The following is a 72089-nucleotide window of genomic DNA, read 5'->3' as shown; positions in this document are numbered from 1 at the left end:
GATGATTGAATATGTGATTACGTGATAAGTGTTATTTGATATGTTATGATATTCCTAATTATTGAACAAACGATTACGTGATAACTGTTTAGCAATTATGCAAAGTTAATAATGGAATGATTATGTTGTTAATTTATGATTCTCAATTACATTGATTAATGTTATTGTATTATGAAATCTCACCCCTTCTGCTTGAAAATGTTGCCCTTCGTATGGGTAACTTGCAGGTGATCGTGCTTAGTGTGCAGTTGCCGTCGTGAGTGGCCTTGCCTTCACTGTGTCGTCTAGGTCGCTCTGATACGTAACGGGATGGGGTTATATGCTATAACATGCTTCATTCTTTTACGTGAACTGCTTATGTTTTGATAAACTCTTTTGAGATACTTATTGGGCCTGCGTGCCAAAAACGTTTATGATTTATGTTATGATTTTCCGCTGCTATGCGAAAGATATTTGCGAAGGTTAAATTATCATTTAACTGTTTTTGGATTACGTTTTCTATGTGATATCCCGTTTATGGTTTTTACTCTGATAAATGTTTAAGAAATTTGTATATTGGGAAAACGGGGTGTTACAATTGGTATCAGAGCAGGTCGATCCGTCCGGTCAATTAGAGAGTCGTGTCGAGTCTTAGTAATATTTATATTACTATCTTATGTTGTTGTTGCTACTTTTGTAGAATATCAGAATGGCTGGAAGGAATGATGCTGCGTTAGCTGCTGCTCTACAAGCTGTTGCCCAAGCTGTGGGACAACAACCTAACGTGAATGTTGGTGCAAATGCTGAAGCTAGGATGTTGGAGACGTTCATGAAGAAGAACCCTCCGACTTTCAAAGGACGTTATGACCCTGATGGAGCCCAGACGTGGCTTAAGGAGATTGAGAGAATTTTCCGAGTTATGCAGTGCACTGAAGATCAGAAGGTGCGGTTTGGTACTCATCAGCTGGCCGATGAAGCTGATGACTGGTGGGTTGCTATTCTGCCTACCCTCGAGCAGGAAGGAGCTGTGGTGACTTGGGCTGTTTTCAGGAGAGAGTTCCTGAGAAGATACTTTCCGGAAGATGTCCGCGGGAAGAAAGAGATCGAATTCCTTGAGCTGAAGCAAGGAAATATGTCCGTGACAGAGTATGCTGCCAAGTTCGTGGAGCTGTCTAAGTTCTATCCGCACTATACTGCAGAGAATGCTGAGTTCTCAAGATGCATCAAGTTCGAGAACGGTTTGAGGCCCGACATCAAGAGGGCGATTGGATACCAGCAGCTGAGAGTTTTTCAGGATTTGGTTAACAGCTGCAGGATCTATGAGGAGGATACCAAGGCTCACTACAAGGTAGTGAATGAAAGGAAGGGCAAGGGACAGCAGAGTCGTCCTAAGCCGTACAGTGCCCCCGCTGACAAAGGGAAACAGAAGATGGTCGATGTTAGGCGGCCTAAGAAGAAGGATGCTGCAGAGATTGTGTGTTTCAATTGTGGTGAGAAAGGCCACAAGAGCAACGTCTGCCCTGAGGAAATCAAGAAGTGTGTCCGGTGTGGTAAGAAGGGTCATGTTGTAGCTGATTGCAACCGTACAGACATTGTTTGCTTTAATTGCAACGGAGAGGGTCACATTAGTTCACAGTGTACTCAGCCTAAGAGGGCGCCGACTACTGGTAGGGTCTTTGCTTTGACTGGGACTCAGACAGAGAATGAGGATCGTTTGATCAGAGGTACTTGCTATATTAATAATACTCCTTTAGTTGCTATTATTGATACTGGTGCTACGCATTGTTTTATTGCTTTCGATTGTGTTTCTGCTTTGGGTCTTGATTTGTCTGATATGAATGGAGAGATGGTTGTCGAAACTCCAGCTAAGGGTTCGGTGACTACTTCTCTCGTATGTTTGAAATGTCCTTTGTCTATGTTTGGTCGTGATTTTGAAATGGATTTAGTTTGCCTACCTTTGAGTGGTATGGATGTGATTCTGGGTATGAACTGGTTAGAGTACAACCACGTCCTTATTAATTGTTTTAGCAAGTCAGTACATTTCTCTTCCGTCGAAGAGGAAAGTGGTGCAGAGTTTTTATCTACTAAGCAGCTGAAGCAACTGGAACGCGACGGTATCTTGATGTTTTCGTTAATGGCTACTTTATCTATTGAGAATCAAGCAGTGATTGATAGGTTACCGGTGGTGTGTGAATTTCCTGAAGTTTTTCCAGATGAGATTCCTGATGTGCCTCCAGAGAGAGAAGTTGAGTTTTCTATTGATCTTGTTCCTGGAACGAAGCCGGTCTCGATGGCACCTTATCGTATGTCTGCCTCCGAGTTATCTGAGTTGAAGAAACAGTTAGAAGACTTGCTTGAGAAGAAGTTTGTTAGACCAAGTGTTTCACCTTGGGGAGCGCCGGTTTTGCTAGTAAAGAAGAAAGATGGTAGTATGCGGTTGTGTATTGATTATCGACAGTTGAACAAGGTAACTATCAAGAATAGGTATCCACTTCCGAGAATTGATGATTTGATGGATCAGCTAGTGGGTGCACGAGTTTTCAGCAAGATTGATTTGAGGTCAGGTTATCACCAGATTAAAGTAAAGGATGAGGATATGCAGAAGACAGCTTTCAGAACGCGTTATGGTCACTATGAATATAAAGTTATGCCTTTTGGAGTTACCAATGCACCTGGAGTGTTTATGGAGTATATGAATCGCATCTTCCATGCATTTTTGGATCGGTTTGTGGTTGTGTTTATCGACGATATTTTGATCTACTCCAAGACTGAAGAAGAACATGCTGAGCATCTGAAGATTGTTTTGCAAGTGTTGAAAGAGAAGAAGCTTTATGCTAAATTGTCTAAGTGTGAATTCTGGTTGAAAGAAGTGAGTTTTCTAGGCCATGTTATTTCTGGTGATGGAATTGCAGTGGATCCGTCTAAAGTTGAAGCGGTATCACAGTGGGAGACTCCTAAGTCAGTTACTGAGATTAGAAGTTTCTTGGGTTTAGCTGGTTACTATAGAAGGTTTATTGAAGGATTTTCTAAGTTAGCTCTTCCGCTAACGCAGTTGACTTGTAAAGGTAAAACTTTTGTGTGGGACGTCCATTGTGAGAAAAGTTTCGGTGAATTGAAGAAGCGTTTGACGACTGCTCCAGTGTTAATTTTGCCGAAGTCGGATGAACCTTTTGTGGTATATTGTGATGCGTCCAAGTTGGGTTTAGGAGGTGTACTTATGCAAGAAGGTAAAGTGGTAGCTTATGCTTCAAGACAGTTGAGAATTCATGAGAAGAATTATCCTACGCATGATCTCGAGTTGGCGGCCGTAGTCTTTGTATTGAAGATATGGAGACATTACTTGTATGGTTCGAGATTTGAAGTGTTTAGTGATCACAAGGGTTTGAAGTATTTGTTCGATCAGAAGGAATTGAATATGAGACAGCGAAGATGGCTCGAATTGTTGAAGGATTATGACTTTGGTTTGAATTATCATCCAGGTAAGGCTAATGTTGTTGCAGATGCCTTGAGTAGGAAGACATTGCATATGTCCGCCATGATGGTCAGAGAGTTCGAATTGCTTGAACAGTTTAGAGATATGAGTTTGGTTTGCGAATGGTCACCTCAGAGTGTGAAACTGGGTATGCTGAAGATTGATAGTGAATTTCTGAAAAGTATCAAGGAAGCACAGAAAGTTGATGTTAAGTTTGTGGACTTGTTGGTTGCTAGAGATCAGACTGAAGACAGTGATTTTAAAATCGATGATCAAGGTGTGTTGAGATTCCGAGGAAGAATTTGTATCCCAGACAATGAAGAGATTAAGAAGATGATTCTTGAAGAGAGTCATAGAAGTAGCTTGAGTATTCATCCGGGAGCTACGAAGATGTATCATGATCTAAAGAAGATTTTCTGGTGGTCTGGTTTGAAACGAGATGTGGCACAGTTTGTGTATTCCTGTTTAGTTTGCCAGAAGTCGAAAGTTGAGCATCAGAAACCTGCTGGAATGATGGTACCTTTAGACGTGCCAGAATGGAAATGGGATAGTATATCGATGGATTTTGTGACGAGTTTGCCGAATACTCCGAGAGGGAGCGACGCAATTTGGGTTATTGTTGATCGGTTGACGAAGTCAGCTCATTTTCTACCGATTAATATTAGCTTCCCTGTTGCCCAGTTGGCAGAGATTTATATCAAGGAGATTGTGAAGTTGCATGGTGTTCCTTCGAGCATTGTATCAGATAGAGATCCAAGATTTACTTCTAGATTTTGGAAAAGTTTGCAAGAGGCCTTGGGTTCGAAGTTGAGATTGAGTTCGGCGTATCATCCACAGACAGATGGTCAGTCGGAGAGGACAATTCAGTCGCTAGAGGATTTGTTGAGAATTTGTGTTCTTGAGCAAGGAGGAACTTGGGATAGTCATCTTCCGTTGATCGAGTTCACATATAATAATAGTTATCATTCTAGTATTGGAATGGCACCGTTCGAGGCTTTGTATGGTCGGAGATGCAGAACTCCGTTGTGTTGGTTTGAATCAGGAGAAAGAGTGGTCTTAGGACCAGAGATTGTTCAGCAAACTACTGAGAAAGTTCAGATGATCCAAGAAAAAATGAAGGCGTCGCAGAGTCGACAAAAGAGTTATCATGATAAGCGTAGAAAAGATCTTGAATTCCAAGAAGGAGACCACGTGTTTTTGAGAGTCACTCCTATGACTGGTGTAGGACGTGCTTTGAAGTCAAAGAAGTTGACCCCGAAGTTCATTGGTCCGTATCAGATATTGGAAAGAGTTGGAACGGTGGCTTACCGAGTGGGTTTACCGCCGCATCTTGCGAATTTGCACAACGTTTTCCATGTGTCGCAACTTTGGAAGTATGTTCCGGATCCATCTCATGTAATCCAAAGCGACGATGTGCAAATTAGAGACAACCTTACGGTGGAGACTTTACCGTTGAAGATTGATGATCGTAAAGTGAAGACGTTGAGAGGCAAGGAGATACCTCTCGTGAGAGTCGTTTGGTCGGGAGCGACTGGTGAAAGCTTGACGTGGGAGCTTGAGAGTAAGATGCTGGAGTCTTATCCAGAGTTGTTTGCTTGAGGTAAATTTTCGAGGACGAAAAATCTTTTAAGTGGGGGAGAGTTGTAACGCCCACTTTCGTTTAATAGTTATTTAATCGAGTTTAGACAATTATATTATAATTATATAATATATGCATGATTTTGATATGTTTTGATGATATGATTGATGACGTGAAAGGTTATGAGTTTTGGAGGATTTGATTATGATATGAGATTTATTTTATTGATAAATAGAATAAAGATTTGAAAATAATATAAAATATTTAGTTGAGGGTTGTTTTGATATTTTAGATAGTTTTGGGGGAGAAATTGAGATAAGATAAGTAATTAGGAAGAGATATAAATAGAGAAGACCTAATTGTTAGAAAAACGGATTGTACGTGAAAACTTTTGGAAAAGGGAGAAAAAGCTTTGAGAGGAGCAAGAGACCAAGAGGGCTGCGATTTTTCTTCATAACCAGGTAAGGGTGGGACTAATAACTCAGTAGCATTAACCTCTGTAATTCTGATGATTAGTTGACATAGTTAGGATTGATTTAGAGAAGTTTTGGAATTAGGTCAAAACCCTAAGAATTGAGAATAAACGGTAAAACTTGTTTAGATTGATGTAAGAATTGTCCTGTAACCTTAGAATATGTTTAGGATGAATTCTGGAATCAAAACCAAGCTTAGAACCATGTGAAACGTCGGATTTTTGTGTTTTTAGGAAGCCTGGCCGTAGCGACATTCATCGCTCGCCACGGCGAGCTATGATCCTCGCCTCGCGAGTGATGAAGATTCATCGCTCGCCACGCGAGCCTTTCCCTTTCGCCTCGCGAGTTGTCTGGTGCAACTCGCCATGGCGAGCAACCTTTCCTCGCCTCGCGAGCTTAGGCAGAGTGCATGTCATATTTCGTGTTTCGACCGTTTTAGTTGGACCTTGAGTGCCTTTGAGTACCTGAACATACCTAGTATTGATTAGGGATGATTTTAGGACAGGATTGAACCCAGAACAACATCAGTTTGGGAGATTAGTGTTACTCGCCATGGCGAGTAAGTACTCTCGCCTCGCGAGTACAACCAGAAGGTAGTTGCTTGAGTGTTTGTGCGATCTGTGTCGCATGTGTTGATCAAGAGTGAACCCCTAATTGGCATTGAGACCTAGTGATGATGTTTACTGCAGCCTGTAGAGTTGTTTAAGACTATATTGATATTAATTGAGTATGAACTAATGTATTGTATATTCATGCAAGATATGAAGGTTTGATAATAATGCAATTTATGTGCTATTGATATAATGATATCATCTTGCTGTGTGACTTGTTTATGCTGCTTCTGTTATTTAACTAAGTGCATATGTATATGATAATGTTTAGCTCCAAATTATTGGATGCATGTTGATTACGATGATTACGTGTTTTGTTCATAAGTGTCCATGCATAGCATATCATTGAGCTTAGTCCTCACCACGAATATTAGGAGCTTTGTCCTCCGCACGTTTTATAGGAGCTTTGTCCTCCGCACGATTAAAGTATATTAATACTTATGATGACGATTGGTACCACATGCATATAAGGAGTCTAAGAGCATTGTCACATTGTCATGATTAAGATGCCTTGTTGATGATGATTGAATATGTGATTACGTGATAAGTGTTATTTGATATGTTATGATATTCCTAATTATTGAACAAACGATTACGTGATAACTGTTTAGCAATTATGCAAAGTTAATAATGGAATGATTATGTTGTTAATTTATGATTCTCAATTACATTGATTAATGTTATTGTATTATGAAATCTCACCCCTTCTGCTTGAAAATGTTGCCCTTCGTATGGGTAACTTGCAGGTGATCGTGCTTAGTGTGCAGTTGCCGTCGTGAGTGGCCTTGCCTTCACTGTGTCGTCTAGGTCGCTCTGATACGTAACGGGATGGGGTTATATGCTATAACATGCTTCATTCTTTTACGTGAACTGCTTATGTTTTGATAAACTCTTTTGAGATACTTATTGGGCCTGCGTGCCAAAAACGTTTATGATTTATGTTATGATTTTCCGCTGCTATGCGAAAGATATTTGCGAAGGTTAAATTATCATTTAACTGTTTTTGGATTACGTTTTCTATGTGATATCCCGTTTATGGTTTTTACTCTGATAAATGTTTAAGAAATTTGTATATTGGGAAAACGGGGTGTTACAGTGTTGGCCTTGACCCAAGGGCTGGTAGGGGGCTGCCACACAACCGGAATGATGTCCCGAACCCGGCTGTGCAAGGGGGAAATAAACAGATTTTCCAAAATAATCCTGTCGGACAGTAAACAATATCCTTTGGAGCTGCCCCCCGACATGGCAATCATTGTTGTGATCTTCGCCATAGTTGCATGAAGAGAAATAGAACTTGCATTGAAGCGGACAGCATTGTGAGCAAGCCAGATAGCGTGCACAGAGTGAACAATGGCAGCGACTAACACGTCACGCAGCTGAGAACTGCAGCGCTGTGGTATAAAAGACAACAACGAGGATGGCGATGCAAGAGGGATGGAACGCTGAAGCTTTATGCCGAGCCAATTCCATATAGTTTTGGAGAAAGCACATTCAAGAAATAAGTGAGTAGATGATTCCGCCTGGTTATAGCATAAGGGACACATGGAAACCAATGTGCAGCCCCTCAATTGTAAATTTTCATCTGTTGGAAGCTTGGATAACATAAACCGCCAAAATATAAAAGAGTGGGATGGAGGGATGCAGGGACGCCAAATAACAGCAGCCCAATCTAGATTTGGTGGAGCCGGATTAAGAAATTGGAAAGCAAGCTTTGAAGATAACTCACCGTCATGGGAATGAAGCCAAACACACTTATCCGGTAAAGGGGAGACCGGAAGAGTGACTTGAAGAATCTGGGCAGCCACTAACGGGAAGTCAAGAATAATTCGAGGAATGTTCCACTTACCATCATTAATAACGAATGCAAGAGTAGCCTTCAAACTAGGAAACAGGTGCGGCGGCAAAGCAAGTATAGTGACAAGAGGACTCCCCATCCAATTATCAAACCATAACCGGATATTATCTCCATTGCCAATAATCCACCGTGTATTTGCACTCACCATAGAGAATTTATCCTTTACACCTAGCCAAATAGAGGACTTGAAATAGCGACTTCGAGGCATGCCAAAAGAAAGGAAGCGCTGCTGAATTAATATGGAGCAAGCAGAATTTTGTGTAAAGAGCTTCCAACTGAGATGAAGAAGTAAAGCATCATTGATGGCTCGAGTGGGTTTAAGATCAAGACCACCGGCATCCCAAGGACGGCACACTTGAGACCAAGAAACTGTACATATTTTGCGAGTGTTGATGTCCCCACTCCACACAAAATTTTTAATCCACCTATCGAGCATTTTCAATAAGCGGACCGGCCACCGATAAATATGGAATGAATAAACAAGCATACCATGTATAATTGACTTTACTAGTTGGATTCTACTCATGATAGATAAAAGGGCACCTCTCCAAGTAGCAAGCTTGACCTTAATCCTGTCAACAATATGTTGGAAATATATGCATTTCGGCTTTCCTTGGAAGATAGGACAGCCTAGGTATTGGAAAGGAATAGCACCTATAGAGAACCCTAAAAGATGAGCAAGCATATTTCTCCTTGCAATTGTCATAGCACCAGTAAATAATTTGCTTTTATCAAAGTTAACCATCTGACCAGACACCTCTGCATATTCATGAAAAACACGTAGTAGACACCAAATATTTTTCCGAGAACCCACACAACAAATCAAAACATCATCCGCATAAAGGATGTGGGTTGGAAGAGAAACACCCTGGCAGTAAGACATGGGCTGAAGCATATTAGAGTTCCTTTCCAATTCAAGAGCCCTACTTAGAACCTCCTCCGCAAGACAAAAAAGGAGGGGGGATAAGGGGTCCCCCTGACGGACACCTCTGCTGCACGAAAAAAAACCCACGGCATTACCATTCATAAGCACAGATAAATGAGCAGAGCGGAGGATCGCCAGGATCCAGTCACAGAAAATATTAATGAAACCAAATTGATGCAGAACTGCAATCAAAAACTCCCAATCCAACGTGTCAAAAGCTTTGCGGATATCCACCTTGATTGCAATGTTTCCACAAAATTGCTTCTTCGGTAACGAGTTAATCATTTCCGAAGCAATAATAACACAGTCGGCAATATTACGGTCACGGACAAAACCTCTTTGAGCAGGTGAGATGATGCGCATACATATCAGAGCTAGGCGGTCAGCTAGGATTTTTGTGATTATTTTGAATTGAAAATTGGCTAAAGCAATGGGTCGAAAATCCGCCATAGAAGTAGCCCCAGGGATTTTAGGAATAAGAACCAAAATATTAGAATTTAAAGTCGGAATAATAACTCCAGTGCAAAAAAAATCTTGAACTGAGCTCACCACGTCTGCAGCCACGATGTCCCAAAAGTACTGATAAAAATGTCCCCCAAAACCATCAGGACCCGGGGCGCCATCTGCATTCATATCAAACACCACCTTTTTAATTTCATCAACTAAAGGCATGACCGTTAACATAATATTATCCTCAACCGTAACCAACGACGGGATGGTTTTCGCTATCAAATCATTTGTTCCACAGTCATTTTGAGTGCCAAAAATACCACGGAAATAACTGACAACATGATTCTCCATTTCCCTCTGATCTGTAATGCGCATATCCCCATTTAAAAGAAAAGAAATAGGCTTCACTGCCGCTTTAATACGAGATATACGATGGAAATAAGCAGTGTTACGGTCACCGTGAATAAAACTTTGATTTCTCGCTTTCTCACGCCAAAACTGATCCTAACAATTCATTGCTCTAGTCAAAGTCATCTGAGCCTGTAATTCTAACAAATGTAAATCAGCATTAATACCCGTGGTGTCAATAAGATTCTGAACGCGCATCACCTCATCAGAAGCGAGTTGAACCTGTCTATGAACATTTCCAAAAACCGAACGATTCCAAACCTTGAAAGCATCCTTGACACGAAGCAACTTTGTGTGAAGTCTGTGCATACCACAACCAACAACCTCCTTATTCCATATGTTCAGAAGTAACGGTCGACATTCTTCATGCGTGGTCCAAGTTTTGAAAAATTTGAAGGACGCTGTATTCCGAATTAAAGAGAAATCTAAATGTAACAACAACGGATGATGATCAGATTGAGATCGCACAAGAGCCGTGCAAGAGGTAATGCCCCAAAAATCAGTCCATGCTTCATTACAAATAGCACGATCGAGACGGAGGAAAACGGAATCGAAGTCCAGTCTACCATTGTACCAAGTAAATTGCACTCCGTTAGTATTTAAGTGCAACAACAGATTAGCATTCGTCCAAGATATGAAGTCATTGCAAGATAGCAAAGGTGGTAAACGGCGGCCCCTTTTTTCGTGAGCACCTAGAACTGCATTGAAATCACCCAAGAAAATCCACGGACCCATGTATGAATTTTGAAGCCTAGTCAAATCTGCCCAAAGATGTCTCCTTAGAAGGTAAGAAGTGCTAGCATAAATTCCAGCAATAAATAAGCTAGTTCCTCTGCAAATATACTCCAGAACCAGACACTGAGATGAGCCAAAAATTACATTAAAAACATGGTCCGAACCCCACACAGCCCAAAGGTTTGGGATGAGAGGATCCCTGTTATTCAAACAATAATTAGAAACATGAACATTCCTCCAAAACCAATTCGGAACAGAATCATACTCCACCATAGGTTCTGCAATAAAAACTGGATTATGCAACCTACACATATCAGCAAACGCAAGACGGGAATCATTGTTACCGATCCCTCTTATATTCCAAAATATAATATTCATTTAAATGGTGGGGGTGGACCCCTAGAGCGGGTTTTAGGTGGAACCGTCGGAATATTTAATTTTTTCTTCTTCTGTGACTTTGAAACTACATCAATAAAAGGTGCCTCTTCATTTAGCGCAGCTTTTGACAACCAGTCCTGCATAAAATTCAAGTCAGCTTGCACCACCGGATGCAGTGGCATACCCTCCGGCGCCGCAATGGTATTGATATCCAATGTAGTATCACGGGCAGGCGACAAAACATGGACAGTATGCTCTTCCTCAGTTATGTCAATAGGATCAGAAACATTCACAAGTGGCCTACTATTAGAAGTGTCATAGACAATTACCGGAATTTCCTCTGTGTTTGCGTGAGAAACCTCTTCAAGTTCATGCGTTTCTGCTGCCCCTTGTGACGCTGCCTGCTCTGTGCCGTCAAAGGTAATTTGGAGAGGGATATTAGCAACATTGTGGTCAATCACGTCTAAATCTTGTTGCTCGGATTGGACATCCATATTCGCGGCTGCTGCACTGGCTGCCAATTTAGTTGGTTGCATAGTTATCTCGTCAGCTTCCTTATGTAATGTTGCTGTTTCTGTTTCTTTTTCAAATGTCGGATTATCGATAAGTTGAACAGGAATAGGAGCAGCTATAGATGATTGTGGAATTTCTTCAGCCGTACCCTCATGAATCTTAGCTCCAAACGCAGCGGATGAGCCAATACCCGACGGGTTGTCTTGTGTTGGGATCCAAGCTGGCTTCGAAACCGGGACTTGCTGCTTCCCTTGTGCGATCCTTTCCTTAGACACAGGTGCTTCCTGCCGGGGATACAGCCTTCTACAGGCAGACACATCATGCCCGATGCCTTGACAATGAGTGCAAAAGGTCGGTAACCGTTGATATGCTACTTCCAACGTAAACGCAAACCCTTCCCTTTCAACCACAATTTCATGAAAAAGTTTGCGAGATAAATCCATATCCACCAAAATGCGAGCGTAATGACCAAACAAGCGTTTAGTCATTGCATTGTCAATCAGGAGAGGAGTGCCCACCGCACTTGCAATCTCCCGAAGCGTCTGCTCCATCCAATACTCCTGAGGCAACTCAAGAAGGCGAATCCACACTTGAGCGTGTGTGTTGCGCTGAGTGTGCATATTAAAAGTCCTTCGACCACTCAAAGAGCCGAAGCAGCCCTGGTTTCAGATTCATTGTTCCTGCAGCCCAGACCGTGCGCATGTCAGTTTCATTAGAGAAGAAGAATTCATAAAATCCCCTCCCTAGGGATAGCATGCGCCAAGCCCCTCCTATCTTCCAAAGCTTCTGCAATTTTATCTCCATATCCTTTGTCGTATACGGTTTGTCACCTTTATTTAATACAAGCCGTCCCCGCAAATTGGTTTTGCAGAAATTCCTACCACGTTCATAAAAGTCCTGTGTGATCTTGATACCAAGTGTTTCACCCCGGATATATGGTATTGGCGGGTTTTCAGTGGAAACCGCCTTGGATGTGCCAGTAAGCACCTGTGCAAAAGAGACCGGTGAGGGTGCCGTATGAATAGTCGTGGAAACCCTCCCCGTAACTGGAATTGGTGCAGGAACCATCAGCTCAGCCTGCCAATCAAACATGGCAGCTGAAAGCACCCTTATCAAACTAGGTCAGAGCAACTTTCCTCTATTTGTATAAATGAAAAATGTAAAGATTCCATCATAAGCTTAAACATCTTAATTGGTTATTTATGACAATTGTAATCAACAATATAAACAAATGAATATATATTGATTATTCTACTGTTAATGCTTCTCTAAGATTTTATTCAAAAAACATGCTCACATCATTTTGTTAATGAATATATATTGGTTTTATTCAAAATAAATTTCATGCAATTGCTAAAATATTATATGCATTCACCACAAAAAAAAAAAAAATCATATGCATTAAACATAAATCAAATCGAAATTTCGCCACATAAGCTGAAATCAAATCAATCCATTTTTATTTTTTTTTGGCTTTCACACCGGTTTCTCATCGACCAAAAGTGGGCAATTAATCCGGCTCGTGCGTAGTATAAGTTGTGCAATATAATTGTATATTGTTTCATCTCAAAATCATTGTAATCATACAATTCTTTGTTGTAAATGACCGATTGATACTCTATTAAATTGATTTTTTTTTCGCCAATCCATAATTTTTTTTTATGAACTAATGAAATCTATATTATATAAATTTAATAATTATTTTTCTAATACAAAATTTTATTGTAACATTGCCCGATTGATACCCTATCAAAATGGTTTTTTTTGGCCAATCGATGGTTTTTTTTTGTGAACCAATGAAATCTATAAATTTAATAATAGTTTTTCTGATACAAAATATTATTGCAACATTGACCTATTGATACCCTACCAAATTGATTTTTTTGGCCAATCCGTGAATTTTTTTTATTAAGTAGTAAAATCTATATTATATAAATTTAATAATAGTTTATCTAATACAAAATTTTATGGGTGGGGATATTTTGACTCCAAGAGTAAGTGTAATATCTTACTCCAAATCTTGACCTTTAATTCTAATATTGGTTAATGGCTTAGATTAATTGATATGATAGACTTTAATTCCATTTTCTATTGTAGTTAACACTTATCACTACAAAATAACAAAACAATAAATGTCTTTTAATTGCATGATTTTTTTTCTTCTTCCAATGTTTTTTTTTTTTTTGTTTCACGCTAAAATATTTTTTGAGGGTTAAATTAAAATTCTTTCCTTAAAATAAAAATTCAACATGATTAATACATGTGTAGGTAAGTGTTCTTACATTTGTACATGTTGTCTTTATTATTTAATTTAAATTAATGATTAAAATAACTAATTTTACTTATGTTCAAATGCAGGTTTATGGTCATGCTTGGATCCACAACATACTGATTTACAAGGCATGTGAGTGGCATAATGTGTGACCAAATATCCCCTCTTTACGATGTTGGAATTTTTGCGAATTTGTTTTTGAATTTTTAGCTCTTGTTATGTTATGTTATGTTGGATTCACGTGTTTTTTATTTTATTTTTTATGTTATGTTGAATTCTTGAGCTCTTTCTCAAATAACATCATCATTGATGTATGTTAGTGACAACAAAAACTAATTACGATGGAGATGATTATTTTAATTTGTCGTTATTGATATAAGAAAATACACAAATTTTTTTTTTTTCTGCAATTATTGTAAATGAATTAGATATAAGAAAAGACTAGGGTTACTTCATTTATCGTCTTTTTTTTCGTGACAGATTAGTACAAAAATGTATGTTTACAAAAAAACATAAGAAAAGATCAGGATTATAATGAAAAAATAAAAAAAAAAATATGTCGTATAAAAAATAGTAACGGGAGAAAGAATAAATATGCAATTCTTTGAATTTTACAATTGTTTTATTTAAAAAAAAAATATATGCAATTTTTTTAGCGTAAAAAAAGTAAAGGGAGAAGGAAAAAGAAGAAAAAAAAATCTTTTAGCGTAAAAAAATATATGCAAATTTTTTTTTTCTTATGCAATTTTTTTGAAGGAATAGAATGAGTGAATCTTGAAATTTTTATTTTAAGGAAATGATTTTAATTTAACCCTAAAAAAATATTTTTGCGTGAAACAAAAAAAAAACAATGGAAGAAGAAAAAAAATCATGCAATTAAAACACATTTATTGTTTTGTTATTTTGTGGTGATAAGTGTTGACTACAATAGAAAATGGAATTAAAACCTATCATATCAATTAATCTAAGCCATTAACCAATATTAGAATTTTTTTTTTTTTTTTTTGCAAAAGAGTAGGCAGCTAAGGTGCTAACCTACTAAAATATATATAGATGAAAAAGATGAAACAAAATGGAGGGGACATAAACCAAAACTCCATTAAAAAGAGGTGAACCTAAAAGAAGGCATCCCTAATTTGTTTTTTACATAAAAAGAGCTAATAAAAATAGGAACATCAAGCCAAACTGTTAAAGCTTGCAAAGATAAACCTGCATTTGCTAAGGAATCTGCAACCTCATTCCCCTCTCTGTAAATATGGGTAACAATACAATTCATTTGACGAAGCTTGAATTTCATATTTTGCCACTTGTTTCTTAAGTTCCAAGGTACCTTAACATCTCTTTGGAAAGCCAATACTACTAAAGAAGAATCTGTTTCTATCCAAAGGTTCCTCCAACCTCTTTGACTAGCCATTTCTATGGCCCTTAAGGCTCCGCTGATTTCTGCAATATAAGAATTGGAATGACCTAAAGGTTCCGCAAAACAACATAAAAAGTTTGCCTCATGGTCTCTGAAAATTCCTCCGCAAGCTGAGTCACCAGGATTACCACTCGAGGCTCCATCAATATTACATTTGATCCAAGCCTGAGGTGGAGGACTCCAAATAACCTCTTTAATAATAGGAGCCTTAGGATGATGAATTTCCACATTAAACATTTTAATAACAGTGAAATCTCTAAGAGAATTGGTTGAGGTTTTTCTTGTTGTGTTGCCTGATAAAGTAGTGCTAGCAATAATCATGGATATGGCAGACTTCCAATTGATGGATTTGTTGTTAAACCTAGCTTGATTTCTGGCATACCAAATTACATTGAAGAGATTAATCAAAGCAGAAAGAACAACTACCTTACATTGGGGTGACCAAGAAAGATCACAAATCTTCCAAATATCTTCAAGGCATGTGAAGTTTAAGGAAATATTTAGAACAGAAGCTAACCAAGACCAGATTCTAATGGCATATGAACAAGAGAAAAACACATGAAAAGAGGTCTCGGGCTGGTTATGGCAAAGGCTACACATAGAGGGGAGAAAACAACCTCTCATCATAAGATTCTCATCTGTAGGAATTTTGTTGTACATCAATCTCCAAACAAATAGAGATTTTGAGGGAGGGACATCAACACTCCAAATGGTTTTGGCCCAATGGAGATCTTGAAACTGATGATGTTTGAATTTATAAGCATCTCTGAGTTGAAGTTCACCTGTATGAGTATGTTTCCAATGCAAGCTATCACATTGAGCTTCTAGAGGTAAAGTAACTTGTTCAGCAAGTTGTCTCAGATTAGGGAATTGAAGAAGAAGCTGAGGAGGAAAGTGCCAAACACCATTGTGAATATAGTCACTAACAGTTGAGGTGAGAAAATTAGATATATGATCTGGAATATTGTAAAGATCCACCAAAGATTGATCACACCAACAATCCTTCCAAAAATTGATTGTATTTCCAGAACCAATAAGCCACCTTGAGTTGTCAATAATCACATTGTACTCTTCTTTGATGCTACTCCAGATGGAGGAGAAGATATGATGCCTGATAACTCTGCCATTCTTTATCACTCTATCTCTTAGAAGCTTTGCCCAAGATTTCTCTGAGTTTAATAAGTTCCAACAAAGCTTCAAGTTTGTTGCTGCATTCAAACTATGCAGTGACCTTAAATTTAAACCTCCCTGACTGGAAGGTCTACAAAGCTTCTTCCATCCAACAGTAACTAGCTTCCTTTTTTCTCTATCTCCACTCCATATGAAGTTTCTGACATTTCTTTCCACTTCTTTGATTAGCGAAACCGGCCAAGAGTAAAGAGAGATACTATAAACCATCATGCTCTGAATGACTGACCTTGCAAGTTGAACTCTCCCAGCCATAGAAAGGAGGGAAGCTTTCCAAGCTGATAGTTTCATGTTGATTCTGTCTGCAACAGGTTGAAGATAACTGGCTTTTGGTTTTCCTTTAAAAATGGGAACCCCCAAATAGTTGAAAGGGAAAGTGCCAATATTAAAGTGAAGAAGCTGCACAATGTTGTTCATTCTTGTATTGGTGATGGAGCTAGAGTAAATTGAAGATTTTGAACAATTAATAATTTGTCCAGAACTTGAAGCATATAACTGAAACAAATCTTTGAGAGCAATCAAACCAGACATCTTTCCTTTGCAAAAGATCATTAGATCATCTGCATAAAAAGAGTGAGATGGAACCGAGCAATGCCTTGTGCCTTTAATGAGATCAAGTTTACCTTCCTCCACAAGTCTTGAAATACTTCTACTTAGAACATCTTCTGCCAAGCAAAATAAAAGGGGAGATAGAGGGTCTCCCTGTCTCACTCCCCTTGTGCAATTGAAATAACCTTGTGCCTTACCATTTACAGAGACAGATAAGAAAGCTGAATTAAGAATAACTTGAATCCATTTACAAAATAGTTCATTGAACCCATACAATATTAGAATTAAAGGTCAAGATTTGGAGTAAAATATTACACTTACTCTTGGAGTCAAAATATCCCCACCCAAATTTTATTGTAATATTGACCAATTGATACCCTATCAAATTGTATATTTTTCTCATAGATGTGTAGCTTTTTTATTTGACCGGAAAAAAAAGGTTTTGGACTTTATTGGGATTAAAATCAGATTAAAACTTTTTAAAATATACATTGGAAGATATATTATTTCCTCTTTCCTCTTGATTTGTACCTTTTTTATTTGACAGAAAAAAAACAAGTTTTGGAATTTATTGGTATTAAAATCAGATGAAAACTTTCTAAACTAAGCAACCTATTGATTTTGGTTTCTGTGGTTTATTGAGCAACTTTATTTGCAATCCGAACCAATAAAAATAAAACATTATGACCCATTGATTTTTTATTTTCGACTACAATATTTTGGAATTTATTGGTATTAAAATCGGATGAAAACTTTCTAAAACTAAACAACCTATTGATTTTGATTTGTGTGGTTTATTGAGCAACTTTAGGATGCAATCCAAAAAAAAACCCAATGAGTTATTGAATTTTTATTTTCAGCTACAAGCAGATTGATATCATTTATCAAATTGATTTTTTAGTTCATCATAGATGTGTTCCTCTTTTTATTTGACCAAAAATAAATAGATTTTGGAATTTATTGTTAGTTATAAATCAAATTGAAACTTTCTCGAATAAACATTGCAAGAGATATTATTTGCTCTTGATTTGTAGTTTTTTTATTTGACCCAAATAAATATAGGTTATTGGAATTTATTGGTATTAAAATCAGATTAAAATTTTCTAAACTAAACAACCTATTGAGCAACTTTCTTTGCAATCCGAACAAAAAAAAAAAAAAAAACAACCTTATGATCTATTGATTTTCTATTTTCGGCTACAAACATTTTTTTTTTAAGAAGGCTACAAACATATTGATAATAAATTTTTTCAAAACAAAAAAAATTATTATATATTGCTTAATATTTAAGATATAAGCTTGCATTTGATTGGTCGAATCGAATGTGGTTATTTTACATAATTGTCCTCTAAAATCACACCACAATTCCAATTTTACAGTTGTCTCTCTATTCTTTTTCTTTGCGTACTTTTTGTGTCTCTTCATTAAATCGAAATGGTCCCAAAGATTGACTTGATCTCTGATATATCCCATTCCAAAGAAAACTGGAATATCAGGGTTCGAGTCGTTCACCTTTGGTTGGTGACAGATATGAAAAAGGACTAACTTCCTTTCTCCTTAGAAATGGTTCTAATGGACAATAAGGTTGATTAACTTAATTTTTTTTGTTTATATTTGTATATCCCCTTTTCCATTATCTCTTATTTTTTTCAATCTTATTTTTTTGTTTCTATTTTTTTAACCACAGTTCTGCCATCTTACCGGACGTAATGCAACTTCATCACCCATGGTTAAGATTTTTTATTTTAATACTCCCTCCGTCCCATAGTTTGTAACATAGTTTTTTGTATTATCTTTGAAATAAGTTTTATAGGAAGATGTAAAAACAATTTTCATTGGTAGTTGATTATAGAGAAAATGAAAAAGAGAGCAAATTGAATGCATTTTTCATTTAAATATGATAAAAGTTGGTCTATTTTACTCATAATTTGAGACAAAGAAAATGAGTTTTAATTTTCCTTATAATTTAGGACGGAGGGAGTACATTTTTTAATCGGTTTCTTCGTAATAGTTGATTTATCGACCCACTTGAATTACTAATATATTCTCTTTTATTGTCTTAGAAGATTCCATATGATTTTATTTTGGGAGAATTCCTGAAGGAAACATGTCTTACATATCTCAAACTTTGTGGACCCTCAAGTTGTACTGTTCCTGTGAGGCTAATATATCCTGAAAAGCTTACGTCTCGAAAAGGGTGATGTACTAATCTTCAACCTTTTGCGAAAAGGGTTTGTCATCGTCTCGGAGCGTTCACAATAAGGATACCTTTTCGTATTAGGCCTAAGATTCATTGATGATGTGTAATTTATTTGCAATGCCAAGTTATATCAGATATAAAATTCTCTATTAAGTTTTCATAAATAGAATATTTTTGGTTTTATCATATTTAGTGAAGTATTGTTTGATGTACCGAAAAAATAAAAGGCCTTTTTGTGGTCTAGAAAAAGAAAAAAAAGGGGGAATTTTCTGGTAGTACTTGAAATATTGTGTCAATAAATTTCATACTGTTTTATACGTGACATTAAACATTTACAATATAATTGGGAGGTTGCAATTCAAAAGTGATTTCATTCTTAACTATTTACACAGAAAAAGCTATTCAATAAATTAGTTTATGTGCGTCAATCTTTCCCGAAGAGAAATTGCCATATGTGAATTTAAACAAGAAAATTGTCATATGCGTTAATCTTTCCCAAAGCTATTCATTCATCTCAATTGTTTTGTATTCCGAGTTTTCATCTATATCCCTGTTTATTCCAAACAAGAAAATTTGAGTTAAGGAATTGATTTCGCTGAGACTTTGCGAGTAAATCTTTCGCTTTATACAGCAATCATCTGTTTTAATGATCTAACATAAAAGGAAGCTTTCTTAAAAATGTTATATGACAACAATTAACCCTGAAGATTTCTTAAACAAATTTAGATGAATTTTTGTCAAAAAGGTTATATGACCTGTCTTTTTCGATCAAACAGAATAATATTCTAACAACCAGTGGCGGATCTTGCTCAAATATTAGGGTGAGCAGCGAAAACTTAAAAATGGATTAACCAAATCTCTGTATTATACATACATAAAATATTTAAATATTTATGTAGTGTTCATGTCATATATAATACATTGAAATAAAAAAGTGTCACTACGATGTGATCGTTTCACGTGATGGAGATTATGCTACAATTACGTAGTGACTTGAGAAGTAGGCTTAATGAGAGATAACATGTTCACAGTCGCAAAGGGTGGGCAGTTGAGTGCTGCATTTGTAGTAGTATACGAAAGTAAAAAAAAAAATTGGGGGGAGCAGCGGCTACTTTACGCTCCTGAGATTAATTTGTTCACATTAATTTTTCACATTATCTAGATTAATGAGCATTCATGACATCATTCTGTAGCAATTCTTATATCTATTTATTTTCGCATTAAATAAATAATGGCTTGAGAAATCCTTTAAAAATAAGCTTATTTTTTTTTAGTTTGAGTTAAGCTGAAAGAAGCTTTTTTCGATTAAGAATTGAGTTGTAACTTTAATATCATTTTTTCCGTTGCATTGCATATATTCTCTTACTATCATTTTTAGTTTTTATGACAAAGACAAAAGTGAAAATAGGCATGTTTCAAGACATAATGATATATTTTTTTTAAGGCTAGAACATGTTGTAATTGTCATTGATGAGAATTAGAACAAATGGCGTGTCATTATGCAACTTTAAAAGGAAAAGCTGCACTTAAAATGCATTAAGAGGTAACATAAAACTTCAAAGTAAAAACATCTCGCCACTGAAATATGCTTTGTTAGTGTTATCTCCACTACACTTCTCTTTGCGTACTCCTTTGTTGTTGTTTTTGAAACAACACAAGTCAAATACTGCTTGGAGTTCTGGGATGACGAGTTTAGCATCAGGGTGCAAATGACATGGACGAGGCAATCATTTTTATAAAAGTTTCTTAGACAAATAATTTATTTCAAACGGTTCTGAGATCAGTTATTTTTTTTTTTTATCTCTGAGATCAGTTATTTCTTTTTTTCTCAAAATGAAAAGCTTATGCAAAGGAAGTGGAGAGAAACTACTCATGTTATTGTTGAAGATGTGAAGAAAAACAATACTTTGTAACACCCCGTTTTCCCAACTTAAAAATTTCATAACAAATATCAGAGTATTCAACACATAACGGAATGCTACACTTCTTAAAAATCATAAATGAGATAATTAACTAATTATCTTTCCAAAAATCATAAACGTATTAATTCAAACTTAGCAGCGGATTTAATTCATTAACATAAGTAAGCCTTTGGCACGCAGGCCTTATTAAAACATAAGCAATACGTAAAGGAATAGAAAATAGCCACAAAAGATCCCATCCCGTTACGTATCAGAGCATCCTAAGACTCAGTGAGGAATAAGTCACTCACGACAGCAACACCAGCAACCTACTAACGATCACCTGCAAGTTACTCATACGAAGAGCAACATTTCCAAGCAGAAGGGGTGAGATTTCACAAAACAATAATATTAAGCATATAATTCAGCAATTATATTTAATCAACATCAAATCATCTTAATATTCATTATAAATAGTAATATATCATTTAGCACTTCAATCATAGTTTGTATAAACAATTACAACTTCACAACTTATCAACATAAACATCCTTGACTCGACAATGCGACTCCAACTCGACTATGCAACTTAGACCTCTTATATGCATGTGGTACCAATACGGAGCATCAAGCCCCTATCGCTATTTAAGTATTAATATACTCCAGAGCATCAAGCCCCTATCGCTATTTGAGTATTATTATACTTCCGGAGCATCAAGCCCCAATCGCTATTTGCTAATGCATGGACTCGACTTCTTAAACGTCTTAATTCGACAACCTCTTATAATAGTCCAATAATTTGGAACATCAACATCTTCAACGACTTGGACCGACTCATGCAGCTTAGTTAAATAACAACAGCAACACAACAGTATACAAAAACAGCATGACATAATAATATCAAATGCAAGTCAACAACGTCTCAATTATTCACATATAATTCAAGTAATGCATATACAATTACATCACAGTATAACAACATCAAATGATAATCAACATCTTAAAACATCATATATACATATAACACTTCATCAATCATGGACAATATCGTATTCACAACATATACTAATTCATATACTAATTCATCAATCATATTCAATTATTCACTGTGACCTACGTGCAGTAATTTGACCATAACTCATAAACCAAAAATCATTTTCAAGTCAAACCGACGCCACTGTAAAGCTAACACAATTATCTACAACTTTCATGTTTACACCAAAGGCTAATTCAAAACAGAAACGTGTGAAAAAGACGCAAGAACATGAAACAGGACATGCTGTCAGAGAGCAACTCGGGAAAAACACACTTTTCATCCCAAAATCCCAATTTTAACTTCCCTATGCCCAAATTTGATCCAGAAGTTTGTCTAAACATTTATATACATCAAAAGAGACTCAAAACCATATAAAACTTGACCAAAAACATTATTTTAGAAAATCATCAATTAATCACTTTTAACCCTAATTCCCAAATTCTCAAAAACTAAAACCTACAACATGTTAAATCCAATTTTCAGAATCAATGACTTAAGATTATTGAATGTTAGTCCCACCCTTACCTTATAGATGAAAATCGCAGCACTCCTAGGTCTTCCCCCTCCTCTCGGCTTTTTCTCCCTTTTCTCCAAAATTGATCGTACGTTATGTTTTTTCTAAACTAGGTTTCTCCTATTTATAACCCTTTTTCTATTTTATCTTATTTCTCTTTCTCCCCCAAAACTCTCTAAAATCTCATAACAAACTCTCAACTCAATCTTATTTCTATTTTCAAATCTTAATCTATTAAATAACAACATAAGCCACTTAATAAATCACATAATCAAATAAATATATTTTAAACTCTTCTTAATAAATTTTATACTCAATTAAATAATTAAATAAATCAAATAATTTAAAGAGGGCGTTACAACTCCACCCCCCTTAAAAGAATTTCGTCCTCGAAATTCAAAGCACACAAGAAAGGAATTCAATTATTGCCTAAACATCTTAAACCAAACATAGCCAAATAGAAACTTCAAACAAAACATGTAAGCCACATCAAAGTTAGTCAATCAAACATGATCACATAATAAACATAACCATTAGTCAGAAAACACAACAACAATCAAGACAACATAACACAGTATTTCAACTGTCACACGACTTGACACGACTCAACTACTTGGCCGGATGGACCGACCTGCTCTGATACCAATTGTAACACCCCGTTTTCCCAACTTAAAAATTTCATAACAAATATCAGAGTATTCAACACATAACGGAATGCTACACTTCTTAAAAATCATAAATGAGATAATTAACTAATTATCTTTCCAAAAATCATAAACGTATTAATTCAAACTTAGCAGCGGATTTAATTCATTAACATAAGTAAGCCTTTGGCACGCAGGCCTTATTAAAACATAAGCAATACGTAAAGGAATAGAAAATAGCCACAAAAGATCCCATCCCGTTACGTATCAGAGCATCCTAAGACTCAGTGAGGAATAAGTCACTCACGACAGCAACACCAGCAACCTACTAACGATCACCTGCAAGTTACTCATACGAAGAGCAACATTTCCAAGCAGAAGGGGTGAGATTTCACAAAACAATAATATTAAGCATATAATTCAGCAATTATATTTAATCAACATCAAATCATCTTAATATTCATTATAAATAGTAATATATCATTTAGCACTTCAATCATAGTTTGTATAAACAATTACAACTTCACAACTTATCAACATAAACATCCTTGACTCGACAATGCGACTCCAACTCGACTATGCAACTTAGACCTCTTATATGCATGTGGTACCAATACGGAGCATCAAGCCCCTATCGCTATTTAAGTATTAATATACTCCAGAGCATCAAGCCCCTATCGCTATTTGAGTATTATTATACTTCCGGAGCATCAAGCCCCAATCGCTATTTGCTAATGCATGGACTCGACTTCTTAAACGTCTTAATTCGACAACCTCTTATAATAGTCCAATAATTTGGAACATCAACATCTTCAACGACTTGGACCGACTCATGCAGCTTAGTTAAATAACAACAGCAACACAACAGTATACAAAAACAGCATGACATAATAATATCAAATGCAAGTCAACAACGTCTCAATTATTCACATATAATTCAAGTAATGCATATACAATTACATCACAGTATAACAACATCAAATGATAATCAACATCTTAAAACATCATATATACATATAACACTTCATCAATCATGGACAATATCGTATTCACAACATATACTAATTCATATACTAATTCATCAATCATATTCAATTATTCACTGTGACCTACGTGCAGTAATTTGACCATAACTCATAAACCAAAAATTATTTTCAAGTCAAACCGACGCCACTGTAAAGCTAACACAATTATCTACAACTTTCATGTTTACACCAAAGGCTAATTCAAAACAGAAACGTGTGAAAAAGACGCAAGAACATGAAACAGGACATGCTGTCAGAGAGCAACTCGGGAAAAACACACTTTTCATCCCAAAATCCCAATTTTAACTTCCCTATGCCCAAATTTGATCCAGAAGTTTGTCTAAACATTTATATACATCAAAAGAGACTCAAAACCATATAAAACTTGACCAAAAACATTATTTTAGAAAATCATCAATTAATCACTTTTAACCCTAATTCCCAAATTCTCAAAAACTAAAACCTACAACATGTTAAATCCAATTTTCAGAATCAATGACTTAAGATTATTGAATGTTAGTCCCACCCTTACCTTATAGATGAAAATCGCAGCACTCCTAGGTCTTCCCCCTCCTCTCGGCTTTTTCTCCCTTTTCTCCAAAATTGATCGTACGTTATGTTTTTTCTAAACTAGGTTTCTCCTATTTATAACCCTTTTTCTATTTTATCTTATTTCTCTTTCTCCCCCAAAACTCTCTAAAATCTCATAACAAACTCTCAACTCAATCTTATTTCTATTTTCAAATCTTAATCTATTAAATAACAACATAAGCCACTTAATAAATCACATAATCAAATAAATATATTTTAAACTCTTCTTAATAAATTTTATACTCAATTAAATAATTAAATAAATCAAATAATTTAAAGAGGGCGTTACAACTCCACCCCCCTTAAAAGAATTTCGTCCTCGAAATTCAAAGCACACAAGAAAGGAATTCAATTATTGCCTAAACATCTTAAACCAAACATAGCCAAATAGAAACTTCAAACAAAACATGTAAGCCACATCAAAGTTAGTCAATCAAACATGATCACATAATAAACATAACCATTAGTCAGAAAATACAACAACAATCAAGACAACATAAGACAGTATTTCAACTGTCACACGACTTGACACGACTCAACTACTTGGCCGGATGGACCGACCTGCTCTGATACCAATTGTAACACCCCGTTTTCCCAACTTAAAAATTTCATAACAAATATCAGAGTATTCAACACATAACGGAATGCTACACTTCTTAAAAATCATAAATGAGATAATTAACTAATTATCTTTCCAAAAATCATAAACGTATTAATTCAAACTTAGCAGCGGATTTAATTCATTAACATAAGTAAGCCTTTGGCACGCAGGCCTTATTAAAACATAAGCAATACGTAAAGGAATAGAAAATAGCCACAAAAGATCCCATCCCGTTACGTATCAGAGCATCCTAAGACTCAGTGAGGAATAAGTCACTCACGACAGCAACACCAGCAACCTACTAACGATCACCTGCAAGTTACTCATACGAAGAGCAACATTTCCAAGCAGAAGGGGTGAGATTTCACAAAACAATAATATTAAGCATATAATTCAGCAATTATATTTAATCAACATCAAATCATCTTAATATTCATTATAAATAGTAATATATCATTTAGCACTTCAATCATAGTTTGTATAAACAATTACAACTTCACAACTTATCAACATAAACATCCTTGACTCGACAATGCGACTCCAACTCGACTATGCAACTTAGACCTCTTATATGCATGTGGTATCAATACGGAGCATCAAGCCCCTATCGCTATTTAAGTATTAATATACTCCAGAGCATCAAGCCCCTATCGCTATTTGAGTATTATTATACTTCCGGAGCATCAAGCCCCAATCGCTATTTGCTAATGCATGGACTCGACTTCTTAAACGTCTTAATTCGACAACCTCTTATAATAGTCCAATAATTTGGAACATCAACATCTTCAACGACTTGGACCGACTCATGCAGCTTAGTTAAATAACAACAGCAACACAACAGTATACAAAAACAGCATGACATAATAATATCAAATGCAAGTCAACAACGTCTCAATTATTCACATATAATTCAAGTAATGCATATACAATTACATCACAGTATAACAACATCAAATGATAATCAACATCTTAAAACATCATATATACATATAACACTTCATCAATCATGGACAATATCGTATTCACAACATATACTAATTCATATACTAATTCATCAATCATATTCAATTATTCACTGTGACCTACGTGCAGTAATTTGACCATAACTCATAAACCAAAAATCATTTTCAAGTCAAACCGACGCCACTGTAAAGCTAACACAATTATCTACAACTTTCATGTTTACACCAAAGGCTAATTCAAAACAGAAACGTGTGAAAAAGACGCAAGAACATGAAACAGGACATGCTGTCAGAGAGCAACTCGGGAAAAACACACTTTTCATCCCAAAATCCCAATTTTAACTTCCCTATGCCCAAATTTGATCCAGAAGTTTGTCTAAACATTTATATACATCAAAAGAGACTCAAAACCATATAAAACTTGACCAAAAACATTATTTTAGAAAATCATCAATTAATCACTTTTAACCCTAATTCCCAAATTCTCAAAAACTAAAACCTACAACATGTTAAATCCAATTTTCAGAATCAATGACTTAAGATTATTGAATGTTAGTCCCACCCTTACCTTATAGATGAAAATCGCAGCACTCCTAGGTCTTCCCCCTCCTCTCGGCTTTTTCTCCCTTTTCTCCAAAATTGATCGTACGTTATGTTTTTTCTAAACTAGGTTTCTCCTATTTATAACCCTTTTTCTATTTTATCTTATTTCTCTTTCTCCCCCAAAACTCTCTAAAATCTCATAACAAACTCTCAACTCAATCTTATTTCTATTTTCAAATCTTAATCTATTAAATAACAACATAAGCCACTTAATAAATCACATAATCAAATAAATATATTTTAAACTCTTCTTAATAAATTTTATACTCAATTAAATAATTAAATAAATCAAATAATTTAAAGAGGGCGTTACAACTCCACCCCCCTTAAAAGAATTTCGTCCTCGAAATTCAAAGCACACAAGAAAGGAATTCAATTATTGCCTAAACATCTTAAACCAAACATAGCCAAATAGAAACTTCAAACAAAACATGTAAGCCACATCAAAGTTAGTCAATCAAACATGATCACATAATAAACATAACCATTAGTCAGAAAATACAACAACAATCAAGACAACATAAGACAGTATTTCAACTGTCACACGACTTGACACGACTCAACTACTTGGGCGGATGGACCGACCTGCTCTGATACCAATTGTAACACCCCGTTTTCCCAACTTAAAAATTTCATAACAAATATCAGAGTATTCAACACATAACGGAATGCTACACTTCTTAAAAATCATAAATGAGATAATTAACTAATTATCTTTCCAAAAATCATAAACGTATTAATTCAAACTTAGCAGCGGATTTAATTCATTAACATAAGTAAGCCTTTGGCACGCAGGCCTTATTAAAACATAAGCAATACGTAAAGGAATAGAAAATAGCCACAAAAGATCCCATCCCGTTACGTATCAGAGCATCCTAAGACTCAGTGAGGAATAAGTCACTCACGACAGCAACACCAGCAACCTACTAACGATCACCTGCAAGTTACTCATACGAAGAGCAACATTTCCAAGCAGAAGGGGTGAGATTTCACAAAACAATAATATTAAGCATATAATTCAGCAATTATATTTAATCAACATCAAATCATCTTAATATTCATTATAAATAGTAATATATCATTTAGCACTTCAATCATAGTTTGTATAAACAATTACAACTTCACAACTTATCAACATAAACATCCTTGACTCGACAATGCGACTCCAACTCGACTATGCAACTTAGACCTCTTATATGCATGTGGTACCAATACGGAGCATCAAGCCCCTATCGCTATTTAAGTATTAATATACTCCAGAGCATCAAGCCCCTATCGCTATTTGAGTATTATTATACTTCCGGAGCATCAAGCCCCAATCGCTATTTGCTAATGCATGGACTCGACTTCTTAAACGTCTTAATTCGACAACCTCTTATAATAGTCCAATAATTTGGAACATCAACATCTTCAACGACTTGGACCGACTCATGCAGCTTAGTTAAATAACAACAGCAACACAACAGTATACAAAAACAGCATGACATAATAATATCAAATGCAAGTCAACAACGTCTCAATTATTCACATATAATTCAAGTAATGCATATACAATTACATCACAGTATAACAACATCAAATGATAATCAACATCTTAAAACATCATATATACATATAACACTTCATCAATCATGGACAATATCGTATTCACAACATATACTAATTCATATACTAATTCATCAATCATATTCAATTATTCACTGTGACCTACGTGCAGTAATTTGACCATAACTCATAAACCAAAAATCATTTTCAAGTCAAACCGACGCCACTGTAAAGCTAACACAATTATCTACAACTTTCATGTTTACACCAAAGGCTAATTCAAAACAGAAACGTGTGAAAAAGACGCAAGAACATGAAACAGGACATGCTGTCAGAGAGCAACTCGGGAAAAACACACTTTTCATCCCAAAATCCCAATTTTAACTTCCCTATGCCCAAATTTGATCCAGAAGTTTGTCTAAACATTTATATACATCAAAAGAGACTCAAAACCATATAAAACTTGACCAAAAACATTATTTTAGAAAATCATCAATTAATCACTTTTAACCCTAATTCCCAAATTCTCAAAAACTAAAACCTACAACATGTTAAATCCAATTTTCAGAATCAATGACTTAAGATTATTGAATGTTAGTCCCACCCTTACCTTATAGATGAAAATCGCAGCACTCCTAGGTCTTCCCCCTCCTCTCGGCTTTTTCTCCCTTTTCTCCAAAATTGATCGTACGTTATGTTTTTTCTAAACTAGGTTTCTCCTATTTATAACCCTTTTTCTATTTTATCTTATTTCTCTTTCTCCCCCAAAACTCTCTAAAATCTCATAACAAACTCTCAACTCAATCTTATTTCTATTTTCAAATCTTAATCTATTAAATAACAACATAAGCCACTTAATAAATCACATAATCAAATAAATATATTTTAAACTCTTCTTAATAAATTTTATACTCAATTAAATAATTAAATAAATCAAATAATTTAAAGAGGGCGTTACAACTCCACCCCCCTTAAAAGAATTTCGTCCTCGAAATTCAAAGCACACAAGAAAGGAATTCAATTATTGCCTAAACATCTTAAACCAAACATAGCCAAATAGAAACTTCAAACAAAACATGTAAGCCACATCAAAGTTAGTCAATCAAACATGATCACATAATAAACATAACCATTAGTCAGAAAATACAACAACAATCAAGACAACATAAGACAGTATTTCAACTGTCACACGACTTGACACGACTCAACTACTTGGGCGGATGGACCGACCTGCTCTGATACCAATTGTAACACCCCGTTTTCCCAACTTAAAAATTTCATAACAAATATCAGAGTATTCAACACATAACGGAATGCTACACTTCTTAAAAATCATAAATGAGATAATTAACTAATTATCTTTCCAAAAATCATAAACGTATTAATTCAAACTTAGCAGCGGATTTAATTCATTAACATAAGTAAGCCTTTGGCACGCAGGCCTTATTAAAACATAAGCAATACGTAAAGGAATAGAAAATAGCCACAAAAGATCCCATCCCGTTACGTATCAGAGCATCCTAAGACTCAGTGAGGAATAAGTCACTCACGACAGCAACACCAGCAACCTACTAACGATCACCTGCAAGTTACTCATACGAAGAGCAACATTTCCAAGCAGAAGGGGTGAGATTTCACAAAACAATAATATTAAGCATATAATTCAGCAATTATATTTAATCAACATCAAATCATCTTAATATTCATTATAAATAGTAATATATCATTTAGCACTTCAATCATAGTTTGTATAAACAATTACAACTTCACAACTTATCAACATAAACATCCTTGACTCGACAATGCGACTCCAACTCGACTATGCAACTTAGACCTCTTATATGCATGTGGTACCAATACGGAGCATCAAGCCCCTATCGCTATTTAAGTATTAATATACTCCAGAGCATCAAGCCCCTATCGCTATTTGAGTATTATTATACTTCCGGAGCATCAAGCCCCAATCGCTATTTGCTAATGCATGGACTCGACTTCTTAAACGTCTTAATTCGACAACCTCTTATAATTGTCCAATAATTTGGAACATCAACATCTTCAACGACTTGGACCGACTCATGCAGCTTAGTTAAATAACAACAGCAACACAACAGTATACAAAAACAGCATGACATAATAATATCAAATGCAAGTCAACAACGTCTCAATTATTCACATATAATTCAAGTAATGCATATACAATTACATCACAGTATAACAACATCAAATGATAATCAACATCTTAAAACATCATATATACATATAACACTTCATCAATCATGGACAATATCGTATTCACAACATATACTAATTCATATACTAATTCATCAATCATATTCAATTATTCACTGTGACCTACGTGCAGTAATTTGACCATAACTCATAAACCAAAAATCATTTTCAAGTCAAACCGACGCCACTGTAAAGCTAACACAATTATCTACAACTTTCATGTTTACACCAAAGGCTAATTCAAAACAGAAACGTGTGAAAAAGACGCAAGAACATGAAACAGGACATGCTGTCAGAGAGCAACTCGGGAAAAACACACTTTTCATCCCAAAATCCCAATTTTAACTTCCCTATGCCCAAATTTGATCCAGAAGTTTGTCTAAACATTTATATACATCAAAAGAGACTCAAAACCATATAAAACTTGACCAAAAACATTATTTTAGAAAATCATCAATTAATCACTTTTAACCCTAATTCCCAAATTCTCAAAAACTAAAACCTACAACATGTTAAATCCAATTTTCAGAATCAATGACTTAAGATTATTGAATGTTAGTCCCACCCTTACCTTATAGATGAAAATCGCAGCACTCCTAGGTCTTCCCCCTCCTCTCGGCTTTTTCTCCCTTTTCTCCAAAATTGATCGTACGTTATGTTTTTTCTAAACTAGGTTTCTCCTATTTATAACCCTTTTTCTATTTTATCTTATTTCTCTTTCTCCCCCAAAACTCTCTAAAATCTCATAACAAACTCTCAACTCAATCTTATTTCTATTTTCAAATCTTAATCTATTAAATAACAACATAAGCCACTTAATAAATCACATAATCAAATAAATATATTTTAAACTCTTCTTAATAAATTTTATACTCAATTAAATAATTAAATAAATCAAATAATTTAAAGAGGGCGTTACAACTCCACCCCCCTTAAAAGAATTTCGTCCTCGAAATTCAAAGCACACAAGAAAGGAATTCAATTATTGCCTAAACATCTTAAACCAAACATAGCCAAATAGAAACTTCAAACAAAACATGTAAGCCACATCAAAGTTAGTCAATCAAACATGATCACATAATAAACATAACCATTAGTCAGAAAATACAACAACAATCAAGACAACATAAGACAGTATTTCAACTGTCACACGACTTGACACGACTCAACTACTTGGGCGGATGGACCGACCTGCTCTGATACCAATTGTAACACCCCGTTTTCCCAACTTAAAAATTTCATAACAAATATCAGAGTATTCAACACATAACGGAATGCTACACTTCTTAAAAATCATAAATGAGATAATTAACTAATTATCTTTCCAAAAATCATAAACGTATTAATTCAAACTTAGCAGCGGATTTAATTCATTAACATAAGTAAGCCTTTGGCACGCAGGCCTTATTAAAACATAAGCAATACGTAAAGGAATAGAAAATAGCCACAAAAGATCCCATCCCGTTACGTATCAGAGCATCCTAAGACTCAGTGAGGAATAAGTCACTCACGACAGCAACACCAGCAACCTACTAACGATCACCTGCAAGTTACTCATACGAAGAGCAACATTTCCAAGCAGAAGGGGTGAGATTTCACAAAACAATAATATTAAGCATATAATTCAGCAATTATATTTAATCAACATCAAATCATCTTAATATTCATTATAAATAGTAATATATCATTTAGCACTTCAATCATAGTTTGTATAAACAATTACAACTTCACAACTTATCAACATAAACATCCTTGACTCGACAATGCGACTCCAACTCGACTATGCAACTTAGACCTCTTATATGCATGTGGTACCAATACGGAGCATCAAGCCCCTATCGCTATTTAAGTATTAATATACTCCAGAGCATCAAGCCCCTATCGCTATTTGAGTATTATTATACTTCCGGAGCATCAAGCCCCAATCGCTATTTGCTAATGCATGGACTCGACTTCTTAAACGTCTTAATTCGACAACCTCTTATAATTGTCCAATAATTTGGAACATCAACATCTTCAACGACTTGGACCGACTCATGCAGCTTAGTTAAATAACAACAGCAACACAACAGTATACAAAAACAGCATGACATAATAATATCAAATGCAAGTCAACAACGTCTCAATTATTCACATATAATTCAAGTAATGCATATACAATTACATCACAGTATAACAACATCAAATGATAATCAACATCTTAAAACATCATATATACATATAACACTTCATCAATCATGGACAATATCGTATTCACAACATATACTAATTCATATACTAATTCATCAATCATATTCAATTATTCACTGTGACCTACGTGCAGTAATTTGACCATAACTCATAAACCAAAAATCATTTTCAAGTCAAACCGACGCCACTGTAAAGCTAACACAATTATCTACAACTTTCATGTTTACACCAAAGGCTAATTCAAAACAGAAACGTGTGAAAAAGACGCAAGAACATGAAACAGGACATGCTGTCAGAGAGCAACTCGGGAAAAACACACTTTTCATCCCAAAATCCCAATTTTAACTTCCCTATGCCCAAATTTGATCCAGAAGTTTGTCTAAACATTTATATACATCAAAAGAGACTCAAAACCATATAAAACTTGACCAAAAACATTATTTTAGAAAATCATCAATTAATCACTTTTAACCCTAATTCCCAAATTCTCAAAAACTAAAACCTACAACATGTTAAATCCAATTTTCAGAATCAATGACTTAAGATTATTGAATGTTAGTCCCACCCTTACCTTATAGATGAAAATCGCAGCACTCCTAGGTCTTCCCCCTCCTCTCGGCTTTTTCTCCCTTTTCTCCAAAATTGATCGTACGTTATGTTTTTTCTAAACTAGGTTTCTCCTATTTATAACCCTTTTTCTATTTTATCTTATTTCTCTTTCTCCCCCAAAACTCTCTAAAATCTCATAACAAACTCTCAACTCAATCTTATTTCTATTTTCAAATCTTAATCTATTAAATAACAACATAAGCCACTTAATAAATCACATAATCAAATAAATATATTTTAAACTCTTCTTAATAAATTTTATACTCAATTAAATAATTAAATAAATCAAATAATTTAAAGAGGGCGTTACATACTTCACTAATAAAAAATAGGGATAAGGGTGATACATTTGAATACTATTGCACATGAAGAAATTTAGCACATTTCAACCTTGATGAAAAGGTTGTTTTCGAGGGGTGTGTTCTTTAGGATATAGTAAAGGCTGATTAGAGTATTTTAAGTAGTTAATAGTTACTTTCTTTAGGATATAGTAAAGAACAAACTAAGAGTTACTAACTCTACGATATCATTCAACATTTTCCACATTTTTTAGGCTGATATGTTTAAATATAAAAGGATTCTCATATAAAGCTAATATTTTTTCTTTCTTTTCAACGTGTAGATGCATGCAAAGGTGTTAATATTAATTTCGTGACTTTACATTTAATATACAGATTTGCGTATCGGTGACGATGACTTGAAGAACTTGTGTTTGATTGAAATTGGAATGCTGCTCCAGGAAAACGGACGATCGCTTATTGACTTCAAATCTATGCCCAGGCCAAACGCATCAGACATGCCAACTTTCACAAACGAGCTTATCGTTGTTGAGCTAAATTACAACAAAGATGAACTGGAAAAGACACACACTGATATGTTACTAATGCTGACTAATGAAAAAAGATATGTGCATGACAATATCATGGAGTCCGTTGGGCCTGACGACGGTGGTTACTTTTTTATATATGGTTGAGGTGGTACTGGAAAAACCTTTATATTAAAATCATTGTCGGTTGTTGTTAGATCGAATGGGCTAATTGTATTGAATGCTACATCCAGCGGTATAACGGCTCTTCTATTACCAGGTCGAAGAACCGGGCACTCGACACTAACAGTCCCTATTGATATTAATGAGGCATCATCGCTTAAAATGAAAAAGGATAGTCCTAGGGCAGACCTGGTGCGTGCTGCAAAGTTAATAATTTTGGTTGAGGCTCAAATGATGCACCGATGGTGTTTTGAGGCAGTTGACCGATCAATGCGTGATATCATGTCCAAAAATGATCCCCTAAACGAGTTTAGACCTTTTGGTGGAATGATAGTAGTTTTAGGTGGTGATTTCAAGTAGATATTGCCTGTTGCCCGAAAAAGATCGAGGTAGGAAAAAGATTGAGGCATGATATTATTTATGCATCAATCAATTCATCAAAGATATGAGCTTATTGTAATGTGTTGAGGCTTACTGTTAATATGGGATTGGGTGCATCTTAGGTACATGTATAGCAGGAAGAAATTTCTAATTTTGGCAAGTGGATACTCTCAATTGGAGACGACAACGACTCTTCGGATGAGAATGGTGAAATGAAGGTAGAAATTCCTGAAGATTTGCTCATATCGGACACAACAAATCCGTTGATGTCACTTATAGACTTTGTGTATCCCGATTTGAATGATAACCTTGGTGACCCGCTATTTTTCCAAGAAAGGGGAATACTCGCACCAACGCTTAATTCAGTCGAGCATGTTAACGAATATATGATGTCACTGATTCCAAGTGAAGAGAAAGAGTATTTAAGCTCTGATTTTGTTTGTCAATCGGGCGAAAATTCTGATGACCAGAGCGAGTGGTTCACAACGGAATTTCTTAATGGTATTAAGAGCTCTGGAATTCCAAATCACCGGTTGAAGCTAAGGGTAGGATGTCCAGTTATGCTGATGAGAAATGTTGATCAGGCCAATGGATTGTGTAATGGTACAAGGCTGACAGTTACACATCTAGGGAAGAGCACAATAGCTACTACCGTAATTATAGGAAAAAGGGAAGGTACCAGGGTATTCATTCCCAGGATGAATCTTATTCTGAGTGATCTAGGACTACCCGCCTTCAAATTCAGGCGCAAGCAATTTCCATTGACGCTTTGTTTTGCAATGACAATAAATAAAAGTCAGGGTCAATCTTTATCTCGAGTGGGAGTTTATCTTCCAAAGCCCGTGTTCACGCATGGACAACTCTATGTCGCTGTCTCTCGAGTTACTTCTAGAAAAGGTTTGAAGCTGCTCATCTTGGATGAAGATAATAATGTTCGCAAGGAGACCACAAATGTCGTGTATCGTGAAGTTTTTCAAAAAGTATGATCATTGGTTATGTTTTAGAATTGTTGTTGCTATAATTTAGAAAACTAAATTTGCGTATTTTTTGTAAGTCGTTCTTTTTTTTATTTCTTTGTAAGGCGTACTGATCATTACTGGACATGCAATTTCTATATAAGCAGATCCTCACGCCATTGACATTTAATTGATGCACTTTTCAGGTATAACAATACGCGAGACTTTTTTTTTTACATCGTTGTTACCCTAAAATACAATATTTACATTAGACCATCGGTTTTGTAAAAAATAAAAACAAATAACAAATCGACGTTTCTGTAGCCCTGATGAGTCATTTATTGCTTACGTTTATATGCTTTTTAGTTTAGTTTTATTTAGATTTTATTTTATTTTATGTTAGTATTATTTCCTTTTTAGGATAGTTTACTTTAAATTGCATTTTATTTTATTTCAGGAATGAATATTGGATGGATTGAGTCTTGGAGCAAAAGAAAGGGACTTGGAGCCGATTGGATGCAAAAATATGAAGATTGAGAGACAAAAATATGTCTCCCCCATGCCAGAAGCTTGGCACGGCCCGTGCTAACTTGGCACGGCCGTGCCACCCTCCAGTGTCACTTTTGCTGCTTTTGCTTAGATTTTAAGCTACTCTATTTTTAGCCCGAATGTAATAGCTTAGATTTTAAGTCGAACAAATGCTATAAATAGAGTAGTCATCCATCACAAATATTCATCTTTACTTGGAATTCAATAAGTGACAATTGCTTTTCTAATTAAAGTTCTTTTCTTTTCCTTTAGTTTCTTGTCATTTACTTTTATGCTTTCTCTCTTCTCCCCCATGTCTACGATGAACATGAGTGAGTAGACTTCTCCTTGTCTTGGGATTGTTGGATAAGTCTAAATGACATAATCCTAATCAAACCAAGCTCTAAGCCTTAATCAAACCAAGTCAGCGAAATAGGCTTGGTTGTTAGAGGAACCAAAATCTAATAGTAATCAAGTCAGCGAAATAGGCTTGGTTGCTAGAGGAACATAAGAGAAACTATCTTGAGAAATTAGGTCTAACATAACATTATAAGCTAATAGTTTTGGTTTGAGAAGGACTTGTTAATTAGATGAAACCAACGATCCCAAGGCTCCTTTTATTATATTAATTTTCAACCGTTTGAAAACCCCCAACTTACAATTCTCTTCTCTTCTAATCATCTCTAAAGGTTAATTAAATTGAACTACTCCATGTCGGAACGATACTCTTTTCATACTACTTCGGTAAGACCGTGCACTTGCGGTTTTATCTCATCAAGCCCAAACTATATTTATACACACCCGTAAAAAAATTAACGTTTGCATTCACAGACTAGGTGTATGCATTTGACAATGACTATATATATATATATATATATATATATATATATATATATATATATATAATTTTTTTAGTTTTTATGATTAATAAAATACATTAAGTCAACAGATAATAATATACAGTACGTCGGCGTATTTTTGCAAAAATATTACATATGCTAAGTTTAACAATAAGTACATCTTATACTACAAATAATAATTATAAGTATAAATCAATATACTTTAATCGTTATGTGCAATGTTTAGATATTTCAAAATATATACAAAATTAAGATGTTATGTTTTTCCAGTTCAAATTTAAATTATAACTACACTTATAACTTTAAGATAACATAATATAAAATCTATATATTTGTTAAAAACGATTTTTATTTCCCCGTGCTTGGCACGGGTCACTATACTAGTTAATATTATTTTGGAGTTTGGGGAGTTATTGGGTTTATTAGAATTAAGGGGGAGTAAAATGAAATAAAGGGCATAGATCATAATGAGACGATAGCTTTGACTAGGGAAAGTAGTGCAATCCTCAAGAAGCAACCTCCAAAGCTTAGAGATCCAGGTAACTTTGCCATCCCTTGTGTGATAGGAAAAGAAACCATAGATAATGCCTTGTGTGACTTAGGGGCTAGTGTGAGTTTGTTGCCTTTATCCCTCTTCAAAAGGATGGGAATAGGAGAGCTTAAACCTACCGAGATGATCTTGAAATTAGCGGATCGTTCTACTATCCCTCTAGTTGGCTACATTGAGGACATACCCGTCAAGATAGAAGGGATATATATCCCGACTGATTTCGTGGTGGTTGACATAGAGGAGGACCATGATGTCCCTATAGTCTTAGGACGACCCTTCCTAGCTACTGCAGGTGCTATAGTAGATGTTCAGAGTGGTAAGATAGTTTTTCAAGTGAGTGATGCGATGATTGGATTCGAGTTGGAGAATGCTATGAAAGGTCCAGCTCTTTATTCTTGTAACATGATTGAAGTTCATGATGTGAAAGAACGTTTCCTCAGACATGGTTGCAAGGCATGGAGAGGATCTTTCGTGCTATGGTGACTAGTGATGATCAGAAGGTGAGGTTGGCTACTCACATGCTAGCTGAGGAAGCAGAGTATTGGTGGACTAATGCTAAGGGAAGACTTGAGATTGGTGGGGAGGTTGTGACTTGGACAAGGTTCAAGGCTGAGTTTTTGAGGAAGTACTTTCCAGAGGATTTGAGGACTAGGAAGGAAGTGGAGTTCCTGAATTTGAAGCAAGGGAGTATGTCTGTGGCCGAGTATGCGGCGAAGTTTGAGGAGCTTGCAAGGTTTTGTCCCTACATCAATGCGGAGGATGATATGGTTTCCAAGTGTGTGAAGTTTGAAAGTGGGCTTAGGCCGGACATCTATCAGTACATGTGTGTTCAGGAGATCCGAGACTTTGATACTTTGGTGCATAAGTGTCGTATGTTTGATGATGCTGGGAGGGTTAAGTCTAATTACTACAAGGCTCAGAATGAGAAGAAAGGGAAGGGCTATGGAGTTGGGAAACCTTACAGCAAGGATAAAGGAAAGAAGAGAGAATCTGGTGGGGGCTCTAAGCCAAGTTTGGCGGATGTCAAGTGCTTTAAGTGTGGATCTATGGGTCATTATGCTAGTGATTGCAAGAATGATTTTACTTGTCACAAGTGTGGGAAAGCGGGTCACAAGGCGGCCGATTGCAGAGGTGTTGCAAGAGAGATTACTTGTTACAATTGTGGAGAGAAGGGTCATATTAGTACCAAGTGTACCAAGCCGAAGAAGGCGGCGGGAAAGGTGTTTGCTTTGAACGCAGAGGAGGTGGAGCAGCCGGATAATCTTATCCGAGGTATGTGTTTTATCAATAATACTCCTTTGATTGCAATTATTGATACTGGTGCTACTCATTCTTTTATCTCGGCTAGTTGTGTTGAACGTTTGGATTTGGTTGTAACTCCTTTGTTGCGTGGAATGGTTATTGACACCTCGGCTAGCGGTTCGGTGACTACTTCTTTTATGTGTGCTAAGTGTCCTGTTAATTTTGGTGATGTTGATTTTGAGTTGGATCTTGTTTGTCTTCCGTTGAAGTATATGGATGTTATTTTTGGTATGGATTGGTTGTTAGCTTTTGGGGTTAGCATTAATTGTTTGACTAGGAGTGTGACTTTTTCTAAGCCGGTAGAAGAGTTAGATAGGAAGTTTTTGACCGCGGAGCAAGTGAAGAAGTCTTTAGATGGTGAGGCTTGTGTGTTTATGATGTTTGCATCCTTGAAGGTTGGTGGTGAGAAAGGAGTTAGTGATTTGCCGATAGTGCAAGAGTTTCCTGGGGTTTTTCCAGAGGATATTACCGAGTTACCGCCGGAGAGGGAAGTTGAGTTTGCAATTGATTTGGTACCAGGCATGAGTCCTATTTCGATTGCGCCGTATCGGATGTCTGCATCAGAGTTGGGTGAATTGAAGAATCAGTTGGAAGAGTTGCTTGAGAAGCAGTTTATTAGACCGAGTGTTTCACGGTGGGGTGCTCCAGTGTTGTTGGTTAAGAAAAAGGATGGAAGCATGAGGTTGTGTGTGGATTATCGGCAGTTGAACAAAGTGACGATTAAGAATCGGTATCCACTTCCAAGGATTGATGATTTGATGGATCAGCTAGTTGGTGCAGAGGTGTTTAGTAAGATTGATTTGAGATCAGGATATCATCAGATTAGAGTAAAGGCAGAAGATATATCCAAAACTGCGTTCCGAACGAGGTATGGACACTATGAGTATTCTGTGATGCCATTTGGAGTATCTAATGCGCCAAGTGTCTTTATGGAATACATGAATAGAATATTTCATCCTTATCTGGACCGTTTTGTGGTGGTGTTCATAGATGATATTTTGGTGTATTCAAAGTCTGAGGAAGAGCATGCTGAGCATTTGAGGATTGTGTTGCAAGTCTTGAAAGAGAACCAGTTGTGCGCCAAGTTGTCTAAGTGTGAGTTTTGGTTGAAGGAAGTGAGTTTCCTTGGTCATGTGATTTCTAAGGGTGGTATTTCTGTGGATCCTTCCAAGGTTGATGCAGTGTTGCAGTGGGAGTCTCCTAAGTCTGTTTTTGAGATTAGAAGCTTTCTTGGTTTGGCCGGTTATTATCGGAGGTTCATTGAGGGATTCTCTAAGTTGGCGTTGCCATTGACGCAGTTGACTCGGAAAGGACAAGCTTATGTTTGGGATGCCAAGTGTGAGAAGAGTTTCCAAGAGTTGAAGAAGAGGTTGACTTCAGCTCCGGTGTTGATTTTGCCGAATCCGAAGGAATCGTTTGTTGTGTATTGTGATGCTTCTAAGATGGGTCTTGGTGGTGTGCTTATGCAGAATCGTCAGGTTGTAGCTTATGCTTCGAGGCAATTGAAAGTGCATGAGAATAATTATCCGACTCATGATTTGGAATTGGCAGCAGTTGTGTATACATTGAAGATTTGGAGACATTATCTGTATGGTTCTAAGTTTGAGGTGTTCAGTGACCAAAAGAGTTTGAAGTATTTGTTTGATCAGAAAGAGTTGAATATGAGGCAGAGGAGATGGTTGGAATATCTTAAGGACTTTGATTTTCAGTTGAGTTATCATCCCGGAAAGGCTAATGTTGTTGCGGATGCTTTGAGTAGAAAGACTTTGCATATGTCTGCTTTGATGGTTAAAGAGTTGGAATTGATTGAGCAGTTTCGAGACTTGAGTTTGGTTAGCGAGTTGACACCTGATGGTGTGAGGTTGGGTATGTTGAAGTTGACAAGCAATATTTTGGAAGAGATCAAGAAGGGTCAGAAGGAAGATTTGGAACTCGTGGATCGAGTGACGTTGGTTAATCAAGGTAAAGGTGGAGACTTTAGATTGGATGAGAATGGTGTTTTGATGTTTCGTGATCGAGTTTGTGTGCCGGATGTGTTTGAGCTTAAGAGGCAAATTTTGGACGAAGGTCATAGAAGTAGTTTGAGTATTCATCCAGGAGCAACTAAGATGTATCAGGATTTGAAAAGGTTGTTTTGGTGGCCGGGAATGAAGAAGGAGATTGCTGAGTTTGTTTATGCTTGTTTGGTTTGTCAGAAATCGAAGATTGAACATCAGAGACCATCGGGTTTGATGCAACCGTTGTTTGTGCCAGAGTGGAAATGGGATAGCATTTCTATGGATTTTGTTGGAGCGTTGCCTAAGACTAATAAGGGTTTCGATTCGATTTGGGTGATTGTTGATCGGTTGACGAAGTCAACGCATTTTGTTCCTATCAAGACTGGTATGTCGGTAGCGAAGTTGGCTGAGATCTACATTGAGCAGATTGTTAGATTGCATGGTATTCCTTCTAGTATTGTGTCGGATCGAGATCCGAGGTTTACTTCTAAGTTTTGGGAGAGTTTGCAAGCTGCTTTGGGAACTAAGTTGAGATTGAGTTCTGCTTACCATCCTCAGACCGATGGGCAGACGGAGAGGACTATTCAGAGTTTGGAGGATTTGTTGAGAGCTTGTGTTTTGGAGCAAGGTGTCAGTTGGGACGAATGTTTACCGTTGATTGAGTTTACTTACAACAACAGTTTTCATGCTAGTATCGGAATGGCACCGTTTGAGGCTTTGTATGGTCGGAGGTGTAGGACACCGTTGTGTTGGTTTGAGTCCGGAGAGAATGCTTTGTTAGGACCGGAAGTTGTGCAAGAAACTACAGGAAAGGTTAAGATGATTCAGGAGAAGATGAAGGCGTCTCAGAGTAGACAGAAGAGCTATCATGATAAGAGGAGAAAGGATATTGAGTTTCAAGTTGGTGATCATGTGTTTTTGAGGGTGAATCCTATGACCGGAGTTGGTCGTGCTTTGAAGTGTAGGAAGTTGACTCCTCGTTTTGTTGGGCCGTTTGATGTCATTGAGAAGGTTGGGGTTGTAGCGTACCGGATTGCGTTGCCACCGTCTTTGTCGAATCTTCATAATGTGTTTCATGTGTCTCAGTTAAGGAAGTATGTGCATGATGCGTCTCATGTGGTTCAAGTGGATGAATTGGAAGTAAGGGATAATTTGACGGTTGAGATTTTGCCGGTTAGGATTGAGGATCGTGAGTTGAAGCGTTTGCGTGGCAAAGAGATTGTTTTGGTCAAAGTGATTTGGGTTGGACCAACTAGTGAGAGTGCCACTTGGGAGCCGGAGAGTAGGATGAGGGTTTCGTATCCGGAATTGTTTCCTTCAGGTAAATTTTCGGGGGCGAAAATTCTTTTAGGGGGGAGAGTTGTAACAGCCCGATTTTTAGCTAGATTTATTTTAATTACTTTTATTATGTGTTTGTGTGTGATTATTTGTGCTTGTGTGTATTTAATTGTCATCGGGTGCATTTACGTGGATTACCGTATTAGAAGGGTATTTTGGTAATTTTGTGAGGATGGGTAAAATTATAATTTTAGTGGAAATTGCTTTTAGTAATTAGTGAGAATGGTTATTTCATTAAGTTACTAGAGAAAGTCGAGATTTTACCGTTAGTCACATTTTACCGTTATTAATTAAAATATCGTTTGGAGTGTAGTAATATTTTTTTGGTTTGAATAGAAATGGGTTAAGCCCACTAGAAACTAAGTTAAGCCCATTAGTGGAGATAACACTAGGGTTGTGTTAGAAGAACAATTCATTTCATTTCACAAAACATTTCTAGAGAGAGAAAGTGGGAAGAGAAGATAAGGATTTGGAGAGAAGAACTTGAAGAATCCAATTGGGAAAGCTTAGGAGCTAAATTGAAGCCTAGGTTTGGTCTAATCTTCATCTAAGGTAAGGGGGTTAGTCTTTATCATAATCATGTTCATTCTTTGCAATTTTTCATGATTTGGATGAAATGGGTTGAAATGAATGAAGGGATAATTGTTGCTAAATTCGTGCTCCAACTTTGATGATATATTTGTATGCATGAATTGATAATAATTGTATGATTGTTGGTTAAATTACATGTTTAAATATGTGAAAATGAAAAGTTATGAAAATTGTGCAAAATGGATGAATTTGACATGTTGTTGTTGAATTATGATGGAGTGTATGATTATATGTTATGATTGTGGTTGATTGTTGATGTTGATCTCATTTCATGACTTGGGTATGATTTATGTTGAGATGTTGTTGTGAATTGTGTTGAATTTGAAGAGATGAATTGTGGTTGTTTGAAAACTTATTGTTTGAGAAAAATTATTTTAAAACAATTTCAAAACTTGTACAAATGCCACGAAACGAGCGAGTTCGATGTGTTAGAGCCTCGGGTTATGCCTCGGATCACTTTTGATGATTGAGGATTTTAAACATTCGATTTTTGATCGAAATTGGCGAAAACCCGCGGCCAAAACACGCGAAAACGCGCGTTTACGGAGCGCTGCGCCTGTAGTGGAGCGCTGGGCGCCCACTTACAGGGAGTCAGCGCTGGGCGCTGCACCTCTAGCACCAGGCGCCCATGACAGGACAACGGGAACGTTGTTCCGTGTCCGGGTGCTTGGGGGTGGTCGTGTAGGGGTCCTAGGCGATCGTTTTGAAGTGTTCCTTTGCTGTTTTCACCTACTTTTCTACTGGAACACGTTTGGCTTTGTCGGAACTTTAATTTTCTAAATGGTTTGAAACTTGAGTTTGTGTCGTTTCGGTTTTTCGGAAATTGTTGGAACTTGGCCTTTATGAACAAAAGGAGTTGCAAGCTTAGTCTACAGTTCTTATGGACTTAGGCAATGCTTGTAAGGTTGGTACGATGTCTTAATCATGTCAAAATTGATTTTCGGGTGGGAATGTGGAAGGTTTAAACTTGGGATTTTCTCATACGAACTTAGGCTAACCTTTGAACTAATGATCGATAGTTCGTAAGTGGCCTATGCTCATACTTATATGATTGATTAAGATTGAATTGTAGGATTTCAAACTTGAATAAGTTGCCTAGCTTCGAAAATTATCAATGTTGGCCGTTTGCCACATGATTTGGATTTTTGTCGGAAATGTTTCTTTAGCAAATTGTTTTGTGAGTTATTGTGATTATTCTTGTATGACTAAGTGAAGTTGTATGAATGAGTGATTATATTTTGGATATGATATTTATCATGAGATGTTGTTTTTCCTATTACTTGGAATATGAGAATGCTTGAAATGGTGAAACTATGTGATATGGTTGATGTTGCATGACATTGTTGATTATTGATAATTATGTTGAAGTGTGATGGTGAATACTATGATTTAATTGTGTATGGGCATGTTTTCTTGATAATGCAATGTTGTGGAGATAATCAATATAATTGGGTGTTGTCCTATATATTGAGTTTGAAATTGTGCTTGTTGTCGCATTATCGAGTCCTTACACATGTCCATGCATCATAGTCGTTGTTGCTGTAAAAGGGATGACTCTTTTACTTCGAGATTATTGTAAGGCAGGTGTGAGCCCTTACAATCGATGTGCAAGTGGCATCGAAAGGTGACGACCTTGTTGAGATTTGGTACCGCATGCATTTATGTGTCCATAAGTGCATATCATAGCATGAGTCCTATGTGAATTATGTGATTGGTGATGAATTGAGATGAATGAATGTTGCTAATGATTGTCTATGAATGATGTTGTGAATGAATATTTATGATTGGATAATTGTTCATGTGATTGATATATGTGGATATGAACTATCAAGTTGTGATATAAGTATTTATGCATGACTATTATTATTCAAGTATATGATATTATTGCATTTGTTTATTATCTGGATTATGATAATGTAATGCTTACCCCCAGTGGTTTTAACCGCCTACTTGCCTGTATGGGTGAGTAGACGTTGTGCAGGAGTAGTCTCGGTGAGTCTTTGCTTGGGTATCGGGAGCTTCCTCCGATATCGGTGTCGTGTTGGCTATGATCTAGGCTTGTCGTGTCGGTCTAGATTAGGTTGTTTATATTTTCCTTTGGATTATTATTTTGTTGATGACTACCCGTATGTTTGGGTTTTGAGATTTACCTTTGGGATATGATTTATTTGCTCATGGCATGTATATATTTGATCACTCTGATTTATATTCCGCTGTAATTGTTAAGGTTTACATACATGTCTATCGGTTTTTGAATTTTGAATAAGACGTAATCTCTATTTCTTGAATAAATGTATTGTTCGCATGTTTAATTGCTTTAATAGAAATAGGAGCGTTACAGCCCGTGCTATGGTTGGCACGGCCGTGCCCAACCCAGGTGAGCTATTTACTCGTTTTTCCTTCATCTCCCTCCCTCATTCTCCACCACAAATATCTCTCTACCTCCAAACTTCTCTCTAAAACCTCCATAGCCACAAAACCCTAAACCTCCATTTCTACCCCAAAACCTCACCAATTCACAAAATTTCTCCACTCAACCAACCCCAAACACCATTCCAATCATAAACCCCCATTTAAAAACAACTTTCATACATCCAAACCAACATCACCCAAATTTGTAACCCCTCCTACCCTAACCCAAAAACCAGAAAATCTTCACCAATCTCCATAACCCAACCCCTAAAACTCACTTAACCCCTCACCACATCACTAAACCAACCTTTTTCCACCAAAACAACCCATACACAAACCCTCACCGCAATCACACCACTACAGCAAGGTCAAGGTAATGGCTTCAAAGAGAAGTGGAAAAGAAGTTGGAAGCTCATCAGGGGGACCTCCCCCAAAGAAGAAAGCGCAAGCCAAGAATCATGGCATCACCTTCAGGGACAACAAGCAAAGGGATAGGTACAAAATTCTAATCTCTAAACCTTTACATCCTTGCAGGTACCCTGATAACCATGACTTGAATAAGCTAGGAATTAAAGATAATGTGTTTAATCTGCTAGAAAGGTTAGGATGGGTTGATATGTTGAGACCTATGAGAGGGTATGAGAATTTCACCTATGAATTTTTAAGTTCTATTGTTTTTACGAAAGATAGGTTGAATTTTGATAACCCTAACCATAGAGTTTCTTTCCAGCTTATGAATATTGATTATGAGATGTCTCTTCAACACTTCTGTGATGAGATGGGCTTCGCAAATGCGGGGTTCACCCACGACTCTTGGGATCAAAATTTAAAACCGGTTGACTATCAACCCGCCGCCTTTTGGGAGCGAATTACAGGTCTTGACCAGTTTAACACACGTGCCAACAAAGCTAGCAACATTCACAACCCCGTACTTAGGTACCTTCAAAGGGTTATGGCTTGCACTATTTGGGGAAGGAGTGAATTAGGGAACACTAGGAGTGATGAACTCTTCATGCTTTGGGCTATGCTGCACAACCACCCCGTTAACACTTGTTTTTACTTGCTTGACTACCTTTCCCTTATAGGAAATAGGTCCGATAGTAGGGGAGAAATCGTAGTTGGTGGTATCATAACATACATAGCTCGGCGGTTCGGCGTGAGTGAATACCAAGGGATAAACAAGATAGAGGGTAACAATAGGCTGAACATAGAAACCCTTATCTCTATGAATTTCATAAAAACTCGAATCCCCTTTGTTTATACACTCAAGCTCAATGTGCCCACTTTTATTTTATTGCCTAACCCATCTCGGACTAACACCGAGGTGGAAGAAAATTTGTTGTATGTTAATGATGACCCACAGGTGCACATAGAACAGCATAATGAAGAAGAGGAAGGTGCACAAATGCACCATGATGAGGAGCACCATGACCATGATGAAGGTGAAACAAATGAAAATGCAAGATGGGCATGGATGAATACCAAGGTCGAAAGGATAAGCACCGAGCAACAAAGGCAAGGTGTTGAATTAATGGGAATAAGGAATGATGTCCAATGGGGCAACCGCATATCCGAAGAAAACAACCAAATGCTTCAGAACATGATGCACCACTTTCACCTCCAAGGTCCTCCATATGGACCCCAATGATAAAAATGTGAGCTTTCCTCTTCCTCTCTTCCCTTCTTTCTCCTCCTCCTTCTTTTTCTTCTTCTTCTTCTTCTTCTTCCTCTCCTTCTCTTTTATTTTTCTATCTTGAATCATTGAGGACAATTCTTCTCCTAAGTGTGGGGGGAGCCTAATAAAGTGTCTTTAGTCGTAGTGTTTCCAAACTCCCTTGAACTTTATTCTTTTGTTATGTTTTATTGTGAAAGGCATGATTAAGCAGCTCGTTTTTATTATTTTATTATGACATAAATTTTTTGTTGTCTCGTCAATGGTCGTTTCTTGTACATGAAAGTGATTTCTTGTGTTATAAGTATTCTTGCTATACCCACATCAAGTTTTATTGTGAAATTAATTCTCCAATGAGAAAAGCACCTAGTTGCAATCCTTGAGTAAGTGTATGAGTAGGTATTTTAAGGAACACGTTCTAGCTTTAATGGTAACCCGGACCCTTAAAAATCTTCAGAGTAAAAGTAGTATAAGTTTGTGTGGGAATAATTCTAAAGTGATGAAATGTGTAAACCGAAATGGGGCGGAAGGATATCACCACACGTGGAGGAAAGGATACCCTCTCATTAACTTCCTAAATGTGGTGATGACTTCTCAAATAAATTGTGCTTGAATTAAACCCTCTAAAAAGAGGAACTTCCTAAGTTAAGTAAACAAGTTGTAGCACTACTTAGGGTGATCATAGAAACTTGGAGGAAAGGATACCCCCTCACGGACTTCCAATGTGAAATGATAGCCCCTAGGCATCTACAAGCCCCCAAATGTATAAATTCATCAAGTCTATCTCAACTCTCCCACTTCTCTTATATGAAATGAAGAAAAGATTTTTCTCGGTCATTTTAGTGCTAAGGTTAGAACCTGTTCCTCATAATATCTATCTTATATAGGAGCAAGAAAAGGGTTGGACTACACACACATACACTCACTTAAGATTTGTTGTTGGGTTGAATAAGTTTACAAAGAATGCTTGAAGTTGTGATTAGTGTACATTGAAATGAAACCTCGAGGGAGACATAAGTTTTTATTTAAAGTGTCATATATTAATCCTTTTGTTGCTGCCATGTCTATGCCTTTTGCTTGAGGACAAGCAAAGATTCAAGTGTGGGGGAGTTTGATGAGTCATTTATTGCTTACTTTTATATGCTTTTTAGTTTAGTTTTATTTAGATTTTATTTTATTTTATGTTAGTATTATTTCCTTTTTAGGATAGTTTACTTTAAATTGCATTTTATTTTATTTCAGGAATGAATATTGGATGGATTGAGTCTTGGAGCAAAAGAAAAGGACTTGGAGCCGATTGGATGCAAAAATATGAAGATTGAGGTACAAAAATATGTCTCCCCCATGCCAGAAGCTTGGCACGGCCGTGCCACCCTCCAGTGTCACTTTTGCTGCTTTTGCTTAGATTTTAAGCTACTCTATTTTTAGCCAGAATGTAATAGCTTAGATTTTAAGTCGAACAAATGCTATAAATAGAGTAGCCATCCATCACAAATATTCATCTTTACTTGGAATTCAATAAGTGACAATTGCTTTTCTAATTAAAGTTCTTTTCTTTTCCTTTATTTTCTTGTCATTTACTTTTATGCTTTCTCTCTTCTCCCCCGTGTCTACGATGAACATGAGTGAGTAGACTTCTCCTTGTCTTGGGATTGTTGGATAGGTCTAAATGACATAATCCTAATCAAACCAAGCTCTAAGCCTTAATCTTATGTAACCCTAATTTCTTATCTAAATTCATCGTTTTAACATGGATCAACCATTATCAAACTATGGAAACGAAAGTGGAGGGTTTGATAATTGTTTATCCATTATTCCAAATATCAATTCATAAAACGAAAGTGGAGCTTTGATATTCGAACAAGTGAATTCAGACAAGGATTGCAAAGTCAGCGAAATAGGCTTTGCAATCTTTGAGACATATAGTTTCGATCTTCAAGGGAACTAATAACAATCAAGTCAGCGAAATAGGCTTGGTTGTTAGAGGAACCAAAATCTAATAGTAATCAAGTCAGCGAAATAGGCTTGGTTGCTAGAGGAACATAAGAGAAACTGTCTTGAGAAATCAGGTCTAGCATAACATTATAAGCTTATAGTTTTGGTTTGAGAAGGACTTGTTAATTAGATGAAACCAACGATCCCAAGGCTCCTTTTATTATATTAATTTTCAACCGTTTGAAAACCCCCAACTTACAATTCTCTTCTCTTCTAATCATCTCTAAAGGTTAATTAAATTGAACTACTCCCTGTCGGAACGATACTCTTTTCATACTACTTCGGTAAGACCGTGCACTTGCGGTTTTATCTCATCAAGCCCAAACTATATTTATACACACCCGTAAAAAAATTAACATTTGCATTCACAGACTAGGTGTATGCATTTGACAATGACTATATATATATACAATTTTTTTAGTTTTTATGATTAATAAAATACATTAAGTCAACAGATAATAATATACAGTACGTCGGCGTATTTTTGCAAAAATATTACATATGCTAAGTTTAACAATAAGTACATCTTATACTACAAATAATAATTATAAGTATAAATCAATATACTTTAATCGTTATGTGCAATGTTTAGATATTTCAAAATATATACAAAATTAAGATGATATGTTTTTCCATTTCAAATTTAAATTATAACTACACTTATAACTTTAAGATAACATAAAATAAAATCTATATATTTGTTAAAAACGATTTTTATTTCCCCGTGCATGGCACGGGTCACTATACTAGTTAATATTATTTTGGAGTTTGGGGAGTTATTGGGTTTATTAGAATTAAGGGGGAGTAAAATGAAATAAAGGGAAGTTAAGAAAGAAAGAAAAGAGTCAGAACCATTTTTACGTGAAAACTGTCAAGTTGGGAGAATAAGGAGAGAAGAGCAAGTAGAGCCAAGGAAACCAATTGTTGTGCATTTCTTTCAATTGAATTAAGGTAATGGTGAGTTTTACTTCAGTAGTATAGATATTGGATTCTGGTTTTGATTTTAACAGGTTTATGATGAAATTGGGAAAATTGGGTTTATGGTGAATTAATGGGTTTTGAGAGTAGGAATTGTTGTTTTGATGTTAGAAATGGGTTCTGAGTGCATACAGACTTTCATTTCATATCTGTAAACCAATTTGGGGAGTGAATTGGAGGAAAATGGGATTTTTGGGAAAAACCTGCATTCTGCCCGTACAGAAGTTCATCGCTCGCCTCGCGAGTAGCCTTGTTCGCCAAGGCGAGTGAGCAACTTCATGGCTCGCCTCGCGAGTGAGACAACTCGCCGTGGCGAGTACCTGTGAGGAATTTTGGATTTTCAAATTGTTGTTATAAGCCGTAAATTGGTTAGTTTAGTGTACCTAAATGATTTTAGAGAGGACTGGAGCAAGTTTTAGATTAAAAAGATGAATAGGGAGCTTAGAATTGAAGTTTTAAGTGAGAAAATGTCAAAACTCCCGAGAGCAACCTTTTTCTGTTCGCCTTGAGTTCGCCTTGAACTCGCCACGGCGAGTAACCCGTTTCCTGAGTTCGCCATAGCGAGCAGATATGCTCGCGAGGCGAGTTGCCCAGTTTTGAATGCTGATTGTTAATTAAATGAATGCTGATGAATGATATTGATGTTTAAGCATGATTATGAGTAATTATACATTTTTCTGAAATTACTAAATTGATTATGATGATTGTTGTTGACTAGGATGTATGCTTTTATTGAATTAAGTCATACATGATGTTGCATTACGGAGTTGTGAGTCATGTACATATATATGCATTTGGTCGAGTTGTATGTAGATATACACAAGTGAGTCAGTCGCATATGCATAAAAGCGGGAGGGCTTCTGCCCTGGAACGCCTTGTCGTTCAAAGCGGGAGGACTTATGTCCTGGAACACCTTGTTGTTCAAAACGGTGAGGACTTATGTCCTGATGAATGCTTTAACCATTCAAACAGCGGTGAGGGCTTCGGCCTTGAATATGGTACCACATGCATATTTTTATTTATTGAGGAGTCTAAGGTGTTGTCTTAGCAGTGTTGTCATGTCATTTGCATGAGTCGGTGTTGTTGGTTGTAATTGCCATATTGATTTGATGATGATGATGTTGTTTGATGAAGTATATATTTATACATATATGATGATGATCTGATTATATTTAGGGTGTTAGATTCAATTGATGAATTTTAATATCTATATTTTATTGTTGTGAATCTCACCCCTTCTGCTTGAAAATGTTGCCCTTCCTATGGGTAACTTGCAGGTGATCCTGAGTAGTCGGTGGTGGCTCAAGTGTCATGTCTAGGGCTCTGATACGTATGGGATGAGATTACTTTATTATTTTTCATTCCTTATGTGTCAATTTTGGAACTTGCTGATGTAGCCCTATTGTTGTTTGAATTTATTTTGATGAGGCTTTTATGCCAGGATAATTTGATGGAGAATTAAACAGTTGTTGTTGTTGCTTTTAATGCAAATGTTCCGCTGCATGTTATTGATGATTTGAAGGATGATTTATTAAATAGTTTATATAATCTATTTAAGAAATTTTGAAATAGTAGTGTGACATGCCCGTTTGGGAATTACTCTGATGTATGTTTAATTATTATTTAATTACTTTTGGGTAACGGGGTATTACAACGTGTTTCTTCTATGAACTTACCTAGTGTTCACACTTTTAATACGGGGTCCATGTCATAGAGATTCAAAGTGTTTAAATTATATTCAAGTGCTCAAATTTTAAACATTAGAATCTAGTCCAAGTATTGAAGATTTTATAATATAGAATATCATTTAATTATATACACTTTTAAGATTTTTTTTAAAAAGTTATGTGTAATTATTTGTTGATCCAACCTAACGAAACTTCATTGCATTGGGTAATAGATTACAATGAGAACCGATCCATCCTGTGAACACCAGTAGGTGTGGATGCAACAACATGTATAAAACACCAAGTATATATAATCACAATTGTTTGACCAATTTTTAAAACTTGCAATTCTATAGTTATATTGTAGATATCTTTCACATGTAAGTTTATTTTTAGGAAAAATTTAGTGTGATTATAGTCACACCAAACCATATGGTGCATCCGCCCATGGACACCCACACACTCATAAGAATGAGATAAAATATCATAATTTTTATTTTTTAAATCAACAAATAATATATTAATGTAATACATTTGTAAATGTTTGGTCTGGTGGAAAATAGATAGATAGATCTTGGACATTAAAGAGAAATCAACAAATTATATCAACTTGTGATAAAATGAAATGGACTGGTTTTCCCTTTTTATTTTGATAATACTTAATATTTTAATCTATTAATGTATAATTATAGTTATAAAAAAATTCTATTTTTCATTTATTATTATAATTATAATTATTAAAATTCGACAATAATGAGAATGTTCTCGTTAAAATTAAATATTTTTTGTTATATATTATAATGACTAATGAGATGACTTATTTGAAAAACTTCATTACTCGTTAAGGAAAGTATGCATTAAAATTAATATTTATTGAAAATATTATAATTTGATAAAATGGAGTAATGTTAACCGGTGTCTCCGGGACACTGCTTAAGAAAACAAATGTAGTAAGTATTGCATTGGTACTTGTGTTGTCAACTCATCAAAAGCATAAAAAATGTTATTTTCATTTTAAAAATTTCTTTTTTTAGGTTCCTTAGCCCGTGCCCCAGGGGCACCGGTTAACATGACCCATATCATTTAAATTGCTTATGATTCTCTTAGATATTTGTCTTCCTTCATAGGTTTCTTTTAATATGAAAAAAATATTAAATAATTATAATATTTAAAATCTTAAAAAATTTAAAAATAAATATCAAAATCTTAACCATATGTACCTTAGATTAAAAATGATTTAAATTTTAGAAAAATCAAAGTATTTTTTTTTTGTTGCTTTCGCACCGGTTTTCGACCCACCAAAGGTGGGCGACTAATTTGGCTCATGCGTAGAGGCATGCGCACTGGCTAATCGTTGTTCCCCCTGGAAATCGAACCTGGTATTCCCCAGGCACGTCATTGGAAGGAGCTCCTTGCCACTTGAGTCCAAGCAACTTGGTAAAAATCAAAGTATTTTTATTTATACTTGTTCAACAGATAAAATGTTAATGTCTATTGAATGGTGAATATTTCCTCATTAAAGATCTTGGTCAATGGTAATGGCCATTGAATGGTGAATATTTTCTCATGTCCTTTAAAACAATGGTTCCTTATAAATTTTAGTACTTGGAAAAAAAAAATTAAACTACTAAAAAAATATTAATGTAAAATATATACTTAGAAAGGTACATATATCGTTTAATATAGGATATATATTATAAAAAATACCTTGTAGGGTGAATATTTTGAATCGTAGGATAATCCGTCTAAGAAATAAAAGGGTGAGGTTTATTTGATTCTTATAACAAACAACAAATGTCTATGTTTTTTTGTCGATAATAAATTTAATCTCTGTTTTTTTTTAAAATATACCATCTTCTATTTTATTTATTAAAATTAAAATATTAACAGTGTCTGAAAATATATGTAACACTTCAACTGCATTAAAAGTTTTGGTTAATAATAATGTCTATTGAATAGTAAAATATTAGCTTTAGAAGTTGTGGTTAACAATAATGCAATAATTGTGCTTTAATTTTTTTTAAAGGAATTGTGCTCTAAATTATTATTTTTTTTGGAATTGTGCTTTAACTTAAAATGCAAAGTTAGATGGGAATATTTTAATTGCTAAATGGATAGCACGGCCATGAGTAAAAATGGACATTTAACGTGTACCATATATCCTAAATGGATTATCAATATCATTATGAATAAAATGAGTTCAGATCTGCTCCAGTGCTTATATGCTCCATTTTTCCGGTTCGATTCACCGATGCGTGACACATGGCGAATCAAAAATCAACGGTTGAGATTAAAAATAATAAAATCAACATTCCACTGCTCCTTCATCTTCTCCACGAATTTTTCATCTCTTTTACTCCTCCGTCGCCACCTATCTCACGACTACCTCCCTCCCCACTCCGACCACACCCAAATCATGGCTGTTCAAATCAATTATATTGAAAGAGGAAATCGCAAATAATAATGATGATGGACAAGAACAATATGAATAAAAAGAAGAACCTTGCCATTAATTTGAACATATTCCGACGAGACGAAACAGAGAAGGAATAGAGAGAATCACAGGTGGAGAGAAGAGAAATAGTTGGATATGGTTGGGGTCAGCGATGGAGAATGGAGAAGAGGAGTAGTTGCTGTGATTGGAGGTCAGGGATGGAATTGATTATCTATGGCTTTCATCAATTGATGTGTTTAATCCTAACCATCTGATTTTTAGTTGCCACGTGTCATCCATCAGTGAAGAGAATCGGGTAAATGGACAGCTGCATAAATGGAGCAGATCTGCACTCCGAATAAAACAGTTCGACATAAATGGATAGTCCATTTTAATTCAACACTAGGTATATAACCCGTGCGTTGCACGGGTTTGACCATAATATTTGTATAATATTGAATTAATTTTTGATTTTAAAAAAGGGCTTCGTCAATGATTTAAAATTAGAAATAATCTATAAATTTCATGTAAAAATTGTTACTTTTTAAACGTTTAATGTGTTGAAAGCATCATTTTCAAAAAAAAAAATTCTTTAGACTTTTTAACACATACTTTAAAAACACTCGTTTGCATTTTCTTTTAAAAAAATACTATTGAAATTGTCGAATATTTGCTATATTGAAAAAAAAAGGATAGTTTTTTAAAAAGAAATTAAAGCATATGATATCTATCTACTTAATTTTTATGACTGTTTCAAATGGATACACCAAAAAAAATGGATACAAATTTACAAACACATCCTAAAAAACTTATAAATTTTATAGACTAAATTAACAAAGGAATAAAACTACTAACTAAAGACAGATCTAAGGATCCAAGAGACAAAAAAGAATGTTGGTTTGTTTTTGTGAATGTATAGATTATTTTTAAACTATAGGGGAACACTGGAACTATAATTTTGATAACAATGACACTGACAATATTTTAAATAGTCTCATGAATTTAAACCATATTTATTCAGGTTATGAAGTCATGCTCGTACCACTCAATTAAAGAGAATACATGTTGACTAAAATATAATAATAATTTAGAGTTCGTATATTATAGAAGTAATGTTGGCTAAGAAAAATTAGAGATTCTGAATTCGAATTTAGATCTTTATATATCATCGTTTTTATAGCTACTTTATTTTTAAAACATGTAACCTAAGAAATCATGTCTTATTCGATTCATATACCAGCTACACATTCTTAGCTTGTTATATGAATCTTAGTTTTATCTAAATAATAATTTATATAAACATTGATTGGCATAGTAAGCTATAGCAACACTTATTCGTATTCAAGCACCATCTAATTTTTCATTTAAAGGCATTATCAAAGTCATTAAGCTTTCTCCTGTTATCCCATGTAATTTATTTTTGTGGAATCCAAATAATTTTTGTATCAAATTATTTGGGCAGGATAAAAAAATAATTAACCTTTACATCTTTTTTATAAATCAACCATAAACATATATTACTACATTCTTTAGGTACGCTACCATGTGTCGTTTTGATGGTATATCTTTTGTCCTTCATGTTCGTGCAGTGTCTTCTTTCATACATGGACGAATTGAATTCTTTCCCATAGTAGCAGGTAGGTAATGGTAGTAAAAAATTTAAATACTAATCAGTAGATACAAAATCAAGCTCCGATTTCACTAATTGTGTTGGCCATTAATAATATACTCAAGCATGCTTTCATGATATTATCATATCATAAACCGTGCAGAGGTGGTGGACATAAATAAAAATCAACCTTGACACTTGTTTCTAGAGAAACAAATGAGCCTCGTGTTTATATTATGAATAGTTTTTTTATCTAGTATATTGTCTATATTCACAAAGTTTTTGTGTGCGATTTTTTATCTAGTATATTATGAATAGATTTTTAGTCAACATATAAAATACACAATATATAAAATACTAATTACACCACATAGGAGAAAGATATTGGAAGCAAAGGCAACATTTTTGTATCAAGTATGAACAGCTAGGTTCTAAAATTAAAAATATAAACTATGCACTGCAATTGTCTCACCTGTTGAATTTGAAGAGAAAAAAAGTTTACGATGAGACCACAAATGTTTGAGATAAATACATTCTTCTTCTTATACAATAAATATAATACTCTCCGACTGAAATTTCACACGCTTAAATACACAAAGGTTGTATATAAGGCACATATATATTTTAACTCATCCGACTTTTTTATACTATTGTTGAATTGGAAGGCTATGAAGAATTTTAAAAGGTTGAACTCTGAAAAGGTTACACAGTAAAAAGGGATCCATCTCTTCACCTTTTTATACTTTTTTTTTTAAAGGAATGAGTTAGCACTATTTTCCTCAAATTAAATGGACGTTATATAATAAATTATAGTCAATAAATTTGTAACTGGTAGATGAAAAAATTGAAGAAAAGAGCTACATGTGGTAGAATAGACGTAAGAATAAGAATGGATAGTGGGAGGGAAGTTACAAAAGTTACATAATAAATATAAGAATGAATATATGTAAACATTTAGTAAATAAATGAAAAAAGGAAAAAAGAAAGAAAAGAGAGAGCCACATGGTGAATACTTATAGAATATAAGTTAGAAAAGGGGCATTTGTGAGATGACATGTAAGCAAAGTGTAGTTTAGAATACATGTATATAGAGATAGAGATGCATACAAAGGGATAATTAGAAAGGGGAACATTGGTAAGGTGACACATAGGAAAAATGTAGGTTAGAATACATGTATATATAGATAAAACTCATTTTGCTCTTGACTTATAAAAAAAAATCAACATAAAACGGTTCAATAACTTCTTTTTGACAAAAAAAAAAACGGTTCAATAATATTTTTTTTATTGAAGGATAGTATTTTATATTGTTTTATTTTAATGATATTATTTTACTCATTTCAATGAAGATTATTACCATCGGATGAAACAAAATGGTATGGAAAAAAAAACCAATCTTGATAATTTTGATTATAGATGGAACAGTTTTCAATTTTAACGTCAAATATTATTAAAAAACTAAAATTGAAAATCATAAAAAAAATCTAAAATTCAACAAAAAATTGAACAAATCACCAATAATGTAAACTACTAAAAAGTTCAAAATTTTAAAAATCAAAATTGCAAGCCAATTTTATTGATTCATTAAAACCTTCTAAAGATTTAGAAAGTTTGTCTCTATTCATGTCCCACACAAAGTCATAGAGTGAAGGATTTGAACCATGATGTTCCATGTCTCTTAAAAAGAAGATCTATAATTGTATTTTGGAGCTCATTAATTTCGTTGAATAACAAATTTCTATAATATACAATTAATTAGATCTTATCAATATTATAATATTAAGAAAAAATTCGTAATGAACATATGACAATTCTTACAACATTTTTTCGTAGTTGCACATCAAAGTTGAAAGTACAACATAATCATTAATCTATAGAAACACTGCTGTTTGAAATGTGAAATATCTATCATTTACAAAACAGGTTATATCTCTAAAATTAATTAGATGAATTGTTGTACAAAAGAATAATCATTGTTTAAAAAACTAATAAAATACATCCATTCTAATCAAAGGGTTTATTCCAATTTCTTTAGAGTTCACACCATTTGTTGATTCTTTCATCACATTCAACGTTTGAGATCCACTTCTGCAACAACTAAATAGAAAGTGAATAATGATCAAGAATAATTGACAAAGAAAAACAGAGAAAAGTTTGTTTAATTGTTGTACCTATGAAAAAATATTAGAAATTGATCCGGTCTTAAGACTTAGATCTAAGAAGAAAAAAATGAGAATAAGAAGTAAAAATGAATAAAATAAAAGAATGATCTCGAAAAAAATTTCAAAATTTTAGTATGAATCTCGAAATTGAGTTAGAATGTTGAAACCAAAAAGCATGAATCTCGAAATTGAGTGAGAATGTTGAAAACAAAAAAGTACAATGTATAACAGTGAAATGAAAATTGTGAGTTGTAACTTAAAATGGTGTAAAAAGTGTGAGCCTCAAACACAATATTTATAGCCAACATGTATGAAGCAATCACAAAAAAAATTCTACGGATGTAGTAATTGACAATTAAATGGTACATTAATTATCAACAATTTGTATGATTAAATTAGAAAGAAAAAAAATACTCATGATTTTTTTAGGGGAAACAAATACTCATAATGTACATCTTTATTAAAAAAAAATACGCATGATGTACATCTCTATTTAATTTTTTTTATTTAAATGTGTAAAAAATTGTAAATGTGTTCAAAAACCAAATGTATAATATTTTCATGAATGTAGAAAATAATTTGACTAATATTAGTTAATTGTGAAAACGACATAGCTCTTTTTTTATTTTTGTTACAAAACGACATGGCTCATGTTGTCAAGTAAAATTTAACATCCTTGCTTTATAATCATAATAAAAATGAGACGAAAGGTGTACTGATTTTTTTGTTAGTGAAGGCGTACTAATTTTAATGTAGTAATAACAACGTCATTAATATGTCAAAATAAAATAAACAATGTCATTAAAGCCTTTTATTTGTTTTATTCGGCGATAATAAATTACGAAGATATTTTGAAGACTTCTGCTTAATGAAACGGTCTATATTACTCCATCTGTAAACATCTTTAATAATCTATTAAAAACATTATGAAAAATTGGTATTTTAAAAATATTAATCGAGACGAATCCAACATTTTATATGCTATATTTTGTCTTTATATATTAGTACAAAAATACGATCAAATTATATTATGTAAACAATGCATATTTTTAAATTATGTCATTTAAAATGTGACGGAGTACTTTTTTGTTACCGATTTATATTATTTATTTTATGTCATTTAAATTATGTCATTTAAAATGTGACGGAGTACTTTTTTCTGAAGGAATAATTATTATTTTTGTTAAACAATATGAATTTGAAAAAAAATGGACGGTTAAAATGGGAAAATATCATAGCAATGGAAATAGCATTTAATGAGCAATTAAATTTTTATCGCTCAAAAAAAAAAATTGAAATAGAGAAATGTCACTTAATAAGTGTGCAATCAATGGAAATAGAATAACGTAAATTAATGGAAATAGAATAACTTAAGTGTGCAATATATCGCATTAAAAATACTTAAGGTCACCTTTCACAAAAAATAAATAAATAATAAGTGTGCAATTAATGGAAATAGAATAACGTAAATTTTAATGAGCAATAAACACCGAAAATTGAAATAGAGCAGGACGAAGGTTATTACTCAATTTGGTGTTTAGAGTGATTAAAATGAGAAAATATCATAGCAATGGCACGCTAATAATGAGCAATTAAATTTTTATCACTCAAAAAAAAATGAAATAGAGCAACACACTTAATAAGAAATTTAATTGAAACGCTATTTTATTAAAAAAATAATAATTTGTCTAATACCATTAATATCATTATTACGAAAATAAAAAGTAAGAAATGTCTAACATTATTTGGTGTTTTTTTTTTAATAAACACTATTATGCGTTATTATTAATAAAAAACAAATTTGAATAATTCAATCAATTGTTTTATTTTAATCTTTGAATTCAAATATTTTAATTCAAACTATCTTTTTTGAAAGAATTTTAATTTAAACTATTTGATTATTAAAAGAAAATTATTTGATTCAAATTTGTAGTTTTTAAATTCGAAATGTTTGATTTCTAATATAAATTCAAGTAATAGAATTTGATATTGTAAAACTTCCTTTTATACATGAACATTAAATACAAATATATGTGAGGATGATTGTGGTGAGAGCATTTTGTGAGGATCAATATGGTGAGAACATTTGTAAAAAAGAAAGGGACATGTGGCAACACCAAAACAATAGTAATTCATTTCCATAAAAGTCTATGAAATGGGTCCTAAATTTATATTATATAGATATTTATATTATATAAATATAGATTACGTGGTTCATGTCATGTGTAATTCGTTGCAGTTCATCTACTCCAGTATGGCCATTATCAAAACGTGCCCCATTAAGGATGGACACACAAGTTCCTTCCCAAATGATATAGTTAATTTGATCGGATCTCACATTGACAATGTTCCAAAGAAAAGTTACCAACTTGTTGCACATCAACTTCCCACATGTCAATTTTTAGCTCAATTTATTGCTGTCGTTTTTTAGTTTACCGTCCTTGGTCGATAAATCGGCGTAATGACTTTTTGGTTCTATTGATCCCATTTAGGTTGAACTCATGTGATTTGACGTCGAGTTTCCACCAACGCCAAGTTATTTGACGACTATCGATGATTGGATCTTCGATGCATGATTACTGGCAGCAGATACGTCTCTTCTCGCTTAAAAGTCTCGTTGGCGAATTCCCATATGTCGGGAAACTTCATCTGGTGAAAGGAAACATATGACATCAATGAAGTTCCATTAAATCTATATATTGTATGGCCTCTCGCAATTTATTTTTGTTTAATGTTCCATTTGTCAAAAGAGATGTTTGTCAAAATACAAAAGGGGTGTTAAATAAGCACTATAGTGGGGGAAAACAATAAAAAATATAAATATCTTTTTTCCCGGTTTCTCATGGGTATTTTTTTCACCGAAGATAATCTCATTTTAGATTGGTCGGACAATAAAATATAGGTACATCTCTTACTCAAATCAAAATATATTTTATCATCGAGTAACTTAGTGGCTGAATTCACACATTTTAAATGTACAAGAGTCAAATAAAAGTTAAATATATTATTTTTGAAGCAAAAAGTCAAATATATTCTATTTAATCACATTGTAAATTTGTAAGCAATCATGACAGGATTTGACCTCAAACATTGAAATGCTAGTAGAGAAGCTGACCTTTAAGCAGTTCTACATATTTGGCCTATAGAGAAACTCTCACACATTGGCCTCAGATTTAATGTAATGGTAGCTTAATAAATTACATACATTGGTTGATTGAGTGACCAAAAGAAAGAGGGGCTCAAATTTTCATATGTATTGAACATTTCTACACAATTTTATGATATATTAGCAGCATAAATAATACGTACAAGGAGTTTCTTGTTTACATACACTAGTTTTCGTGAATTTTACAGTCATTACATAAAATGTGACAATATATAACATGCCTAGGTGCGTGTAAAAAATTTGATACCATGTCGAACAAAGTGAGACATTATCCGATCTTATTTTCATGCTCATTCTTCGTGTTCATCTTCAGAATCTGCATATATAAGAAATTGTTAAGAAACTATTTACGGACCAAAGCCATTGCTATGGCTATATAGATGGATCTTCCACATCAAGATTGATTGAATGAAATGTGATAATTGCTGATGTTATGCATAATAGAAGGCATTATATGCAATCAATGTTTAACTTCCCTGATCGAATATCTTCACTAGCTTTTCCTTTTGCGCAGATTTGAGCAATAACCATCCGAAGCATCAGCACCCACCAACAAATATTGAGAACAAACAACCAGAAAAAAAGACTGTTGAAAACATAATAAACTATAGGGCCACTCACCCAATGATTTTCCAGTTTCAAGATTGCAGCCGAATCATAGCTGCAAAAAAGAAGAAAACGATTAAATACCGTATTAAAATGATATGTGAAGGAACATTACTCTACTAATTGACATAAGACTTGGTTGTTGTTGTTGTCGTCGTTGTATATGTGTTTACACCGACTTTTTGTAATGTAAACTTCATTATCCATCAATGATTTTAGGACATAAATGTCGATCGATGGTGACAAATGTATTTTTAAAGGGGATCGTTCAAGCCCCGCGGTTTATGACATCACTTCATGCATTCTTTAAGAACATTAATGTCAGAATTGCTTCCAACATCTTGTAATAACAAGTTGTCTCATGACAACATGATAGAAAATTGCTCAAGTGAGCATGTTAAAAAGAAGAAGAAATAGAATAGAGATGAAAAGAAATGCAAAAGAAAAAGGAAAGTAAAACAAGAACATTGATATTAAATTGTAGGAATGTAAAGGGTGGTCGGAATCTGTCAATCTCTCCACTCTTGAACCTGTTTGCTCCCATGGCGTGGGTGTTACAGAGTTTTCTGAAATCAAGAAACCAACCCATTGTTATTATTACAAACTGATATATATAGACTTTGTAGAAAAAACTACCAACAACTTCCTATACTTAGAGCCCTACACTTGGCATAATCACAAGACATTAAAAAATAACTTCAATAAACTTCAAGCTTGTTTGTCACCGCATGTTCGACTTTGCCTTAATATTATTATTGCCACCATTTTCACGTTGAAATACTCCAAGTCATAATAATAGAATTTAGCCATTGGATCTTGAATAAGGATGGATCTTGAAGCTCACGTTCCAACCAATACATGGCCAAGAAATTCTTTATTTCACTAAGTCTTTCCCCCACACAAATCAATCACTTGATAAATTGATGGGGCTTCATTAACCACATGCATGAAATATATTAAATCACTTTGTCGAAAACACGGCGTGTCGAAGTCCGCATGCTCTTGGTCGAAATCCCTTTGTACTTTGCAGCATGTCGAAATAATCCATCTGCCTTGTCAAAAACATAATCGTGAGTTCGACCAAATATTTCATTTTTGGTGTTAACAATATGTTACACATTATACATGAGTCTACTGTCCATGAGAAAATCAACTGTCGATAACCTAACGTATCTATGATTTGTTATGTAGGTAGACAAAATATGACCAATTGTGTTATTCATCACGAGGTTACATTTTGTATCATCTCAACAGAATTTGCTGGCAAAAAAACATTCTAACCATCCTTTAAAATGATTAGCAACTACAGCGGCAAACGTGGGGAATTTTAAAAGGTGAAAGAAAGAAAACAAACCTTGTACTTCGAAGAACCCAAAAATGGGTAGTAAACAATACGTAGTATGGTGAAACATAAAAAATAATACTATGAGAAAATATCAAAATGAACTAGTGAAGTAAGTTCGAATAAAACAAAATCAGTGCAGGCGTTGAGTCCATAACGTGCGCACAAAAACAATTTTCTCAAGGTAAAGGCATTACTAAGAGAGTGAAATCGTAGCTAAAAATAAGTTAAGAGACCAAAGCATGTATTAAGCCTTTAAATTGATAGAGTACATCGATGTAATGCAAATTCGCTAAAAACAAAAAGGATGAATCTGTGAACATGCTCACATCATCCATGTTAATAGCATAAAATGACAAAGTACAAATGCCTACGCATGTGACTATATTTAAATCTCCGGAATAACCATGTCTCCGGATCTGCAACGTGGATGACGCCAAAGTCATTGATTGGATCTGCACTAAATCGAAGCTGATCTGACAATCTGAACCGATCAAATACCTGAGAGAAACAAGAAAAACAAACAACGTCGCACAAAGACGACGAACAAACCAACGTCGCACGAAGACGACGAAATCACAAAATAAAAAACGAAATAGGTGTGAAAATCACTTATTTCAATAAAAGGGAAAGAGAAGAACGAGCTAGAGAGATGATTTTGGGTCAAAAATTGACCCTAACTTTGGTGGATGAAGGAGAAGAAACTAGGATTTTGGTGATGGCTCACAAGGGAGAAAGGGAAAAGAGAAACTTTAATATTACAAAAAAAAAAAATTTACGAAAATAACTTTTTGTCTACCAAAAAATATATAAGATAAAAAATTATTCAATATAATATAAATTTGTCGTGTGTTGTTATGTCTTGTGTTATTTTATTCGGTACTTATTGTTTAGCAGATCAACCACACACAAGAAAGTACAACTCAACAATCTAAGGATTTTTTTGTTATGATTTTTCTTTTAAAGAAATATAAATACTTACGAATTTTCATCCATTATAGATTTTAAAAAATCTAAAAAAAGCTTCTAACTAAAAGTGATTTAATATGCTTTTCGTTATACAAAAATAACATAAAAAGTACCAAACTTACTAAACAACATAATCAATCTTTTTATAATTTCCAATAAAAGAAATCTAAATTCATCCCTATGACTATAAATTGATAGGGACATTGCATGTGATATGAAAGAGGGTCGGAGTTCAAATCTTGGACATCTTATTCATTCACTTTATAAAGTGAATTTCCAGTCATTAAACTACTTAAAATAAATCTAAATCCATAGTGGTAAAACACCAAAATTGCTCGCAAAGTATGCAAATTAATTTTAATGGTGAGAAATCTAACATAACTCAAATTCTACTGGCTGGATTCACAGTGTGAAGAAGAAGGGAATTCAAGGTTCAAACTCTGACCCTTCCACATTATTATCCTTGTAGATACCAATTAAGTGACTTATGGGATAGCATGCTTTGACTTTCATAAAAACAAATGATTCTAGCTTACAAAATAAATATGAATTTCTTTTGCTCGGTAGATATATAATTTCCATTACTATCAAACAATGAAAAACCACGAGAGATAAATTTAAAAAGGAAAACTGAGACTCTACATCACTTCTTCTTCCCTGCTTTTCCTTCCTTTCTCCTTACAACTTCATCTTCATATTTGATACCCTTACCTTTGTAGGGTTCTGGAGGTCTCCATTTTCTAATCGAAGCCGCAAACTGCCCGATCTCAGACTTGTCATATCCACTAACTGTGATTCTGGTGTTTTCGTCTACTTTCACTTTGAGGCCTTCAGGGATTGTCATCTTAACAGGATGAGAAAATCCAAGATTCAACACTACTTCGTTTCCTTCTACCGTAGCACGATAACCGACACCAATAAGTTGAAGTTTCTTTTCAAAACCTTTAGATACTCCAACCACTATGTTGTCCGTAAGTGTCCTAAAAACGTTTATTTGCACAACACACAAAGTTAAATATGAAAACATAGACAAATATAAGACATAAACTAGTATTTATATTTACATGAAGCAATATTGTGATGCAGTGCTTAACCAAGGTGAAATTATTGATTCTACCCATACATACAAAAATATAGACCTAGTCTTCAAATATCCTCCATCCAAACATACCAGGACAGAACATAGTTACAAGGATAGAGCTATCAAGGGAGCAACTATTAGGTAGGTTGGGAAGAGAGAGTGTCATCATTCACGGGATTAGCTCTTAGGATTGCTGGGGTCATCTTCTCTAATTGTTCATGTTTATGGAATCAACAATATTGTTTTCTGTTTCTATTGAATCTGGTTCCTGTCAAATTCAATGGAACCTACCAATACAATTAGTTACTTCCATTTCTTTCTCCTTCTGAAAAACTTCAAAATAACTACTTGTAGAAAAGGCTAGGAAAATAACACGTGCAGCAAGAATTCCAATAAGAAGAATTCGCTAGAATCCCAAGCATTAAATACTTGGCATTCCAGAGACAGCATTTTGTTTCAATCAATATCAAATCTGGAAAACATAGGTAGCCAAAGTGGTATCTATAATCCTAATCAAATACAAATTCTAATGAGATGCTTTTATTTTAGTATAAGAAAGCTCATACCAAAATAGATTTTTAGCCTCTCTTGAGTTATATAGTATGGCAATAGTGTATGTGTCATGTATTTTAAAGTTACTTTAATGTACGTTAGTATACAAGTGTAGCTCCATTGGAGTTGTTTCTATGTTTGATTAACCATTTTTTAAGCTGCGATTCTCTTTGCTCACACCTCAATGGTCAATAGGCCGATGATGTTCATCGTCTAAATTTTTTAACACAATTCTTTTAGTCTTCCGGATCACAAATTAAAATTGAGAGTTGATATTTGGACTTTACTGCAAGCCTATGTAATGGTACTCGGTTGATAATTACAAATTTGGGTAGATATATTCTTGAAAGAAAGGTAATATCAGGAAGCAACATTGGGGAGAAAGTCTATATGCCTAGAATGTTAAAAATTGTACGGTGATTGCATAAATACGGCTACTAATGTAGTTGCATAAGTAGTTGATAAATTGCATTTTAATATTATTTTTTCCAATGTATATGACCCGTGCGGCAACACGGGTGGAAGTCTAGTAAAAGATAGAGTCAACATCTAAACTTCCCTCAATAACAATTATCATAAAAACCCATAAATTATCATAATTTAAAATAACTTAACAAGGTCATCCATTCTGCATCACTTCTTCCAGTGTTAAGTATACAACTGTTGTCAAAATACTAACTACAACATATATCTTGAATGTTTTCATTGTCACGACTCGAAAAGGCAACACCAATGAATGAATCAAATGTTATAAATTTACAACTATCGTTATGCTATGATTATTGGCAAGGATTTTGATTCTCTGCAGTCAGAGAAATCCTGCATTCATGCTCTCAAGTTAAAATTAGCCGTTTGAGCCTAAGTCGGATTGAACTTTTTCAATGTTTTCACTCTGAACCCAAACCACAGCGTAGTGACTGAAAACCCACTATTCATCTCCGACATGTACTCAAACGATTTGTTTGACTGCCTGACTGATATTTTTTACAGCAGAGAATGTGAATCCTCATTGGCAACATCTATTTTTCTACATCATGAAACAATTAAAAAAGTTAAGTAAAATGAAGTACCTGAAAAGCCCGTGCATTTGATTCGCCCTTCTAGTTTCAACTGCCTTACTGACCTTTAAAACCCCTTCTTCTTGCCTCTCAACCTTAACTTCTCGAGGATAAGTTAATGAAAGTTCTCCCAAAGGACCTTTCGCATGGAAATATTGCCCTTCCATTTTGATGGTTACATTGGATGGAACGGGAATTGGTTGTTTCCCAATACGTGATTCCTTACATTCGGTAGTCTTTCTAAAGAACCCAACATGAGTAGCAGGAGCACTTGAAATTCTGATCCTACTTCTCTCGCCAACAAAAGATGACTTAAAATTGCTGAAATAGGAAAGCAAATGATTAGTGAGAGACTGCTTGAATTTATAAAATATTTACTTTGAAACTAACAATTTTTCAAGTAACTAAGAAATTATAAAAGAATGATTAAGAAAACCAAAATTCATGAGTGACTAAAACAGATACAGGGCCTGGTAAACTAGATCTTATCCTTCAATTAGAAGCCACTTTCCAGTTCGTAGTGATTTAGGTCAACATTAAAAAATGCAATTTTGATAAATGATGTTCAATATCCTACTATAACATAATAAAAGCCTCACATGAAGATCTTTGTGCAAAGGAAACCAATAAAGCAAACAAAACAACAATTTCCCAAAACAATTGTTCTTTTCTTTGATATAGCATGTTTGGTATCACATTGAACTTAACGAAATCACAGCCGCAACATGATTTTGTTGAAGTTCCAAAATGTAGCTTTTGCCAAAATCACGACAATAATTTTATCCAGAATTACCTGTTTTACTACTAAGAAAGCCATGAAACACAGACTCAGACACGGACATCGATAATAATTTAAGAAAATGAAATAATTCAACGTAATAATGTGTCGGTGTCGTGTTGGTGTCGGACACAATACGTATCCAACACCGGGACACGTCTAATCCGATTAGTATTTGTGCTTCATAGCAAGAAAGTACACTCGATGAAATTATCTTTTCTGTAAGCTAACAATCACCTCACTAACTATGTGAAAAACAAATACAAAGTAATTTATTCCTGAAATACAAAATTATACTACTAACAAGCATTTCATCAAACATCTTAAATGCAACATCCATTTAATTGAATTTCGTCAAACATTTACAACACTATCATCCTCAACTACATCATCATGATTCATTACAACCAAATTTAACATACACGACAAATAATTATAACCCTTTTGACCCAATTGAGAATTGAAGAAAGAATACAGAAAAATAAAACCACATTCACAAATTGAAACAGTTATAAAGTTAAAAAATATTGGGTTTTCTCAAAGTTTAAAACTTTAAGTGTTTTAAGAAAAAGGGTACTTTTTATTTCATTGCATTCAATAATTAAACACCATATAACAATTATTGAACAAAAACTTGAAATGAAACTTATTTATATGATTAAAATGGTTCAAATTGAAGAGAATGAAGAATGAGATTTGAACAAGTAGAGTAAAGAAGAGAAAGAGAAAGAGAAATAGTGAAATTAAGGGTGTTTGTTTGAACCTTAGTTGAAACGAAGAGGTAACTGAAGAAGCCATTGTTACAAGCCACAAGGCTTTGCTTTTTGCGAATGTTTGCAAAAATGTTCCTTATCCTGTTATCTACTTCGGTTATACTGTGTGTGTGTGTGTGTATGATGGTGGTAAAACGGTAACTACTGTTTGTTGGATTTTTATTGGTTGGTTACACTGTCGGATTTTGATACTTCTGTATTTTTTTATGAGTTATGATTCATAGACATAGGTTGCAATACATCCCTCGACATCCACACAAAAATCTGACATGTGGTCACATGGACCCCGCACAAGCACATTTTCTCTTTCCTCTTCTCTCTTCCTAGAATATAAGGTGTATAAAGGTATTTTCTCTTTCCTCTCCTCTTCTCTCTTCCTAGAATATAAGGTGTACAAAGGTGTATGGAAATAAAGGGTGTCTATGTAACATTTTCCTTTTTTTATTTTGGGTGAAAACAAAACTTTGAACCGAACTGAACCAAAAAAAACCTAATCGTTAATAACAATCAAAAACTGAAATGATTTGGTTCAGTTAGTGTGATTCGGTTCGGTTTAATGGATCAGATCAATTTAACTATTTGGATCGATTATGGTTTTTTAAAAGTTTTAATATTCGATTATTTTTTTTTCAATTGTATTAATGATTCTCAAAATAAATTTGGTTTAATTTGGAAGTTAAAAAAAATATTGTTTTTTTATTTTTTTAAATAAAAAATATTTTAAAAAATAAATAAAAAATAAAAATTACATACGGTGGCGTCCACGTCAGCATTGACTTGGATAAAATTGGACTGGGATCAAAACTGCAAAAGGGACAGTACTTGGAGAGTTAGATTATATTTTATTTTGTTAAGGGGCCAAAACAGAAAGATCAAAGGAAAATCTTCCGGTTAGAGACTCAAGTCTTGAATCCCGGGAAAAAATCCCCGCAAATGAAGTACGTCGCCTATAAAACTATGGCAGTTTAAATCTACTTGGATAAGTTGGCAATTCGCTAAGAGAAAAAGAGGTTTCGTCTGACACTCTAAAAACCTCACTTTGCTAATCTAGCAGAATCCTATCGGAAGAAAAATGTGATAGAACCGTTTATATTCAAATAACAACATCTTTGTATTATGTTTTGACACTAACAAGACTAATAATAAAGGAACACTTTGTCATATACCTATGTCTATGATCATGCATGATATTATAAGAGAAATTAAAGACGTGCAACTATCTTTAAGGTAATGACAAATGGTCATCAAGCACAAGACAAGTTGATTAAGATTTTAAGAAATCAAGCAACTATTTTGGTTAACATATTATTACCAAAACTCATTATATGTGCAGAGCACTCCAAGACATCGATGGGTCCTAATGATCATCTGCATGGTCCACTTCGTTCATGCATACATCATTAATTGATCAATTATTGAAGATCATGTGGCCATATTTTATTTGACTCGGAAGCTATTAAGATCTTCAAAGTACAAAGAAATGATTCTTTCAGAGCTTTTCACAGAGATATCATGTCAAGGACAAAGAGATACAATAGATACTTGGACTTTAGAATATGTATCCATATAACATATATATCTCTTGTCTTATAAATTGAAAATAATCATGTTGAAAGATGTTCTTGTTGTTGTTATCGAAGTTGCTATTGCAATCATCGTTTGTGTGTTAAAGCACCATATCCTTCAATGTTAACTTGATGGCAAGAAATCACAAAGCGTTTTTAGTCTATTCTTGGAGTCATTTTAGTTAAATTAGGTAGTTTGAATGAATTTAGTCAATTTTGGTAAAGGATTCGATAAAATGTCATGAAATCATAACAACAGAAAAATAACCTTGAAACCATGAAACTCCACTCGAACTAGGGCTGGAAATGAGTCGAGTCGAACCGAATCTGTTTGAGCTCGGCTCGACTCGATAAGAATTGGTTCGGCTCAAAACTCGGTTCGAGTTCGACACGAACTATTTTTTCAGCTCGAGTTCGGCTCGTTTAAAGTTCACGAACAGTTCGGTTCGGCTCATTAGGTTCAGTTCGGTTGCTCAACTAGTCCAAAAAAAATTATAAAAAAAAAAAATTAATTTATAGATCTTTGATATTTTATATATATATATATATATATATATATATATATATATATATATATATAAAATATTGAATTCAAATAAAAGTTCCCACAAACATGCATATAATAGACATAAATTATATAAAGTTAAAGATTGCATAAATACGAAGAAAAATATCTGATACAAGTAACAGAGACAAAAAAATCCAACAAAATTTAATTAGTTGTGAACAAAATTCATAATATTCTTTTACTTTTAAACTCCAACTGCTCTTCCCTTCAAGACAAAATTGTATTCAGCCACATTTGCCACATTTGAATTAAAAAATTTTAAAAACTAACTCAAATTGATTTATATATATAATCAATAATCGAGCCATCTCATGAACCTAACGAGTCGAATTATATGTAGCTCAAGTTCAGCTCATTTAATTAACGAACTTAATTTTCAGCTCAAGTCCAGCTCGTTAGGTTCATGAACCAAGTTCAAAGGATTAGATATCGAGTCGAATGTCGAACTATAATCGAGTTGGTTCGGTTCATTGCCAGCCCTAACTCGAACTAGACAACTCTCAGATTTATAAAGCTATAGCTCCGTGCTTTTTTCAAACAAATTGTTTTTATTCAAAATCTTTGAAAACAAGACTTGATTACTTTTGTTTTTAATGTTATAGTTCCCTGAAACCAAGAGGTTATTGGAATGGAACAAGTTTGTTTGATATGATTTTGTCCCTATGCATCGAGAGATTAAGGGATCAAGATAAACTACTTTGCATGAGTACTAGAACTTGGAAAAGGCTTTAAACGTCAAGATCTAACTAGGACTCTTGTCATAAGCCAAAGGCTCAGTAGAATAATACTTTAGTGGAAAATGTTGATGACCTAACCTAGCAACGATGCATGTTAAGATTATGTGATTATAATATGATCGGTAGTCTTCAGGGACTTAACATGATGGTTGAGTTTACTACACCCCTAGTAGCCACTAGGTTGCCAGAAATTCGTAGAAATCTGTAGCTCTATAGATCTATGTAAAGCTTGTAACACTCATATTTCTATTAAAGCAATTAAACATGAGAATAATACAATTACAAGAAATAGAGGCTACGTCATCATTCAAAAATTCAAAACCAATAAACATGTATATAAATCTCAACAATCGCAACGGAATATAAACCAGAGTACATCAAATATACGTGTCATGAATCAATTATTACATCAACATGGATGAATCTCAAATCCCAACATACGGGTAAATCTCCAATCATATCAATAATCCAAAACAAAAGACCTAGACTAAGACAAGTCTATATTGTAACACCCCGTTTTCCCAATATACAAATTTCATAAACATTTATCAGAGTAAAAACCACAAACGGGATATCACATAGAAACGTAATCCAAAAACAGTTAAATAATAATTTAACCTTCACAATATCTTTAACATAGCAGCGGAATATTAAATTCAAAAATCATAAATCAGTTTGGCACGTAGGCCCCATCAAAATAGTTCATATTCCATAACTTAATAAAAATAACATATTATCCACGTAAGAGAATGAACCATGTTATAGCATATAACCCCATCCCGTTACGTATCAGAGCGACCTAGACGACACAGTGAAGGCAAGGCCACTCACGACGGCAACTGCACACTAAGCACGATCACCTGCAAGTTACCCATACGAAGGGCAACATTTTCAAGCAGAAGGGGTGAGATTTCATAATACAATAACATTAATCAATGTAATTGAGAATCATAAATTAACATCATATTCATTCTATTTCTAACTTTGCATAATTGCTAAACAGTTATCACTTAATCA

General features: G+C 34.6%; 2 protein-coding genes across 2 annotated transcripts; both read right to left on the bottom strand.

Moving 5' to 3' along the window:
- Positions 1 to 10861: 10861 nt before the first annotated feature.
- LOC120576039 (uncharacterized) lies at positions 10862 to 11998 on the bottom strand. Its single transcript, XM_039827000.1, has one exon. It carries the CDS (start codon positions 11996 to 11998, stop codon positions 10862 to 10864), a length of 1137 nt encoding a protein of 378 aa, XP_039682934.1.
- A 52443-nt stretch (positions 11999 to 64441) lies between these two features.
- LOC25480870 (50S ribosomal protein L6, chloroplastic) lies at positions 64442 to 68357 on the bottom strand. Its single transcript, XM_013586647.3, has 3 exons — positions 68193 to 68357; positions 66664 to 66972; positions 64442 to 64940 (listed from the first exon to the last, which is right to left on the bottom strand). Exons 1-3 carry the CDS (start codon positions 68225 to 68227, stop codon positions 64604 to 64606), a joined length of 681 nt encoding a protein of 226 aa, XP_013442101.2. The 5' UTR covers positions 68228 to 68357; the 3' UTR covers positions 64442 to 64603.
- Between the last annotated feature and the right edge of the window lie 3732 nt (positions 68358 to 72089).

This window comes from Medicago truncatula, chromosome 6, assembly GCF_003473485.1.
Source record: "Medicago truncatula cultivar Jemalong A17 chromosome 6, MtrunA17r5.0-ANR, whole genome shotgun sequence".
NCBI classification, from domain to species: Eukaryota; Viridiplantae; Streptophyta; class Magnoliopsida; order Fabales; family Fabaceae; genus Medicago; species Medicago truncatula.
Note: the sequence above shows the minus strand (reverse complement) of the source record. Positions and strands in the feature narration are given on the sequence as shown.

Excerpts from the sequence above, each read along its gene's own strand:
- LOC120576039 (XM_039827000.1), bottom strand. The coding sequence starts at position 11,998 with ATGCACACTCAGCGCAACACACACGCTCAAGTGTGGATTCGCCTTCTT.
- LOC25480870 (XM_013586647.3), bottom strand. The coding sequence starts at position 68,227 with ATGGCTTCTTCAGTTACCTCTTCGTTTCAACTAAG. Across the intron at positions 66,973-68,192 it reads ACCTCTTCGTTTCAACTAAG|CAATTTTAAGTCATCTTTTG; the intron begins GTTCAAACAAAC and ends TTCCTATTTCAG. Across the intron at positions 64,941-66,663 it reads CAAATGCACGGGCTTTTCAG|GACACTTACGGACAACATAG; the intron begins GTACTTCATTTT and ends AAACGTTTTTAG.